The following is a 72,089-nucleotide window of genomic DNA, read 5'->3' on the forward strand; positions in this document are numbered from 1 at the left end:
ACTTGCAGTGTAAATGCAGCCTTGAAGACCCTCTGAAATCAGTATGTCTGGCCCCAACTTCCTGTTTTAACAGGAAATACATCAGCACAGGAAAGAGTATTGAACTTGTCAGTCAATTTTTATGTGGTCTTTAAGAACAAAGAAATTGCATCAGGTACATAGACCACAATAAAATGATATCACAGCGCAGAGGTTAAAATCTATCTCCAACTGTAGATAATATTATTGTAGTTGTTTGTGCATGATGTACCAGTAGGAGGAGTCAGGGCTTTCATAAAAGTCTGTGTTTTTATAATTGTTCAGTATTTATTTCTGAAAATGGTAATGAGGTGGTAAGCAGCCAATGAAAAATGCACACTCTTGGCAGTAATTTTGCACATTATGTGGAACGATGTTAAAATGCATTTGTATATGTTTTTAAATATTTGTAAACAATTTTTTTTCTCCTTTTTTTTCTTTCTTTTGTGTCTGGTTATACTGTTGTATTTTGTTAATTTAATCAAGCTTAGGCTTAAAGTATTTCTCTACTCTGATGTAAGATATTGTATTTAATATTTAAGATGACAAAGGACATTGGCTCTGATTTTGTATCTATGAAAAATATTGTGTCATTTAAAACCTGATGTTTACTTTAATACCATTAAACTTTTCATTAATTTATAACTTCTTATCCCTTTATTGTTTTATTGTGAGTCAAAGATGCTCCAATGTCTATTGGTTTTGTTTTAATTCTTATTGCATCTTCTTATCAGCTTGTGTGGGTGACTTCTGAAAATGTTATCATGAGCATAGGGTAAGTAATGAGATACAACCCAGAAACTCTGTGCACTATACAGTAGAGAAACTAAGTCCACGTCACAGCTGAAACTATGAAAATACAGATGAAGGTATAATTTGTTCATGAATATCTTGTGTATTTACCACTCAGTGCCTCAAAGCAAAACTCTGTATAATCATATATTTTATGCTATTTGTGACAAACTTAGACAAATTCAGTTATTAATTCATTCTCCGAATGTGTTTCTATCAACCCACACACGATAATCTAAATTAAAAAATTCAGGCTGACATCAAAGAACTAGCTGTGACAAAGGTCAACTATAGCCCTGTTTGGATGAGATTAGGACCACTTTACTGGGAATTTTATTACAGGATGTCTGTAATATTAATGGCCAATTTGCAAAGGAAAATAAATCTAAACAAAGCACACACCAAAAAAAAAAAAATTGGGGAAAGTGTTTGGTTAAAGAACTTTATACTCATTTAAAACAACTTGTGCATGAGTAAATTGCAGAATTTTCATTTTTAGGTGAACTATTGTAATACAAGCGTATCTCAAATTAGAATGTCATGGAAAAGTTCATTTATTTCAGTAATTCAACTCAAATTGTGAAACTCGTGTATTAAATCAATTCAATGCACAAAGACTAAAGTAGTTGAAGTCTTTGGTTCTTTTAATTGTGATGAGTTTATCCCCACCTTTCTATGTAAAACTAATTCTGTTCGAACAGGGCTTTTGTTGTTGTCCCACATCGCCTGCATGCCAAAAAGTTGCCCAATGAACTGAAGAAAACAAGGCAAAGACCACATCCAACAGTCATCTAGCATGTATGTTCTGTAACTGAGTGAGATGAAATAACTCTCCATACCAGAAGGTGGCAGTAGTCTGTATTTATCATTCAAAAAGGGAAACCAAAACTAGAAATACGGATATACAAACCACAAACAACACTGTAAAACTAAGTGTACTTACTCCACATTCCACTCCGACTCGCAGATAGTCCATGTGACATTTTTAACATCAGCAAAGTCCACTCTGCCTGCAGCCAGAAATTTGTGGATTTCAAGGCCCATGGGGGAGCTCCAGAAGGATATAAGGAGGAGTGATGAAAGTGGAGAGAGAGAGAGAGGACCAAGACTGAGACATTTTCCCCCGGTTTCACAGACAAGGCTTAAGCCTAGTCCTAGACTAAAATGTAAATCTGAGCTGTTTTATCGAAAAGAAACTTGCACCGACTGATCTTAAAACATGTCAGTGCTTTTATTTTGTCTTAAGATGCACACCAGTAATACTTTTTTCGAAGGAATGTTTATAAAAAATACTTAAATGTCCTAATTGAACTATGGCCTAATCCTGGTTTAGGCTAAGCCCCGTCTATGAAACCGGGCCCTTATGTTTCTTGTTTTGTTTGTTTATTTTACATTTGAGCATTTGTGTTGAGAAGTCCACAGGGGAGGCGCTGAGGGCAAAAAACTGAGGGCTATCCAGTACTGTTGTGTGGCATCACGGGTGTGGGCCTCTCAGCTGGTGGAGCGAATGAAAACATCTCAGGTTACGAATGTAACCATGGTACCCTGAGTATGGAATGAGACACTGCGTCCTCTAGGGGGGGCTATGGGGAACACCTCGTTGTGACCTGTGTCTCAAGCATACATTGAAAAAACACCAACTTATTCGTCTGAAGCTTGTGTCTGAAGTATGGCTGAGAGCTAGAGGACACAGATTCTCATTCCTTACTCAGGGAACCATGGTTACATTTGCAACCTGAGACATTCAAGGGAACTTCGAACTGCATCCTCTAGGGGGCGCTATGGGGAACAGTATACCCACGCCGACATGCTGAGGGGAGTGCAGGCCAGAATCATGGCGAACACTAAGTGCCAACTCTACCATTTCCATGGGAGTTGCCCCTGGGACGTTTAGACTGCTGTCTGTGACAGTACCCCTTTTAGCCAAAGGTCTAAGCTACATACCCAACTTAATTGTTAGGGCCTCGGCCCGGGGTAGACCTGAAGGTTTGGAATCAGGAAAGATTCATTTAAAGGGATACGGCTAAGAAGGAGCTGTCTCAAACAAGACTTCACGTGCACACTTACCATAGCATGGATTTTCAAATACTGTTCTGAGGTGCTCTTGTGGCACTCTGATAGAGCAGCTCATAGATGGAATGGTGCATCTCAAAACAGTATGTTTGAGAGTCATCAATTCGATCTGTGGAAATAATGCTGGAGCACTCTGGGGAAATAACAGAGAACTCAGTCTCAATAAGAGAACTCTGAATTCAGAGTAGTGTGCTCATAGACGACCCTTCTTGGAAAAGGGGAGCGCTGCTAAACTACCATGAGAATCGCCCAAATAGCCCCTCATGTTGAGGGAAGCGATGCTTGAAGTGTATAAACAAATACACACTGGCTGAATGGAGCCCAAGGAACCAAGGTCTAATCATCTCAAGAAAGGTAACGAGGCAGAGCGCGTAACCCTTACCAAACAGGATTTCAGAATATGTGCAGAGTCTTGCCATTTATATGGATTTTAGAAAGTGCGCAAAGTGTTCACATGCACAATAACCACCATGTGGTTTTCAGAAAGTAAACAAAGCTTAAGGTGTGTACCTAAAGGTTCCTAAGCATCGCAGAGGCGCTGAACTGCACGGGAGAGGCAAGCTCAAATTTTACAAACCTCTGGCAAGGGGAGCATCACCTGAGGCAGCATATACAAGAAGACTTCTGTAACTGCCACCTCCACTTACCGCTGGATGTGACAGCACAACTAAGTAGCCAGAAGACCCCTCAGGGTGACCTGGCTGGACATCCATGAAATTCCCTGCAGTGCTGTGCCAGGCCTGATGATCAAGGAGGCTCCCGCAGAAACCTGTGGTCTCAGCCACCAAATACCGGAACCAAAGCCGGATGGCTGGCGCTGACAAGTTTTTAGTAAACACTGTAACTGAGCACTGCAAAGGAAACTCACAGAGTTCATTAGTAGACACATAACCACCAGCAATTTAATACACATAAGTATATAAAGAAAGGGTTACATACTCACCCACCCTCCTGCGCCTCATTTTAGTCCGGACCATCAGTAGGGCGGTTGCTATGAACATAGAACCAGCCAAAAACATTATAGGTACAGCATAGAAGACTTATGCGAAAGGTTTCCAACTAACCTCGATCAGGTGGAGAGCTGGTGGTTACAGGGGAATTAGGAAGGGGAGGATAAAAGCAGAAGTCAAAAATCCCTAAAGTGAATTTTTTTAGTGTCACCTTGTTAGCACACTTTCATGGCAAGTCCAACTTTGCCGTAGCGCGATCCATAACCTCCAACAGCTCTACATACGCAGGGCAGGAGAATTGAGAAGGCTCAGCCTCAGCTTCTTCACCATCCTCAAATATCTCCTGCTTTTCCTGGGTAAAAACCCAGCAAAACACTAACCTCAGTATCAGAAAGTGTTAAAGATATAACATCATTCCCCCGAGGCTCTCTCTCATCCGCCCCCATTACGAGCGTGAAAGGGAAAGTCCCTCTCTAAACCATTCAGACAGATCCACCTGAAATTCTCACAAGCTCATTCTCCACCGTGCCTCAGCAGCGGCGGGTCCTGAACTGCGGGAAGCAGATGGCTGCCTTTTTTTTTCTCTGAAAAAGTGACGAACAAGAGCAGAGCTTTTTCATTGAAAAAAAAACACTCACAATGCACGCAGATTGCCTCCTCAAAGACATCGCATGCATGCTCTTCACCCAAACAAATGACGCAAATACCGTGTGTCATCGGGTGTTAAATAATGCCGACACGGATGCACACATTGTCTAAATGCTTACTAGTAGTCGCCATGATAGACAGAGAAAGATCGCTCTTACCAGTTCTTTCAGATGCACGCTTCAAACAGAACAGTCAGTGAAGACGAAGAAGAGAATGACATGTTCTCCCGGTGCCTGTTTATAGTCGCACTGGAAGTGACGTCAGAGGCTGTCGCTGGCCAACTCGTTGGTGTTTTTTCAATGTATGCTTCAGATACGGGTCACGACGAGGTGTTCCCCATAGCACCCCCCTAGAGGACGCAGTTCGAAGTTCCCTCGAAAGGTTGTGTGGCATCATGGCTCTCAGCTGGTGGAGCAAAAACATTTGAGACACCTGCATGAGTCCTACAGATGAGGACTGGAAGGATATAAGGAGGGCCAAAGACAGTGGAGGGATAAAGAAGACTAGGCCTAGGATTTTTGGAGCTTTGTGTCATCGTATACTTTAAGGAAGTGGTTCCCAATCCTGGTCTTGGAGAATCTCCAACCAGAGTTTGTGAGGGGTGTGGAGCGGCAACTATTTTCCCTCTGCACTCAGAGCATTTAATATTCACTCTGCTCCAAGTTCACAATTTCCCGCTCCATTCCGCACTCACTGAAAACACCACTCCACCTTCCCTCCTTGGCTAAAGTATTTCAGTATGTTTGAAATGTTATTTTCATAAAGTAGCCTATATTTAAATTAAATTAAATAACAGGAGAGTTTCAAAGTGACTTAGTGACTTATTTTCCTACCACATGCCAAATTAATAACATGGTTGTCAGCATTAACATGTGAATTCTTGCTAAATATTCAGTTAAATTTCAGGCCAATGGCATGAATTGTACTGGTGGAGGAGCGCTTTTGGATTGAGTGAAAACCACAATACTCCGACTTTTAAAAAAAATCCACTCCTCACTCCAGTCAAAATCTTACTTTCTCCAATCACATACTCTGCCCCCAACACTGCATATTTTAGATGTCTCCCTATTCAAACACACCTGATTCAACTCATCAGCTCATTAGTGAAGACTTCAAAACAGGGATCCTCAAATCTGGCCCATGAGATCTACTTTCCTGCAGCGTTTAGCTCTAATCTTAATTAAACACACCTAAGCATGCTAATCAGTGTCTTCAGGATCATAAGAAAAATCACAGGTAGGTGAGTTTGATCAGGGTTGGAGCTAAACTCTGCAGCACATTGGCTCTCCAGGGCAAGATTTGAGGAACCCTGCTCCAAGACTTCAAATGTGTGTGTCAGCTAAAAGAAACACCAAAAACGGTGCAGTGTTTTTTTGTCCTAGATGGAGTGGACCATGGAAAATGAAGCACGCCTGGGCCTTCAGCCAAAGAAAAAATACTTTGTCCATTTTCTGCTCATGTCCATGCAGAACGTCTGTGTGCAGCCCAATTTTTGTTTCCACACAGATTTGTCCAGCTACAACGTGTGTGTGTATGTGTGTGTGTGTGTGTGTGTGTGTGTGTGTGTGTGTGTTTGATTTGAGAGCTTGAAAAGAACAGTTCACTAGCCGAGTGCATCTGTCCACACTCTTAGTCAATGGAGCATACTTTGACTGCAAGGCGCAGCTGTGTGCAAGAAGAAGCTGAACCCAAAAAAGGAGTCTACCTAAGCCTATATGACCTTTTGAAGAGAGGCTAAAGCAGGGGTAGGCAACGTCATTCCTTGAGTGCAAATGTCCTGCAGAGTTTAGCTCCAACCCTGAAAAAAAACTCACTTTTCTGTAGCCTGGGAAATCCTGAAGACCTTAATTAACTTGTTCAGGTGTGTTTGATTAGGGTTAGAGCTAAACTCTGCAGGACAGCGGCACTCCATGATGGACATTGGCTATCACTGGGCTAAAGGCTCAGATAAAGTTCTGGCAATGTGGTAAATTTTGTGTTACACTCCTCTTATGGCGCGTTTCCACCGAGTGGTACGGTACGGTACGGGTCGGGTCTGTTAACCATGATTTGGCTAGCGTTTCCACCGCCAACAGTACCCTTACTTGATAGGCGTGGTGTATTCCAGAAAGTAGTGATAACGTCACTTGATAGGCGTGGTGTATGACGGAAAGTAGCTTGACGTCATTCGATCGCGCGGGAAAGTTCACCGCAAACAACAATGGAGGACATACAGCAGATCCTATTCTTGCTTCTCGGTGTGTGGCTGTTTATCTCAAGGAAGAGACAATATTTGTTTGAGCAAAGGCTACATGCTGCAAGGAAAAACACAGCGGAAAAATACAGGGGAATTTGGGAAATTTTAAGGAGCTGGGACGAGACAGACAACCGCGCGAGTAAAGACAAGGCAAGACAAACACGACGGCGCAGGCGGGTAAGCTTGAGCTAAGCTAACTTTTTTATGTCATGTATTAATGTATTTCGTCTTATGTGCTAACTAAGCAATATTGTTATAGATTAAATAACCCTACACTGAATAAATAAGTACAATAAGCCCTGCCTGTGAAACCAGATTTTAACTGTGCCAACTGTAAACTACAGTCTATTCATTAAGCACTATGAAGGTTACTTTTTAAGATCATTAAACTTTTACATGAATCTGTTGATGCCTATATTATTACAAGTGCAATACTAGTTGTGGTTAATGATAGATTAGAAGTATAATTTTGAGAAAATAGTTATATCTGTAAGCTATTTTTTCTTTGTGCTTTAATGACACCAAAGTTCCCTCTCTGGTGCAGTATATTAGATATTTTAACAAATGTATATATTCTATCGTGTCCAAGGGTAACTCTTACAATGTTTATAATACTTTATATAATACTTTATGTATTTTTTCATCCGGCGTATGATAGTTGCACTTTTAATTAAATGACCCACCATCACTGCGACATTGTATTAATCTTAACTTTTTTGTTTGTTTGTTTTCTAGATACTCAATCTGGTGCAAAATCAGCGCCGCAGACCAACCGTTTGGACTTTCAGCCAGTCAAATGACTGGTGGGATGTGATTGTTCCAGGATTCACACACACACAGTGGTTGAACAACTTCAGGATGTCTGAAGAAACATTTATATTCATTTGTGCCATGGTGCATCCAGCAATGGAAAAGCAGGACACAAACTACAGAGAGTGTGTTCCCCTTAAGAAAAGAGTTGCCATTGCACTATGGAAGCTTGCAACCAACAGCGACTACAGAAGTATTGGCCATCTTTTTGGTGTCAGCAGAACAACAGTGTGTCGGTGCATCCAGGAATTCTGCAAGGCCGCTAGCATGTTGTTAGTTCCAGAACAGATATGTTTCCCTGACCAGCAGAAGTTCAAAGAGATGGCAGCCTACTTTGAGAACCGGTGGGGGCTTCCACAGTGTGTTGGTGCCATTGATGGGTCACACATACCCATAATAGCCCCAAAGGAGTACCACTGCGATTACTTTAATAGAAAAGGCTGGCATTCCATCATCCTGCAAGGAGTAGTTGACGGAAAAGGACTATTTTGGAGTGCATATGCAGGAATGGCTGGAAGTTTGCATGATGCTCGGGTTCTGAGACTATCTACATTGTGGGAGTTGGTCGAGCGTGGAAGCCTCTACCCAGCTTGCACCAGGAACATCAGTGGGGTGAATGCTGGCTTTTATGTGCTAGGAGACTCTGCCTACCCTTTGCAGAATTGGCTCCTAAAACCATTCCCTGACAATGGCCGGCTGACAGCAGAACAACTGACCTACAACAAAAAAGTGTGCAGGGCTCGGGTGGTGGTAGAAAATGCTTTTGGGAGACTCAAAGGAAGGTGGCGGTGCCTTATGAAGAGGAATGACAGCGACATCGAACTGGTGAAGTCCATGGTGTTGACTTGTTGTGCTCTGCACAATCTTTGTGAAAGGCATGGAGAGGATTACCAGCACAAATGGGATACACCTGTTGCTGCAGAGCCTGTGGTACCACTGGCACAGGGTGCAGAGGAGGAGGGCAGGGATGTACGCGAGGGTCTGATGTGTTATTTGAACAGTTAAATCTGTTGTACAGATAGCAAAGGCACACCTGTGTAAACGCTAAGTTTTGATTTTATGGACATGAATAAATCCTTTTTACTTTTACCCTGCCTCTTCATATTTTGTGAAATATTTTTGCCGCTGCCTCTTATGTAGATGGTGTTTAAACATGAGGTATAATTCATTTTGGGTAACTATATCAAATGGCCAATCTGGTAACGCTTAAGATAATACTGCGCAAGTACACATAATTTACAGCATACCTTTTGGTAATTATAGAGTGTGTACATGTAATTATAGGGGAACAATTTATAATATTTGGTGAATAAAGGAGTAACAACCATGAAAAATACAAATAAAATGCAGTATTTCATAACTAAGCTACCCAACTAAGGGCTAATTATTTTAATATTACATGGTATGTAGCTTATGACCTATTATGCTAAAAAACATGGAAAATTACAAATAATTTATGCAGTAATTCATGATTACAGCCCGGAAAGTACTGCGTAAGTACACCGAATTTACAGCGTACCTTTCTGTAATTATTGTACATACTTTATAAGTACACGTGTAATTATAAGGGAACAATTTATAATATTTATAATATTAATTTATAATATTTGGGGTAAAGGACTTATTACTCTGCAATACCTATGACTGTAAAAATAAATAAATTCAGATTTTGTTTGCAATAAATGTAAAGTAACACATTGCTAACTAATTTGTATTTAAGGCAAGCATAATCTCCCAAATGGCCATTATGGCCAAGATAGCAAACAATAGATGTCATTGACACCAGGGGTGCTTCTCAATATCCCTACTCATCTCCTCGCTCCTCCGTCCTCCATCCTATGACCCGGAAACCGATCGAACACAGCCATCTTGAAGGACATCTCAATTCTCTAATTGCACCACGAGGAGACGAGGATCGAGGAGGGAGGAGGCTTCGTGAGGAGAGATGAGCGAGGATACACAGGTGTATCCTATGCGGAAGTATTTTATCGACTTAACGTGACGCACGTATAAATTCTCCTCCCCCTTCACATCTGTTGTAACAATTTTTATTTATATTTTACCTTTTCACTTCAAATAAACCATGCATGTCATATATTTCAAACAGGGCATCTTGCTTTATTAATATTTATTATGAATGTCTTTAACAAACTTTAACAACATAAGGGCAGATCCCTTTAATTACAGCTGATGACACTTTGAAGTAACGCTGAAGGGAGCGAGGATAAATCATTTCACTTGATTCAAGTCCTCCATCCTCACGTCTTTTCCTTGCGTCCTTCCCTCGCATCCTGAAAGGGTGGAGCTAAGACACGAGGAAAGGAAGCGAGGAAAGGAAACGAGGATGCACAAATATGAATTGAGAAGCACCCCAGATGACAGGAACATTAATAAAACGACCTCAATTTATAGAATGGGTAAGGGAGGAATTGTGTGAGATGGCCATTGAACACAGGACACATGAGGTAATGAAAAAGTACTTTAATTTAAAAAGTCAAACAAATGCTATTGACAAAAAAATGAGCTGTGCGACAGAAAAAAGGTTTTGTAAACAAGTGCAAACAAAAATTAAAAGTGCAAACAAAGTAAACGAGTGCAAACAAAAAACTAAATAAGTCCAAAAAAATTAATCAAGTCCAAAAAAGTAAACAAGTCTAAAGTGCTGTGTGCAAAAGAGCACAAGTGGCTGGATCATGGCACAGGGTTGGGGCGACTACTCAACGCCTGCACCAGCTGACTGAGCGTGCCAAGGAAGGCCTGATTGAAGCTTGCAGACTGCTCCATGTGTTGGCGAGTTAGTTCAGCCTCATGCCGCCTTGCCTCACGTGCATCCTCCAGCATAAGTTTCGAAGCGCCGGTCACGGCGTTCCTCCATCCTCTCCAACCACTCCTGCTGCTTCTCATCAGCTGCCTGCATCTCAACCAGGGCCGCATGAACATCCTGTTGCCCCCTTTTCCTCTTGCCTGGAATGCAAAAGAGACAGGAATGTTGGTTTGTTTAGCGAAGCATTTTGATCCTTGTGATTTGAGCCAACCAATATTATGGGGAGATATGTACAGTACTACAATACAATGTCTAAATTGGACATGTATATATTAACATATGACGATAATGAACTCATGATACAATATTGCGATACTCCACGACATATGATAAAAGGTAAAAAAAAAAAAAATATTGTCGATTAAAATGAAAACTTGGATATTACATTGTGGGTTTAAATGGATAGGCTTGGACTTGGTGCTTGTAACCCAAGGACAATGGTGACACCAGAATAAAAATATTCATGATTCTGAAGCTGAAAATACTGAATTATTTTAGACGAATATTCTTAACGTTCTGGTAATAAGACATTTGCCATTATGAGGACCCACAAATATTCCCCCATTGCATTAGTATACATCATAAGCAACATTATATAGTAATTTAATGTAGTACTGACACTCTGAAAACATGAATTTTTTCTCACACAGTAATTTTTATTTTGGGAGAACTATCCATGATACATATTGTCAACATCCACAATACGTATTGTTGCGCTTTTGTATTGCGAAATATATTATGGCACGATATATTGTTACACCTCTAGTATATATTATTACAGTATTATACATTTCTTTTCACTCTGGTGTTCATGTCTTACCGATTGTAATACGCCGAGGTTCACTCGAAGTTGATGGAGCAGATTCTGGTGGTGGTGTCGGGGTTGATGTCCTGGCAGGCGAACTTGAGCTTTCAAGGGTGGAAATCTCATCAAGTGCCTCCATTTCCTCCTGACAGCTAGGATGCTCAACTGAAAATTTACAAAAGTCACGTTAATAACACAAACGGCAACAATGCGGTTGAGATAAATACAGAACATACAACGTAGTAGGACTGAGTGGGTAGCCAAACAAAGCATTTTTACTTTGTATAATGTACATAAGTATTTTTTTTTTCAAGTATCTATCATTTTATAAGAGTAACTTTTATTGCACTACATTCCAAAGCATAATATTGTACTTTTTACCCCACAACATTACTGTACTGTTTAAGCCTATTGAATGTGGACATTTTCACCTTGCTCTGATATTTCATAATAATTTTCAGACGGAGTTCTTACTCTTTCCTTAAGCTATATCATTGGACCCATCTCTCTTTAATATATATTTAGTAGAATATGTTTAGTAATAAAACAGTTGTATTTTATTAGGGTATCTGTAGGCTACAAGTAACGTTACTGGACATGTACTCCGTCCACCACAGGCTAATAAACTAACGTTAGCGTTTTGCTAGCTTGCAAATGATCGGTTGATACCACACTGGCTGGCTGACAGACAAACAACAGACTTGCACAAAAGTTGTGCATTGAACGGAAGCTTTCCCGTGATCGATGTATACTAACGTTATATTTCACAATTACAAACTTACCGGGAGGCTCCATCATCGACTCCAGCAACGAGGTAGCCGTATCGATGCCTCCTTCTCGTCCCAAACTCGCCGGTCTGTGCCCGTAGATGGCGTCCATCATTTCTAGCCACTTCCAATTTTTTCTGTGAACACCACTCCGGCTGTTGTGGTCTTTCACCTTACGATAGTCACTCCGCAGTTTCTTGCATTTAATGCGGCACTGCTCGGACGTCCGCTGGTAACCCTCGACAGCCATCCTCTCAGAAACATGCTGAAAAACCTTTTCGTTTCTCACCATGCCATCGAGTTCCCTTTGCACCCTTTCTTCACCGATGATACCCAAGAAGGTCTGCACCTCCTGGGTCGACCACGGTAAAGTTATGCTGCGCGGCGACATTGTTGCGACGTTGTTGTAATTTAAAAATGGCGCCTCGTGTGTTGTGTCTTTCCCCTTGCGGCACGCGCAAATGACGATTCTCTGTCAACCAATCAACGTTCTGCAGTGAGTCTAGCTCCACCCTTTAGTACCGTTCCACTGTGCTAGGTACCCCAACGGAAGGGTACCCAAAAAGTGGTACGGTACGGTACGGTTCGGCTTTTTGGTACCATTCTCAACTTTTGGCAGTGGAAACGCAAATAAAAGGGTACCGACCCGACCCGTACCGTACCGTACCACTCGGTGGAAACGCGCTATTACAGTGTGTGTAATGTAGGGCAGGAGTTTGCAACTCTGGCCCTTGAGGTCCACTTTCCTGCAGAGTTTATGTTCAACCTTAATCAAACTCACCTGCCTGTAGCTTTCTAGAAATCCTAAAGACCTTGATTAGCTTGTAAATGTGCATTCAATTATCATTAGAGCTAATCTCCTCAGGAAAGTGGGCCTCGAGGGCCAGGGTTGAGAACCCCTTCTGCAGGGAGTACCATTCGCCTTTAAGGTTTCAGAAACAAAGCTCACAAGTGCCACTTTTGTGGCCACTATGCACTCTTCTTTCAAACCCGCATTGAGGTAAGCGCCACAAGTACCCAACCATCAAAGCAGCATTATGTGATACAAGTATGGACATGAAGGAAAGACCACACAGGTTAAGGCCGTAAAACACCAAACCAACATGAATGTACTTTGATTAGTCTGGTGCTGTGGGTTACAGCTAAAACTGAGATGACAGACACTCAGTGACGACCCAACATTGGCTGATGGCTGACCATCGGGATGGTGTGTCATAGCCTTTAGAATGCCAGATAATATGGGACAGGGCCAGTATTCTTCCCTTTGTTAGTCCATAGCCCCCTTCACACAGAACTGGCATAAAATTGTTAAAAGTGCCTTCTGTGTGAATGCAAACACATCCCAGGATTGAACCTGGAATAGGGACCTATAGTAACATTGCTCTACAAACACCCTGTGCAAACAAAAGGCAGGACCAATGCCATAAGAAGTGTGTCATCACAATGGGGCACTTATTGTGTGACTCTTTGGCTGGGTGTTTGAAATGTGGATCAATGTTCACTATGAAAAAAAGTGTCTGCCAACTGGAATAAAGCAGAGACCAGGTAGCTACTCACTATCCACACTTAAGCTGAGATCGCGCACCCAGCAGCTTAGTGGAGCCTTCAAAGGTTGAGTGTGATTTAAAGAGAAATTCATTTTAATAGGCCCCTGCACCGGTGGATGAGCCCCATTTGTTGGGTTAGTGATGAAAAGATAGAGTCCCATAGTTTTGTATTATTTTCTGAAGGGGGTACCTCATTTGATTCACCCATGATTGTGCATCAACAATGGAAATTCAGTGACCCCTGTCCTCTTCCAGAGCTGTGGTTGGGACTCCAAGACAGGGCCCTGCATATTATATGGCAGAGCCAATTTTAAAGTGAGCATATGACAGTAATGGGTCCAACCTAAATATGTAAATCATTTTCAGGATGTTAGGTGCATCCTTGGGATGAATCCCTTTTGATCATACCCTGTGAAAACCTTTTTACCTCTTGTCACAGTACACCATAAAAAAAAAATTAAGTCTAACTTTTTTGAGCTGCATGTACACATTATAACCCTCATCATTAAAGTAAAAATTATCATAAAATTCTAGAGGATTATAAAAAAAAAAATCAGTGTAATGCCTGGTTTGTTAAAGTGATCAGCCCCTTAGAGCAGGGTTTCCTTAAACCTGATTAGCATCCTTAGGTGTGGTTGATTAGGGTAAGAGCTAAACTCTGCAGGAAAGTGGATCTCTTGGGCCAGATTTGAGGATTCCTTGTGCTGCGTTTACACTTGACATTAACATGCGATCACCGTGATCTGATCAAGGAGATCGGATCATAAGTCAATCAGAACATGATGCATTTATACTTGGCAACATCTAAAACCTAACCCTACCCATAATTTATTCATAAAATCAGAGGGAAATGATGGCTGATTAACAAGAACCAAACCCTGAATTTAAGCCTAAAACAGATATTTCCTGAAAAGTTATATCTCAATTCTGATTGGTTGATTGGAATGTTGATCCAGGATCAAAAGGATGTTGATCCAGGAACATGTTTTACTTGGCAAAATCACGGCGACCATGGTGGGAGAGGTCTGGGACATGTCGTCACTTGGGCCAGTAAACCTTCCTGGATGGACATTTTAAATCATCCATCGTCATTTTTTAAATTTGTTAAATGAACTGACCAGTTGAGAAATCAATTCAGTTTGTCATCACAATGCTGTGCCAGTACAAAAACCTTTCCTAGATGTTTTATTTTTTTTTTTTTATGTCAGACAAAACGTATGTTCAGAACTTTATGTTCAGGATGGTATGATCAGATAATTACACTATCAGCTACAGGGAACATGATAGGGAGCATTATAAAGCAGGTAATATATTACATATTAAAACACTGGAATCCAAACAATTACTCACAGTGCCTCCTGTTGTGAGATGTGCGCATGGAAAAGGGAATCAAACATGGGTGTAAAGATGATTTAAAAAAATAAACTATCACCCTAAAAGTGAGGGAAAAACAGAGTATCAAGTAAATAAAATATATAATTCTTGAGTTATATATCAGTTATACATGTTTTGACATGTCCCCCAAGTAAAGAAAAAAAAAAACACAAATAACGTCATTTGACATGTCCAATACAACCATACGGTATTAGAACAATAAAACAAGCATGATAAATTCTCTTAAAAGTAGGATGTGTTTTTTAATGTTTTGGTTTTGATCATTCTACCCACACAAGTTGCAAACACTGGCAGTAAACACTGCAATATGCTGTTAATTAATTAAGATATAGAACTTAGCACTATATTTCATTTTTGACAAGAATAACAACGAGGCTGTGTTCTAGAGTGGTAGGCTAAGTGTTGATGATACCATACCATTCACCATACAGACTTTATCAAAGAATGTGCTCATTTTCTATCTGAGTGAATGCTGGCTGCAGATAAAGTTGATAGTGATTTAATATCCATGTTGATAATGAAAAAGATGCACTGGGATTAGCATTCATAGACATTGTGAACTCTATTGGGGTTAGATAACACATGTCAGATCCTATTTATTGTTATACTTTAGATTTAATACCATCACATGGAAGGTTAATGGCATTGAAATTCAGCTCTTTGTCACAAATATGGTAGAACCATCACTTCTACCACAAGAGACTGCTTTGTAAATAATCTTCCTGACTTTTCTCAATCTCTCAGCATGTCCTATAGCTCAGAACAACTTGTGGTGTAAACTATGGCCTCTCTCTTTTCTAGCACTTTAGATATGGTTGCTCCTTTACGCTTAAGGAAGGAAAACTTGCCTTTTTTTGTCACGTTTCCTTGTGGTTTCATCAGGTCAGAGGAAAATGATGAAGTTTTGTTTCCTTCAACACACTATTTTTGTGTTTAATACAGTAAAGATTGTTTTGACACAATCTATATGGTAAAAAAGCGCCATATAAATAACCGTGACTTGACTTTGAGGGACTGAAGCATGCATTCAGTGGGTTGTACTGTTGTTTAACAGCATATGCCAACTGTTCAGCTGACAACACATCTTTTTTTTTAGATGTGTTGTAAAATGTGTTATAAAAAATAAATAAATACCATAACTCAAGGTCAGATATGAAATTCCTGATCTGTGGCGCCCTCTCGAGATTTATAACAAACAACAGCTCTACTTTCACACATAAAGATCCAGGTCACAGAAGCCCTTGAATCAATGTTAAAAACCTAGGTGTGAAAACTTATAAGAGGAGGACATACACATTTATTATCAAATACTACTTCAACTTAGTTAATAAAAACAGGCAGAGGTGGGTAAAGTACCCAAAAACAATACTCAAGTAAAAGTAAAAGTACTTCTAGAAATATTTACTCAAGTAAAAGTAAAAGTACTAGTCTTGAATAGTTACTTGAGTAAGAGTAAAAGAGTATCAGATAAAAAATCTACTCAAGTAGTTAGTTACTAGTTACTTTGGGTCATATATACTGAGCCTATTTTTATTTAGATATATAGATAAAATGTATGTAATATATGTGTGTGTGTATAAATGTATATATTTCATCAGCCTTTACTCCAATTTATGTAATTTATTATAAAACCCTGTCTGTTTACTTAAGTAACAGATATAGGTGTCATACCATAACATATTTTTAATATGACTGACTTTATATTAAATGTGAATTTAACATTGAAAGTTAATGTGATATAAATATTGCTACTAATCTTTCATTGTTCAGAAAGAGAGCAAATAACATTTACATTATTAAAGATCATGTTCACTGACGGTCTAGATTTCAATCACTCTCAGAAACTCCCATTAAAATCACTGAAACTGTTAACACTGTGAAATCAATATCTTAATTAAAGATTCGTACACACACATCTACACTTTGTTGTTTCTGACGAGAGAATTCGCCAGAAAGAGGTATTCAGTCAGTGAGCGAGTGAAGGAAGCACCGGCATTTCAGCGATGACTCATCTGAACGCCTCTGATTGGCCAATGCTTTAATAAGCTCAAAAGAATCATGTGTGATTGGTTATAATGCGCAGTGCTGTAAAAACGCATCTATCTCTGGCTCAGCGCCAGCCAGCGATCACAGATCTGAATTTAGCAACTGATGACATGACTTGCTGAACGTACTCGCACCGGTGTGATTGTATTAAAATTAATAAAATCTTAATCGGCTATGTTTTGTCTTTTGGAAGCTGCATTCAACTTGACTCCCCTCTGTTATAAGCCACACACGTACAACAAACTAATGTCACAGTGGTATCGTGTACTGTAATCGAATGTAGCCCAAGTTATTACCTGTTAAACAGTAGACAGCACACGCGGTGTTCATCTAATAAGGATCTCCATCGCAAGCAAATAATAGCCTTTGGAGATTTGCTTTCAATTCAGTGCAGTTCCATAGCCACGTTTTCAACGCTGCTGATGTTAAACGTTACAACTCTGAGTGAACCACTTCAGAAGCTCAGCGCGTGCGGCAGGGAACTGAACGACTCATTCAAACTGATTCATGAACCAATTCACTCGTTAGCCAATTGGTTTGATCAAGCGTTTGAACAGAATTGACTCAAAAGAATGAATCATTCGCGAATGTGCATCGCTCATTACCCAGAGAAAAGTAGACAGCACGTTTGGAATAAACTGAAGCATTTATAACATTTATTGCATTAAGATAAAGTAACGAGAGGAGCGTCGCCCACAGTAACGAAGTAAAAGTACAGATTTCTCCCCAAAAATTTACTCAAGTAAGAGTATAAAGTACCCATCTTTAAATATACTCCGAAAAGTATTAGTTACCCCCAAAAATTACTCAAGTAAATGTAACGAAGTAAATGTAACTCGTTACTACCCACCTCTGAAAACAGGAGTTAGTTATTTGTTGCATCTTAAAAACCTATACCAGGGATCCTCAAATCTGGACCTCGAGATCCACTTTCCTGCAGAGTTTAGCTCTAACCCTAATCAAACACACTTGAGCATGCTAATCAATGCCAATCAATGACTTTGGGATCATTAGAAAATCACAGGCAGGTGAGTTTGATCAGGGTTGGAGCTAAATTCTGCAGTGCATTGGACCTCCAGGGCAAGATTTGAGGAGCCCTGCCCTACTGTAAAAGATTATGCTAGTAAATATGTATATCACATAATTTCAATATGTTTCCTGCTGTACAGCTCTGCTGTCACATTCAGTATGAAACAGACTGTATCTATTCAGATGAAAGAAAAAGAGAGAACTGTCACATATCATGTGACATTTATTTGCACTACAAACGCTCTAGTATTCAAACTTTATTTCACCTAAAGGAAGTGCAAACAACACAGTTTACTGGGAAACTGACTGGCCATTTTGTTCATGCTTTTATCCAAAGCAACTTAAAGGAGCATTGCGTACGTTCTGAAATTTCTAACCGTTACTGACACCAGTGGCCGTTAGAGGAACTGCAGCCAGTCTCATGCTCGTTCTCAGTGCGCACGCTCTTTTTTTATTTTTAACTTACGAGGAGTGTCCGTGGGTGTCTGAATTGTGCTGGAGTCTGGTCGCTTCTTTCCATCCGCAGAGTCCATTTGAAAATACTATTGCCGCTGCTTACTATAATGGCTGGCGTGCAGTATGGTTGTAATCCCAAGTAGACGAGAACGCGCATGACGTCACATTTTGTGAATTTTTGCGCCAATTCGGGCCCGACTCCTCCACACACAATTGAGCCTACAGGCTGATAGAGGCAACCGTGGTGGACACTCGAGGTGTCATTCTTTTTTTACATCATGATTGGCTCATACATGTACAAATTAAAACTCTATCTTAAAGATTTTTTTAAGTAAAAACCTCCACATAGCTCCTTTAAGGTGCATATAAACTGGTTCAGTTCTCCTGCAGTGACCTGAGTTGAAGAGTGTTGATCGATAGCGATTGGTTGATGTATAACCTATTGAAGGATAGTCTTAAGTTCTTTTCAAAGCAGATGGGAAATGAACATGATAAAGATGACACATGCACACACTCCAGTCACTGTCACGATTAAATCGGACGTTTCCTGCACTGAAAGGTGATTGTGTGCAACAGTAGGCTGGTAACTCTGCCGTTGATTTTCTGTTCTGGTCCCCAGTGGACTGTCGCTGATGTCCTGCCCGGCATGTTCAGGTTCATTATGTCTCTCTGATGATTGGCTGGTTGACAGGTATAGCGCGTGGTAGCATGCTGATGGTAAAACAAGAAAAAGTTTAAGAAAATAAAATTATGGGTTTCAATATTTTCCTAAATGTTTTCATTGTATAACAAGGTAATAGTATATAATACATGTACATCATTTTTGGTGAGAGAGGGTGGAAATGGTCAGGAAAAAAGTTTAGTGATTGATTTTTTTTTACCCAGAAGAGTTCGTAACAGCACAGCTAACACAAAAACTGTGAGTGTGGCGAAGATCCCGCAGGCCAGCGTCAGCTGAACAGAGCTGTGTGTGAAGTCTCTCCATGCTCGCAGCACCTCCATCCTCCACAGGACTACTGAACATGGAGTCACGTCCCTCTCCTCAAACGCGGTGCACCTACAGGAGGAAGAGGATCATGAGGACAGAGCAGGTTCATGCAGGTGTGTTCACCTCTACTTGATTTCCATTGACTTGCATTGTTCTTAAAATCAACATGAATTCGCAATGGACCCCGTTTACTTTTTAGTGCACATCGCTGGCCTTTGTGAATGATTTATTGGTGCATGTTATTCCAAGAAAAAAATATTTTTTACATTAAATCATGCAACTTTCTGTGCCACTGAAACAACTTTTCTTTGCAGCAGTAAAAATGGGAAAGAAATTATCAAAATGAATACTTTTATTTAGCAAGGATGCTTTAAATTGATCAAAAGACATTATCTGAAACATTTCTGTTTCAGATAAATGTTGTTCTTCTGAACTTTCTATTCATCAAAGAAACTTGAAAAATTCTACTCAGCTGTTTTTTTAACAATAATAATAACAAATGTTTTTTGAGCAGCAAATCAGCTTGATAAGAATGATTTTTGAAGGATTGTGTGACGCTGAAGAATGGAGTAATGATGCTGAAAATACAGCTTTGCATCAAAGGAATACATTATATTTTTAAATCAAATCAAATAGAAAACAGTTATTCTAATAATAAATATATTTCAGAATTTGACTGTATTTTGGATAAAATAAATGCAGGCTTGGTGAGCAGAAGAGACTTCTTTAAAAAAACGTAAAAATAAAAAAAAATCTTACTGTTAAAAACATTAAACATTTTAATTAATCAGAAATTTGGTAGCCTAACATCCACATCATAACCAAAACTATACTAAATCTACTCAAGTTCTAAAATAAAATAAACAGTCAAAATATTATGATTTTAAAAGATTTATATATATATATATATATATATATATATATATATATATATATATATATATATATATATATATATATATATATATATATATATATATATTCTGTATAAAATGCCGTATACTCACCATGACTGCAATTATTTAATAAAATACAATAAAAATACAGTAATATTGTGAAATGTTATTTATTTAAAATAACTCTTTGTTTTTAGAATATGTTAAAATATAATTTATTCCTGTGATGTGCAGCTGTATTTTCAGCATCATTCCTCCAGTCTTCAGTGTCACATGATCTTTAGAAATCATTCTGATATGCTGATTTGCTGCTCAAGAAACAAACATTGTTGAAAACAGTTGTGCTGCTTCATATTTTATTGGAAACCCGACATATTTTTTATTTGATTTTCTTTCAGAATTCTTTGAGTAGAGAGTTAAAAGAAACAGCATCACAAAGGTCATGCACTTGTTTTGCACCATGTTTTGCATAATTCAAAGCAGTCACAGAACTGAAGGGTTTTCTTCCAAGAAACACATGAGAAACTAACAAGCAAATGCCAGACAGCATAGAGCACACAAACCTGGATAATAGCTTTGCCACCACAGTGCTCCGGCTCACCGTGTGTGCATCTGAGAGTCCCATCTGATCCAGAATGATGTCAGGAACTTCATAACCCTCTTCAATTAACATGGCCAGATTAAAGAGGCCCTGACGATCACACAAACAATCATTAGCACGTTATTTAATATAAAAATATATATTCTAAAGAAGACATTTGATTTGATGTTTGATGCATTTAGATTTCTTTGTAAGGTTCCAAAATATACAAGCTACTTTGGACAGACTGTGTAAGTCTGTGTGTGTGTGTGTGTGTGTGTGTGTGTGTGTGTGTGTGTGTACCTGAGCACTGCCATGCACTGCTGCTGTACTGTACATGTCTATGGCCTTCACCATATCAGCTAGTTCACTGTAATAATCTCCCATCCACAACAAACCTGCAGAACGCAGAGAAACAGAAGCAGATAAAAGCAGAACGAGAGAGAGGAAGGTGGACCATAAAACTTATTATGAGAAAGAGAAGTAGTAGTATGTCATAGTGTCATTTCTGCTGGTCTGCAGCGCTCACCAGCTTCCTCAGGGATGTGGTTGTAGGTGGAGTAGTTGTGGTACCTCCACTGACAGGCAGAACTGTGATCTAACAGCTGGAAATACACATGAAATAATAGGATCAGAAAAAAAACAACAGAAAGGAAATGAAAGGCTTGAGATGGTTGGACTGGCAGATTTTGAGACTGTTCACCTCACACAGATGGGCGGCGTTGTGCTGTGCCACACCGAGACCAGTTTCTGCCAGCATGGCATATTTCACCAATGCTTCATCCCTTGAATAGACAGTCACACAAACATTCAGAAAAATATGTCATTTCAAAACAGTAGGATTTGTTTTTCCTTCTGTGTAACACATAATGTGCTGGTCACTGTTTTCCATTAAAATATTTATAGACAAAAAAAAACAAAAAGTGCCCATTTGACTTTATTCAGATGTTTACTGAAATCACATGACCCCTAGAAAACAAGACAGTATAACTCGAGGGTTTTACCCTACGAGATGGATGGATGAAAATTGTAAGGATAGGTGGATAGAAGGATGTTAGATGGATAGATTAATAATTTATGAAAGGATGGGTGGATGGAGAATCAATTTATGAAGGGATGCGTGGATGGATGGATGGATGGGTGTTGGATAGATGGATGTACTGTATGCAGGGATGGATGGATGGATGGATAGGTGAATAATGTTCTGTATGCAGGGATGAATGGATGGATAGGTGAATAATGTACTGTATGCAGGGATTGATGGATGGATAGGTGAATAATGTACTGTATGCAGGGATGAATGGATGGATAGGTGAATAATGTACTGTATGCAGGGATGGATGGATGGATGGATAGATAGGTGAATAATGTACTGTATGCAGGGATGGATGGATGGATAGATAGGTGAATAATGTACTGTATGCAGGGATGGATGGATAGGTGAATAATGTTCTGTATGCAGGGATGGATGGATAGATAGGTGAATAATGTACTGTATGCAGGGATGGATGGATGGATCGGTGAATAAGGTTCTGTATGCAGGGATAGATGGATGGATAGATGAATAATGTTCTGTATGCAGGGATGGATGGATGGATCGCTGAATAATGTTCTGTATGCAGGGATAGATGGATGGATAGATGAATAATGTTCTGTATGCAGGGATGGATGGATGGATCGCTGAATAATGTTCTGTATGCAGGGATGGATGGATGGATAGGTGAATAATGTACTGTATGCAGGGATGGATGGATGGATGGATAGATAGGTGAATAATGTACTGTATTCAGGGATGGATGGATGGATGGATAGGTGAATAATGTTCTGTATGCAGGGATGGATGGATGGATAGATAGGTGAATAATGTACTGTATGCAGGGATGGATGGATGGATGGATCGGTGAATAATGTTCTGTATGCAGGGATGGATGGATGGATAGGTGAATAATGTTCTGTATGCAGGGATGGATGGATAGGTGAATAATGTTCTGTATGCAGGGATGGATGGATGGATGGATGGATCGGTGAATAATGTTCTGTATGCAGGGATGGATGGATGGATGGATAGATAGGTGAATAATGTACTGTATGCAGGGATGGATGGATGGATCGGTGAATAATGTTCTGTATGCAGGGATGGATGGATGGATAGGTGAATAATGTACTGTATGCAGGGATGGATGGATGGATGGATAGGTGAATAATGTACTGTATGCAGGGATGGATGGATGGATAGATAGGTGAATAATGTTCTGTATGCAGGGATGGATGGATAGATAGGTGAATAATGTACTGTATGCAGGGATGGATGGATGGATAGATAGGTGAATAATGTACTGTATGCAGGGATGGATGGATGGATAGATAGGTGAATAATGTACTGTATGCAGGGATGGATGGATAGGTGAATAATGTTCTGTATGCAGGGATGGATGGATAGATAGGTGAATAATGTACTGTATGCAGGGATGGATGGATAGATAGGTGAATAATGTACTGTATGCAGGGATGGATGGATGGATCGGTGAATAAGGTTCTGTATGCAGGGATAGATGGATGGATAGATGAATAATGTTCTGTATGCAGGGATGGATGGATGGATCGCTGAATAATGTTCTGTATGCAGGGATAGATGGATGGATAGATGAATAATGTTCTGTATGCAGGGATGGATGGATGGATCGCTGAATAATGTTCTGTATGCAGGGATGGATGGATGGATAGGTGAATAATGTACTGTATGCAGGGATGGATGGATGGATGGATAGATAGGTGAATAATGTACTGTATTCAGGGATGGATGGATGGATGGATAGGTGAATAATGTTCTGTATGCAGGGATGGATGGATGGATAGATAGGTGAATAATGTACTGTATTCAGGGATGGATGGATGGATGGATAAATAGGTGAATAATGTACTGTATGCAGGGATGGATGGATGGATGGATCGGTGAATAATGTTCTGTATGCAGGGATGGATGGATGGATAGGTGAATAATGTTCTGTATGCAGGGATGGATGGATAGGTGAATAATGTTCTGTATGCAGGGATGGATGGATGGATGGATGGATCGGTGAATAATGTTCTGTATGCAGGGATGGATGGATGGATGGATAGATAGGTGAATAATGTACTGTATGCAGGGATGGATGGATGGATCGGTGAATAATGTTCTGTATGCAGGGATGGATGGATGGATAGGTGAATAATGTACTGTATGCAGGGATGGATGGATGGATGGATAGGTGAATAATGTACTGTATGCAGGGATGGATGGATGGATAGATAGGTGAATAATGTTCTGTATGCAGGGATGGATGGATAGATAGGTGAATAATGTACTGTATGCAGGGATGGATGGATGGATCGGTGAATAATGTACTGTATGCAGGGATGGATGGATGGATAGGTGAATAATGTACTGTATGCAGGGATGGATGGATGGATGGATAGGTGAATAATGTACTGTATGCAGGGATGGATGGATGGATAGATAGGTGAATAATGTTCTGTATGCAGGGATGGATGGATGGATGGATCAGTGAATAATGTTCTGTATGCAGGGATGGATGGATAGATAGGTGAAAAATGTACTGTATGCAGGGATGGATGGATGGATGGATGGATGGATAGGTGAATAATGTTCTGTATGCAGGGATGGATGGATGGATGGATAGGTGAATAATGTACTGTATGCAGGGATGGATGGATGGATAGATAGGTGAATAATGTACTGTATGCAGGGATGGATGGATGGATGGATAGGTGAATAATGTACTGTATGCAGGGATGGATGGATGGATGGATGGATAGGTGAATAATGTTCTGTATGCAGGGATGGATGGATGGATAGATAGGTGAATAATGTTCTGTATGCAGGGATGGATGGATGGATGGATAGATGGGTGAATAATGTTCTGTATGCAGGGATGGATGGATGGATAGGTGAATAATGTTCTGTATGCAGGGATGGATGGATGGATGGATGGATAGGTGAATAATGTTCTGTATGCAGGGATGGATGGATAGATGGATAGGTGAATAATGTTCTGTATGCAGGGATGGATGGATGGATAGATAGGTGAATAATGTTCTGTATGCAGGGATGGATGGATGGATAGATAGGTGAATAATGTACTGTATGCAGGGATGGATGGATGGATGGATAGGTGAATAATGTACTGTATGCAGGGATGGATGGATGATAGATAGGTGAATAATGTTCTGTATGCAGGGATGGATGGATGGATCAGTGAATAATGTTCTGTATGCAGGGATGGATGGATAGATAGGTGAATAATGTACTGTATGCAGGGATGGATGGATAGGTGAATAATGTTCTGTATGCAGGGATGGATGGATGGATGGATAGGTGAATAATGTACTGTATGCAGGGACGGATGGATGGATAGATAGGTGAATAATGTACTGTATGCAGGGATGGATGGATGGATGGATAGGTGAATAATGTACTGTATGCAGGGATGGATGGATGGATGGATAGGTGAATAATGTACTGTATGCAGGGATGGATGGATGGATAGATAGGTGAATAATGTACTGTATGCAGGGATGGATGGATGGATGGATGGATAGGTGAATAATGTTCTGTATACAGGGATGGATGGATGGATCGGTGAATAATGTTCTGTATGCAGGGATGGATGGATGGATGGATAGATGGGTGAATAATGTTCTGTATGCAGGGATGAATGGATGGATAGGTGAATAATGTTCTGTATGCAGGGATGGATGGATGGATAGATAGGTGAATAATGTTCTGTATGCAGGGATGGATGGATGGATAGATAGGTGAATAATGTTCTGTATGCAGGGATGGATGGATGGATAGATAGGTGAATAATGTACTGTATGCAGGGATGGATGGATGGATGGATAGGTGAATAATGTTCTGTATGCAGGGATGGATGAATGGATAGATAGGTGAATAATGTACTGTATGCAGGGATGGATGATAGGTGAATAATGTACTGTATGCAGGGATGGATGGATGGATCGGTGAATAATGTTCTGTATGCAGGGATGGATGGATGGATAGGTGAATAATGTACTGTATGCAGGGATGGATGGATCGGTGAATAATGTACTGTATGCAGGGATGGATGGATCGTTGAATAATGTTCTGTATGCAGGGATGGATGGATAGATAGGTGAATAATGTACTGTATGCAGGGATGGATGGATAGGTGAATAATGTACTGTATGCAGGGATGGATGGATGGATAGGTGAATAATGTTCTGTATGCAGGGATGGATGGATCAGTGAATAATGTTCTGTATGCAGGGATGGATGGATAGATAGGTGAATAATGTACTGTATGCAGGGATGGATGGATGGATGGATAGGTGAATAATGTTCTGTATGCAGGGATGGATGGATGGATAGATAGGTGAATAATGTACTGTATGCAGGGATGGATGAATGGATTGGTGAATAATGTTCTGTATGCAGGGATGGATGGATGGATCAGTGAATAATGTTCTGTATGCAGGGATGGATGGATAGATAGGTGAATAATGTACTGTATGCAGGGATGGATGGATGGATGGATAGGTGAATAATGTTCTGTATGCAGGGATGGATGGATGGATGGATGGATAGGTGAATAATGTACTGTATGCAGGGATGGATGGAGGGATGGATAGGTGAATAATGTACTGTATGCAGGGATGGATGGATGGATAGATAGGTGAATAATGTACTGTATGCAGGGATGGATGGATGGATGGATGGATGGATGGATAGGTGAATAATGTTCTGTATGCAGGGATGGATGGATCGGTGAATAATGTTCTGTATGCAGGGATGGATGGATGGATGGATAGATGGGTGAATAATGTTCTGTATGCAGGGATGGATGGATGGATAGGTGAATAATGTTCTGTATGCAGGGATGGATGGATAGATGGATAGATAGGTGAATAATGTTCTGTATGCAGGGATGGATGAATGGATAGATAGGTGAATAATGTTCTGTATGCAGGGATGGATGGATGGATAGATAGGTGAATAATGTACTGTATGCAGGGATGGATGGATGGATGGATAGGTGAATAATGTTCTGTATGCAGGGATGGATGAATGGATAGATAGGTGAATAATGTACTGTATGCAGGGATGGATGGATAGGTGAATAATGTACTGTATGCAGGGATGGATGAATGGATAGGTGAATAATGTACTGTATGCAGGGATGGATGGATGGATAGGTGAATAATGTACTGTATGCAGGGATGGATGGATCGGTGAATAATGTTCTGTATGCAGGGATGGATGGATGGATCGGTGAATAATGTTCTGTATGCAGGGATGGATGGATGGATCGGTGAATAATGTTCTGTATGCAGGGATGGATGGATGGATCGGTGAATAATGTTCTGTATGCAGGGATGGATGGATGGATCGGTGAATAATGTTCTGTATGCAGGGATGGATGGATGGATCGGTGAATAATGTTCTGTATGCAGGGATGGATGGATGGATCGGTGAATAATGTTCTGTATGCAGGGATGGATGGATGGATCGGTGAATAATGTTCTGTATGCAGGGATGGATGGATGGATCGGTGAATAATGTTCTGTATGCAGGGATGGATGGATGGATAGGTGAATAATGTTCTGTATGCAGGGATGGATGGATGGATGGATAGGTGAATAATGTTCTGTATGCAGGGATGGATGGATAGATGGATAGGTGAATAATGTTCTGTATGCAGGGATGGATGGATGGATAGATAGGTGAATAATGTTCTGTATGCAGGGATGGATGGATGGATAGATAGGTGAATAATGTACTGTATGCAGGGATGGATGGATGGATGGATAGGTGAATAATGTACTGTATGCAGGGATGGATGGATGATAGATAGGTGAATAATGTTCTGTATGCAGGGATGGATGGATGGATCAGTGAATAATGTTCTGTATGCAGGGATGGATGGATAGATAGGTGAATAATGTACTGTATGCAGGGATGGATGGATAGGTGAATAATGTTCTGTATGCAGGGATGGATGGATGGATGGATAGGTGAATAATGTACTGTATGCAGGGACGGATGGATGGATAGATAGGTGAATAATGTACTGTATGCAGGGATGGATGGATGGATGGATAGGTGAATAATGTACTATATGCAGGGATGGATGGATGGATGGATGGATAGGTGAATAATGTACTGTATGCAGGGATGGATGGATGGATAGATAGGTGAATAATGTACTGTATGCAGGGATGGATGGATGGATGGATGGATAGGTGAATAATGTTCTGTATACAGGGATGGATGGATGGATCGGTGAATAATGTTCTGTATGCAGGGATGGATGGATGGATGGATAGATGGGTGAATAATGTTCTGTATGCAGGGATGAATGGATGGATAGGTGAATAATGTTCTGTATGCAGGGATGGATGGATGGATAGATAGGTGAATAATGTTCTGTATGCAGGGATGGATGGATGGATAGATAGGTGAATAATGTTCTGTATGCAGGGATGGATGGATGGATAGATAGGTGAATAATGTACTGTATGCAGGGATGGATGGATGGATGGATAGGTGAATAATGTTCTGTATGCAGGGATGGATGAATGGATAGATAGGTGAATAATGTACTGTATGCAGGGATGGATGATAGGTGAATAATGTACTGTATGCAGGGATGGATGGATGGATCGGTGAATAATGTTCTGTATGCAGGGATGGATGGATGGATAGGTGAATAATGTACTGTATGCAGGGATGGATGGATCGGTGAATAATGTTCTGTATGCAGGGATGGATGGATAGATAGGTGAATAATGTACTGTATGCAGGGATGGATGGATAGGTGAATAATGTACTGTATGCAGGGATGGATGGATGGATAGGTGAATAATGTTCTGTATGCAGGGATGGATGGATGGATCAGTGAATAATGTTCTGTATGCAGGGATGGATGGATAGATAGGTGAATAATGTACTGTATGCAGGGATGGATGGATGGATGGATAGGTGAATAATGTTCTGTATGCAGGGATGGATGGATGGATAGATAGGTGAATAATGTACTGTATGCAGGGATGGATGAATGGATTGGTGAATAATGTTCTGTATGCAGGGATGGATGGATGGATCAGTGAATAATGTTCTGTATGCAGGGATGGATGGATAGATAGGTGAATAATGTACTGTATGCAGGGATGGATGGATGGATGGATAGGTGAATAATGTTCTGTATGCAGGGATGGATGGATGGATGGATGGATAGGTGAATAATGTACTGTATGCAGGGATGGATGGAGGGATGGATAGGTGAATAATGTACTGTATGCAGGGATGGATGGATGGATAGATAGGTGAATAATGTACTGTATGCAGGGATGGATGGATGGATGGATGGATGGATAGGTGAATAATGTTCTGTATGCAGGGATGGATGGATGGATCGGTGAATAATGTTCTGTATGCAGGGATGGATGGATGGATGGATAGATGGGTGAATAATGTTCTGTATGCAGGGATGGATGGATGGATAGGTGAATAATGTTCTGTATGCAGGGATGGATGGATAGATGGATAGATAGGTGAATAATGTTCTGTATGCAGGGATGGATGAATGGATAGATAGGTGAATAATGTTCTGTATGCAGGGATGGATGGATGGATAGATAGGTGAATAATGTACTGTATGCAGGGATGGATGGATGGATGGATAGGTGAATAATGTTCTGTATGCAGGGATGGATGAATGGATAGATAGGTGAATAATGTACTGTATGCAGGGATGGATGAATGGATAGGTGAATAATGTACTGTATGCAGGGATGGATGAATGGATAGGTGAATAATGTACTGTATGCAGGGATGGATGGATGGATAGGTGAATAATGTACTGTATGCAGGGATGGATGGATCGGTGAATAATGTTCTGTATGCAGGGATGGATGGATGGATCGGTGAATAATGTTCTGTATGCAGGGATGGATGGATGGATCGGTGAATAATGTTCTGTATGCAGGGATGGATGGATGGATCGGTGAATAATGTTCTGTATGCAGGGATGGATGGATGGATCGGTGAATAATGTTCTGTATGCAGGGATGGATGGATGGATCGGTGAATAATGTTCTGTATGCAGGGATGGATGGATGGATCGGTGAATAATGTTCTGTATGCAGGGATGGATGGATGGATGGATAGATGGGTGAATAATGTTCTGTATGCAGGGATGGATGGATGGATCGGTGAATAATGTTCTGTATGCAGGGATGGATGGATGGATAGATAGGTGAATAATGTTCTGTATGCAGGGATGGATGGATGGATAGATAGGTGAATAATGTACTGTATGCAGGGATGGATGGATGGATGGATAGGTGAATAATGTTCTGTATGCAGGGATGGATGAATGGATAGATAGGTGAATAATGTACTGTATGCAGGGATGGATGGATAGGTGAATAATGTACTGTATGCAGGGATGGATGAATGGATAGGTGAATAATGTACTGTATGCAGGGATGGATGGATGGATAGGTGAATAATGTACTGTATGCAGGGATGGATGGATCGGTGAATAATGTTCTGTATGCAGGGATGGATGGATGGATCGGTGAATAATGTTCTGTATGCAGGGATGGATGGATGGATAGGTGAATAATGTACTGTATGCAGGGATGGATGGATCGGTGAATAATGTACTGTATGCAGGGATGGATGGATAGATAGGTGAATAATGTACTGTATGCAGGGATGGATGGATGGATAGGTGAATAATGTACTGTATGCAGGGATGGATGAATGGATCGGTGAATAATGTACTGTATGCAGGGATGGATGGATGGATAGGTGAATAATGTACTGTATGCAGGGATGGATGGATCGGTGAATAATGTACTGTATGCAGGGATGGATGGATAGATAGGTGAATAATGTACTGTATGCAGGGATGGATGGATGGATAGGTGAATAATGTACTGTATGCAGGGATGGATGGATAGATAGGTGAATAATGTACTGTATGCAGGGATGGATGGATAGGTGAATAATGTACTGTATGCAGGGATGGATGGATGGATCGGTGAATAATGTACTGTATGCAGGGATGGATGGATAGGTGAATAATGTACTGTATGCAGGGATGGATGGATGGATCGGTGAATAATGTACTGTATGCAGGGATGGATGGATAGATAGGTGAATAATGTACTGTATGCAGGGATGGATGGATAGGTGAATAATGTACTGTATGCAGGGATGGATGGATAGATAGGTGAATAATGTACTGTATGCAGGGATGGATGGATAGGTGAATAATGTACTGTATGCAGGGATGGATGGATGGATCGGTGAATAATGTTCTGTATGCAGGGATGGATGGATGGATAGGTGAATAATGTACTGTATGCAGGGATGGATGGATCGGTGAATAATGTACTGTATGCAGGGATGGATGGATGGATAGGTGAATAATGTACTGTATGCAGGGATGGATGGATGGATAGATAGGTGAATAATGTACTGTATTCAGGGATGGATGGATGAATGGATAGGTGAATAATGTACTGTATGCAGGGATGGATGGATGGATGGATAGATAGGTGAATAATGTACTGTATGCAGGGATGGATGGATGGATAGATAGGTGAATAATGTACTGTATTCAGGGATGGATGGATGGATGGATAGGTGAATAATGTACTGTATGCAGGGATGGATGGATGGATGGATAGATAGGTGAATAATGTACTGTATGCAGGGATGGATGGATAGATAGGTGAATAATGTTCTGTATGCAGGGATGGATGGATGGATAGGTGAATAATGTACTGTATGCAGGGATGGATGGATAGATAGGTGAATAATGTACTGTATGCAGGGATGGATGGATGGATAGGTGAATAATGTACTGTATGCAGGGATGGATGGATAGGTGAATAATGTTCTGTATGCAGGGATGGATGGATGGATGGATAGGTGAATAATGTACTGTATGCAGGGATGGATGGATCGGTGAATAATGTTCTGTATGCAGGGATGGATGGATGGATGGATAGGTGAATAATGTTCTGTATGCAGGGATGGATGGATGGATAGGTGAATAATGTTCTGTATGCAGGGATGGATGGATGGATGGATAGGTGAATAATGTTCTGTATGCAGGGATGGATGGATGGATAGATAGGTGAATAATGTACTGTATGCAGGGATGGATGGATGGATAGGTGAATAATGTTCTGTATGCAGGGATGGATGGATGGATGGATAGATAGGTGAATAATGTACTGTATACAGGGATGGATGAATGGATAGATGGATGGATGGATGGATGGATGGAACGATGGATGCAGAATAGGTGATGGATGCTGGATGGATGGGTGATGTACAGTATGAAAGGATGAATGGATGGATGTACAGTATGGAAGGATGGATGAATAGATGAAGAGATGTATGGATGGATGGAAAGATGGATATCTCACCATGATCCTCTTTGATAAGTCTGAAGAGCATCTTTAACCATGAAACCCAGATGTCCATTCATCTCAATGACTTGCTTTAACAGCCTGAAGAAACGGAGAAACCCAAGAAAAAAGAGAAACATATTAAAAAACACAACATATTGAATACTGATCAGATGACCCTGACATTTGCATTTAGACATTTTGTCAAATCTGTCAAACTTGTCAATGTTTTTCAGTTTGTGTGTGGTGGCAGCTGTGCTAACTGAAGTCATTGAAGGATTGTTGAGTGTTGTGCTCAGGTGAGCAGGATATATGAGACTGACATACAGCACAGCTTTGTCTGGATCTCTCGACACTCCTTGTACAGATCCAGTGGAGAGAAACAATGCCGACTGCAAAGCGCCCTCCACGTGACCCAACCGAGCTGCATCCAAGAAGTACTGGAACGCAGCAGTCTGAAAAAAATCATTGAGATCAACACAATATAAACTCATAAAATATAAAACTCTCCATTTTTAACGGTCCATTGAAGTTTAAAGGGAAAGTTAGAAGAACTTTTCTAAAAGATTTTTTAGCTGAGACCGTGGTCCTTGGTGTTTCAGACAATACAAGTCAGTGGCTGCCCATATTTGATCATTTAAAAAGCACAAAATATATGATATATTAAGGTCTTATGAAGCCTCAGACAAATGGTCCAGAGTGATGTCCAGCTGGACTGAAGTATCTGAAATAGTTTGCGGCTCGAGCAGCACAGATCAAAACTCAAACAATCATTCAATCAAACTTACTGATCAGTTGCTCAATCAAAACTTCCTTTTAGGTGCCTGACAGTCACTCAGACTCGAAATGAGCCAAGAAAATAGTGGAGTATCTGATCCTATGATGAATGAATCATTCAGTGCTCCATTTCCTCCAACAGTCACTGAACTGAGGAAACAGTTCAACTCGGATCAAAGAATCAGTTTGCTGCAAACAATCGTATTTCCTCTGGATTACAGGAAATAATGTTGAAAATGATGTTCAATTTCTTGCACAGACAAATCATTTTGGCTTCATAAGACCTCAATATATCATCAGGAGCCATTGGTATTACTTTTGTGCTCCTTGATATGATTGTTTTAATTATCCATGATGGGCAGCCACTGTCTTGCTTTACATGAATCACCAAGTACCATAGTTTCAGCTAAAAATCTTCTTTTATGGTCACCTACATCTTAGATGGCATAAAGGTGATTGAATTAACAGCAAATGTTATATTTTTTTGGGTGAACTATTCCTTTAAGTGTGCAACCTCTGACCTCATTCCTGCCTGGTTCGTCAGGATTGTCACCATTTAAATGGTAGATGCCCACATTAAAGAGCCCATCACGACTGCCATTCTGAGCCGCCAACTCAAAGTATCGAAAGGCCTTTGTTTTGTCCTTCACGATGGTACTGTAATACCATCCGATGCCATTCAGAGCTTCTACAGAACCCTGAGAAAAACACACATGGCCCATTATAGAGATCACAACACTTTTACACACCACCACAAACATGCTCAGACTTGTACTCACCATGTCGGCAGCTTTCTCCAGAAGCTCAAGGCCAAGCGTTCGGTTCTTCTTCACTCCTGTGCCCTGTTCAAGCACAAAGCAAGCAGTTGTTTTTATCAGGTCTACGTGACAGGTAGTCTTGAAAGTATCTACAGATACAACATTTTACATTTATTTTCCTAATCTTGTGTCTGGAGTTTCTACTTCTACAAAACCAAAGTGTGTGTGCTTTTTACAATGCAAATGCTGAATAAGATATGGCTCAAGAGATTTCCATGTAACCCGTGGATCACCTTTAGGAGGAGAATGGCGTAGTCGTACATGGCAGAGGGATCGATCATCTGCAGGGCGCTTCTGGCGTACCACATGACTGCTGCTCGAATGTCTTTCTCCACCCCATTACTGCCCCATAGAAGCATCCTGGCCAGAGTTTTCTACAAGAAATACCAGCCACAACAACTTTAAAACAGCTGAGATTCACAGATGAAGTGACAAAAGTCCATCTGCTGGTTTGTCATCTGAGGTTTTGCCCATGATTTGGCTTTTAATGAGAAATTATTAGTATAAAGAGTATCTTTTCATCCTGGTTTTCCCTCATTTTCTACTTTCGTTTAGAATGATGAAACATTTTTTTTTCTGTTCATTCATTTATTTATTCAAAACTGAAAATAATAATTGAAAATAAATTTTCTAAGAAATGGAAAAAGACCCAGACCCTGAGCCCCAGCTCTGGTTTACATTCAAAAGAAAGAAAAACATGTCTATGACATGCTTAAGAATTTTCCCAAGTGCAATTCTTGAAACATTCTTAAGAAAGTCTCAAATATTTTACATACATACATAGGACCCTAGTATTTTCACCAGCTTAAAATGGTTGTAAGTCAGATATTTCTATTGTTTGCTGTAGTGTGTTCCAAACATTAATTTTGCCATTAATTGTAATAATCCAGTGATCTTTTTTGTCTTAAAGGGGCAGCAGCCTAATAATGCCTGGTGCTGTCATTATGCTCATCAAACAAAACACGTTTTAGAAAAAGTTTTTGACAAATTTTATCTTAAATTTAAGATATTTACAAATGAAGTTTAAGAACATTTCTTTTCAAGGATTTGAATTCTTCAAAATAATTAAATTATATATATATCTATTTTTTGATAAATACAGTGTATTCAATCCACTTCAACACATTCTGACTGCATGTTCTAAATCAGAGGAACTAAAGTAAAATGTTCAAGTTTAACTTGAGAGATATCACAAAGACAAAGAGAGATCACGAGAAAGGGAGGATAAAATATTGAAGACCTGAGATTCTACATCTCCTCTGTCAGCCTGGTGTTTCATATACTGCACAATGTCACCCATCTCGCCCGTTTGAGTGTGCAGCTCATCGTCATTGTTTAAATGAACGTGTTCTGTGGGAGTTTGCTGCAGAGAGGAGACACATTTACACAAGATTAATTCACATCAAAATAATGCTAATCTACATTGACGAAACACTGTACAAACCAGCGGTTAACCTGACGATCCAGGATGTTCATTTGAGTCAGCCTGAGACAGGCTGGGTGTGTCTTTGTGTTTACAAATGTTTCAGTCCAATATTTCATTAAAAACCAACCTAACGCACTCCAGCAGTGTCATTTTTCTAAATATTTGACTGTGCTCGCTGATAAACAAGAGATCCACCTGATACTAAGCCACCATTTTTAAGCAAATGAGCATTTGCAAATGTAATTCCCTTCTGTTCTGTAGTCTGTAGTGTATGCACGATTCAAATGAACTGCATTTTACTGACCGAACTCAAATTTAATTTAATGTGTTTAGACAAGCATGTTTTTCACTAAATAACATTCTAATATCCTAGTCTTTCTGGTAGAAATGTAATCTTTGTATTCATGTTTCATATATTTTTTAATATATATATATATATAATTATTTATTTTTTTAATTTAATTTCTTTGTCAAATGTTGTGACTACTATAATGTTCTTAACTACTAATCATTTTCTTGAGGTTTTACCATATGACAGCATCATCAAGATTGCCATGCAATAAAACAGTAAAAAAAAAAACCTAAACCTTATTAAAAGGTTATGTTGTTTAATGTAATTTCAGCCTTTCAGTGATAGTTTTCTTGTGACAAATTTGGTTATTAAAGGGTATTCAAGTCCTCATCTGTACAAAGGCATTTATAAAGTAATGCTTTTGGAATATATATTTTTTTCTCCTTTTTTGTAATTTATATGTCTGCCACAATAATGCAATGTCTTTGTATTATCTTCATTTGGGGCTTGTTCTTAGCAAAAAATATATGTGATTATTTGTGATTAATCTGATTAATTAATAAAGTCATTCAATTAACTGAAATGAAAGCCCTAGTTTACAGTATTTCTTCTGAAATAATTCTATAATCAAGGTAAATGCAAACATCCAGAGCTGGTTTAAATATAACTTATTTACTATACCTATAAAGTCATTTACATAGATTACTAATCTCTGTAGATAAATGTGTAACTCACCCAAGAGTCTTGTACTTTATCACGGTCGATGCTGGTCTGTTTGCCGATGTTGAAGTAGTAACCGTATGCGGTGTTCTGGTCTTTAGGGAAACCATCCAGACCCTGCATGTGCTTGTATCCCAAATGCATCAGAGCGAGACGGTCATCAGAGACACCGCCTATCAAACTATACACATGACCCTGAGAAAAAGATGTTATCGACAGCTAAAGATCAAACTTTGACCCAGTCAAACGATATGTGTATCTGGTGCTCCTGTGTCTGTGTTTCTCTTATAGCTCTTGCTCTTGCTTCTACTGCAGTGTCTCAGGTTTTGTAGCTTTTTATTAAAATAGTACTCAAGTCAACATCAAACAAAAGAGAAGGCTACAACCTAAAACAATACCTAAATAGCCATTTATCTAACGGTTGCCATTAACCTGCTGGTGACGTCATCCAAAGAGATTTTTTTTATTGTGTACTGAAGAATAAATCACAATAAGACCATGAGTGTATTAAAGAGATAGCCCTTCCAAAAATAAAAATTCTGTCATTGTTTACTCACCTTCGTGTGTTTTTAAACCCATACATCTTCAGATCACAAATGAAGACATTTTTAATGAAATCTGAGACATTTCCCTCCATTGCAAGTCTACCACTGTGACACTTCATAACGTTCATAAAGAGATTGTAAAAGAATTAAAATTACATGTATAAAAATCGATCAGCCAACAAACAGAAGCTCATCATGCTTGTGGCTCAAAAACTATGGAAGGTGGACAGGGTCAAAAGTCTTTAAATGGAACCAATGAAATTTGATGGTCAACATGCACTGTTTGTCCACATTAATGCAACAATATGCACAACAGTCAATAAAACTACTGTATTTAAGACTATATTTGCATATGCAATGTGATGGTACAAAAGTTCATTATTTTTAATGGTAAACTGGTAGGCAAGTATGAAAAAATCTGACATTATATCTGTTCAGCATTATTTCTAGGGCAGAAAAGTCTTGGTCCCACTTTATATTAATTGGCACTAACTACTATGTACTTACATTTAAATTAATCATTTGATACTCAGCACTTGTTGTGTACATAAATCTCACTTGCATTTTGAAAAAAATGCCTGCATGTAATTAATTTCTATAATTACATTTAAAGTTACACTTTTGATAATCTCTAACACCAGCGGTTCTAAAATTCCAGTCCTTGCGACCCCCTGCTCTTCTCATTTGTTATGTATCTCTTTGTTAACACACCTGATTCAAATTAGATCATTTTATTTCTTAAAAACACATTTCTTCGATCTTTATTTGACCCTCTAAATCTAGCACTCTCTATTCTAATTTTATTAAAAAAAATAAAAATAAAAATAACTAGCTTTCTAATCTTTTTGTGTTCCATTTGTTTCTTTTCATTTATTATACAATTAACAAAAGCAAAAACAGACCTCTAACACTAGATTGCTCTATTCTTTATTTATTCTGTGTTCTTTTTATCTATTATATTATTTAAAAGCCCATGCTACGTGTACTGTGTTAAGCTTACATAGACTTGTTATAGCACTTATATATCATTGCTCTTTTGTTGATTTTGATTGCTTCCATTGTCCTCATTTGTAAGTCGCTTTGGATAAAGACGTCTCCTAAATGACTAAATGTAAATGTAGTTTAGATAATCAGCTCATTAGAAGTGAGCTCCGTGCATGAACTGTGTTTCCATTGACATGCTCCCTACATGGTGTTCATTGCTCCCTACTCCCTGAGTAGGGGAAATCTGTTGAAGTTTACCTCACAAAGTGTGACATCATATACCTATGTAAATAAATACAATTTAAATTCACGTCTCGCACACTTCAATGCACTTATATGAATTCACTTTGAACTGGAACCAGGGCGAAATATCCTCTGATGTCTACTTCGCAGGGCACTTACGCTCAAATAGAACAAACATCTGAAGCGATAAAAGAAACAAAATGTGCAGAGCAGGGGTCGCGAAGACTGGAATTGAGAACCGCTGCCTAACCATACCCGTATCCCAACTCAGTTGCAGCTAAATTGTTTTGCAATACAATATGAACACAATAAATACATTGCACTCATTTTTTAAGTACATAGTAGTTAAGGCAACTTACTATAAAGTGGGACCCTAATGAAAGTATTAATATGTGGGTATATATATTATATATTATTATATAGTATTTGCTTTAACAAGTATTACATGTTTTTAAAACAGCCAGTATGTGCGCATGTTGAGAAATACGTTCAAATTCTTTGTCTTAATAGGGTAAAATTGTGTATCTTTACACATACTAAAAAAACAGAGCTAAGACTTTAACGTGGCCAAAATAAACTAAAGAAAGTGTTCCTGTATCTCAAGTGGTAGAGCATTGCGTTAGCAAGCACAAGATTGGGGGTTCAAATCCCAGGGAACACGTTAGGACAAAAATGTTAGCCTGAATGCAATGTAAGTCGCTTTGGATAAAAGCGTCTGCTAAATGCATAAATGTAAACACATTCAAAAGAAAACTGCTGCATTAACGTTGACACAGTATAATTTCACACAATCCATGTAAAGAGTTTTGGCCCAGTCTGCTTTTCATAGAAAACAAACCTCATTAGCTATGTTTCCATCCAAGGATGCTAAATGAAACTTACGCGCAAAACTGGAATATCACATAAAACATTTGAATGAAGCACCGTTTCCATCCAATGAGTCAAAGAGAACAAAATTATCACTTCCTTATAAACTGGCACTAAATATCATTAAGAAAAGTAGGAGAAGCCACTGAATATAATACTTTTCATATATAATAAATTACTTGTGCCTCAGAGCAAGCAGACCTAACACAATAAATGCGGTCATTGCTTTTTAGAGGTGGATGATGCTGTTTGGGAACGCGGTCGTGTAAGACAGTAATTATACAGAAATATTTTGATGACAGACTTTGCTCAGGCATTTCAGAATGACCAAAACAACATATAGATGCTGTGAACAAGATCGGTCTGCTGGATAGTCAACTTATCCCGTCTCATAGCGCAAAGTCACATGACTTTTTCGACGCATATGGTGGAATGTATTCGGTAAATGTGTTTCCATCGTAGTTTATGCACATTTTTTCTTATCGGATAAACAGCTTATCCTACTCAATCCTGCGCCTAAGTTTTTTATATGCATTTTCAGAATTTATAAACACCTTGGCATTTCCATCCAGCGTTTTCATGCGATAATCCAAAAAGAACATTAAAATAGGTGGATGGAAACATAGTTACTGGTTCTCATTGAAGTTCAAACGTGCTGCGTAACACAATAGTGAACCTCAATGGTTCATTAAGCAAGCATGTTTGAATGTGAATAAAAGTCTAAATTAAATCTGTTCACAATATAAGGTGAATGAGTCTCTTCAAATAATTTGGACTAAACTGCTTGATTCATAGGGATTCGTTTTATGATCTCTTTATGAATTTTTTTAAAGCATCAAAATGGTAGTTGCATAGACTGTCAATGGAGGGACATAAATCTCCCAGATTGCATTAAAAATATCTTCATTTATGTTTTGAAGATGAACAAATGTCTAATGGTAATGGAACAATATGAGGATTAGTAAATGATGACAGAATTTTCATTTTTGGTTGAACTATCCCTTTAAGAAGTTAAATAGTGTAAATTTTGATTTCATGTTGACTTGAATAGCTCTGTTGAATGCTCAGGTGTTCTGGTTCCCACCTGCTCCAGGTCCACTGGGACGCCCAGGCCGGCCAGGAACAGGGTAGCGAGCAGGAGAGAGGAGTGCTGGTGACCCCAGCAGGAGGACACCTGAAGCTGCTCAATTACACTGGACATGAGTTCTAGACCACCATCAGATTCCTCTGCTTTAGCTATTGTCTTTACAGCATCCTGGAAGATCACTCGGCCTAGACGTAGCAAATGTCGGCTGCTGTTGCCCAGACCTGAAGAACAAAGAAAGAGGAACCTGTCCATCAGGAGTCATCATATTTCACATTATAGAATCTTATTTTTAAACCACTGCTACCTTTTATGAGCTCCTGATGTTCTTCTAGAAGCCTCAAGGTGAGGTTGAATCTTCTTTGCTGGTCCCACGACCAAGTTTGAGTGCATTCCCTATGACCAAACTTCCTCTTAAGGCCTCCATAGTAAGACTCACAAACATCTGATCACCAAAAACACAAAGTCTTTAAGGAACTGTTCACCCAAAAATAATATTTTGTTTACTTGTTAAATCATTAACATTTGCTGTTCCTCTAATTTGAAGGCCCAAAACTCTAAAATATTGGTGCTTGGAACATTTTAAATGGGGTGTACCAGGTTCGTTGCAATTGAAACCAACTTCAGTATGATCACAATAAAGTTTGAAAAATATGACCCCAAATGGGATTTAAGTATGAGTAAAACTTTTCCTTTTTTGACAAAAATGTATCACACTTTTATCAACAACAGCTGTTTTCATTCAAAGTGGCAAATGTAACTAAATGAAAAATGGAAATAAGACCATTTCAAAGTTGTTGCTTTCTGGGAAACTGGTGCAAATGATCAATAATGCAAGTGGAAGTTGCTGCAGCAGGGGAAGCTCTTTTTTCTGTCATGTTTCTTGTGTTTTAACGACAAATCGTTTTGATGTCAGATTTTGGCTCAGGCATTTCAGATTGATTAAAACAACATTTGAGATGCTGTGCAATGGGATTGGTCTTCTGATTAGTCCAGTTATTCAATTACATGATCTGTTGAGAGCTTGAGGCAGCCTGAAGTTACATTGATTTTAAGTTTAGATTGTAGTCACGTTAATTGTAACTAACCTCTAGAGAGGTCTTGGTTTTGTCTCAGTGCTTGCAGATAGTATTCAGTAACATGGCTCAATTCCTCACAGTGTCTGTGGAGTCTGTCCAGCTCCTTTAGTGTCCTAACGGGGGACAGGGGGTTTGTCACCTTGAATAGAAATGATCCAAGATATTATCGCATAAGAATGTCTGAATGCATGCTGCATTGTGATGTAACCTTGGCATAATAAATTGTTTTTGTCATATGCATTTAACTATTGATAAGAGAGGACTTACGGTTTTTGTGCCTAAACGATAGTATCTGATTGGTCCAATATAGCCATGAAACCCCTGCAAGTAGCTGCATCCACCAATCACGAAATATCCTGATGTGTCATTGAATTGAACCGGCTGACGAAAACTTAAAATAAAATAAAAATAATTACAGAGTTTTACAAAACATAATCTAAACTATACAAATGGCAGTAAAAAGGATTAAAAAAAAATAATTACATTTAGTTGAATATGTTTACCTAAAACTACAGAGAAAAAAATCTGTCATTGGAACAAGACAATATTCTTAGACTACTGAAAATAAAATAAAAATTCTGAAAATAATTATATTTTATTCAATTTATTTCTTGGTTAAAATAATACTATTTTATAGATATTTATAGATAGTATTTTACTTGGAAACAAGCCAAATACATAGGAACAGTTCATTATAAAAAAATAATAAAATAATAACAACAATAATTTGCATTTATGCATTTGAAAGATGCTGTTTTCCAAAGAGACTTTTTCTTTTCTTTTTCTGTGTAGGTGTTATGACTTACTCAAAAGAATGAGTGGTCTCCAAAGTCTTTTCCCCAGGTAAGATCTTTGTAATTGTGAGTTTCGCCTGACATGAGAAAAACATCCAAGAGTTTCTAACAAATTCACACCAGAATGATGTTTCATAGGTTGTGACTACATATGAATATGAATGATGAATACCTCTGACACCTGAAAGAAAGCGTCCAGACGGATCCAGGTATGGAGGGGTAAAGCTGTGTGTGCTGTAAACGCCTTCTCCTCTCCATCCAACATTTGCACCTGCACCACAATATCACCTGAGGACCAAGATATAGTGACACGTTTTTATATTGAAATATATATTACAGTAAATAGTAACTTACATTTCAGACTGTAAATCTTGCTGGTTTTGAGCAACATGAATGATCAATTTTAGAATTTTACAGACGTGGCTGAACTATTCCTTTACACATGCAGTGATATCACAGAATGGAATGTGACCTGACTGGCTTACCTGTGTTAGACAGCATAATAAGTGGACTCCCATAGTTCCTGTATTCATTAACATGCTTGACTATACCACACAAGGACTGGCTGCACCAGCTCAACAAGTACAGCCACACTGAGAGAGTCACCCTGCAGAGAGCAGATGATGGGAACTTCACACACAAAAGGCCAACACCCTCGTCACATTCCACATCATCTCTAGTATTTCAAGATTATCATTAGTAAATCACCACATATGTAGCATTTATTTTCACTACAGTAATGCTAGTTATGTCATCTTATATTACACCTGAGAGAATACAAAATAAATGTTACATTTCCACTGTAAAACCAGAGTGTTAGAGCTCATGTAGGGGCTGGTATTTGCAAAGCCATTATTATCTTTCGTTTAAAGAAATGTTTTCCTTTAGAAGCAAGAAAGAGAATTATTCAAAGTTGTTTCCTCTCCGTATTAGATTACGGTGATGTGATTTATATGCATGCAAGTTCATCTTGCGCTTTGTGACGAGTGCCTCTTCACGCACTCATCATTGTACCTTGTACGAATTGGTGGGTTGGACTTCTTTGTTTCAAAGGAGAAACATGCTGATGTTTATTGCTAAGGCATTGTTAGGAAAACTACCAATTTATATTTGTCGTCTTTTATCGTATTACACCTGTACTTATAGCACTAGATCTAGAGTTAAATTGCTTTTATAGGTTCCTAGAGTACGTTCAGAGCTTGGTAGAACTGCCTTCTCTTCCTATGCTCCCAGGTTATGGAATGAGCTGCAGAGTATAATAATGATAGAAGCACTCCCCTCTTTAAAAGTTTTTAAAAATCTCTTATTGACCAATTTAAGGGAAACGTGTGTATGTTTGGTTCAGTTGTTTTTGTTGTTATTTTGAGTGCTGGACAAAATTTAATGAAATATTCTGAGTTTTATGTTTGTATGTTGTTTATGTGAAACTTTCTGCACTGCCATCTTGGCCAGGACTCCCTGGAAGAAGAGATTTTATATCTCAATGGGATTATCCTGGTAAAATAAAGGATAAATAAAAAAATAAAAAAATTATGGTGTTCTGAATTCAGAGTGTTGCTCTAGGCATTCAAGGTATTCTGACCAAGACTAGGATGTTGCTACGGTTTTCTGACTGAAGACTAGGGTGTTGATAAGGTTTTGTGACTGGAGACAAGGGCGTTGATAAGGTTTTGTGACTGGAGACTAGGGTGTTGATAAGGTTTTGTGACTGGAGACTAGGGTGTTGATAAGGTTTTGTGACTGGAGACTAGGGTGTTGATGAGGTTTCGTGACTGATGACTAGGGTGTTGATAAGGATTTCTGAGTGAAGACTAGGGTGTTGCTAAGGTTTTGTGACTGGATACTAGGGTGTTGCTAAGGTTTTGTGTCTGGAGACGAGGGTGTTGATAAGGTTTTCTGACTGAAGAATAGGGTGTTGATAAGGTTTTCTGACTGAAGACTAGGATGTTGAAAGGTTTTCTGACAGAAAACTAGTGTGTTGTTAAGGTTTTATGACTGGAGACTAGGGTGTTGATAAGGTATTCTGACTGAAGACTAGGGTGTTGATAAGGTTTTCTGACTGGAGACTAGGGTGTTGATAAGGTTTTCTGACTGGAGACTAGGGTGTTGATAAGGTTTTGTGACTGACGAATAGGGTGTTGATAAGGTTTTGTGACTGACGAATAGGGTGTTGATAAGGTTTTGTGATTGAAGACTAGGGTGTTGATAAGTTTTTCTGTCTGAAGACTAGGGTGTTGATAAGGATTTCTGCCTGAAGACTAGGGTGTTGATAAGGTTTTGTGACTGGAGACAAGGGCGTTGATAAGGTTTTGTGACTGAAGACTAGTGTGTTGTTAAGGTTTTATGACTGGAGACTAGGGTGTTGATAAGGTTTTGTGACTGGAGACTAGGGTGTTGATAAGGTTTTATGACTCAAGACTAGGGTGTTGATAAGGTTTTGTGACTGGAGACTAGGGTGTTGATAAGGTTTTGTGACTGGAGACAAGGGCGTTGATAAGGTTTTGTGACTGAAGACTAGTGTGTTGTTAAGGTTTTATGACTGGAGACTAGGGTGTTGATAAGGTTTTCTGACTGAAGACTAGTGTGTTGTTAAGGTTTTATGACTGGAGACTAGGGTGTTGATAAGGTTTTGTGACTGGAGACTAGGGTGTTGATAAGGTTTTGTGACTGGACACTAGGGTGTTGATAAGGTTTTGTGACTGACGACTAGGGTGTTGATAAGGTTTTCTGAGTGAAGACTAGGGTGTTGCTAAGGTTTTGTCACTGGAGACTAGGGTGTTGCTAAGGTTTTGTGACTGGAGACTAGGGTGTTGATAAGGTTTTCTGACTGAAGACTAGGGTGTTGATAAGGTTTTGTGACTGAAGACTAGTGTGTTGTTAAGGTTTTATGACTGGAGACTAGGGTGTTGTTAAGGTTTTCTGACTGAAGACTAGGGTGTTGATAAGGTTTTCTGACTGAAGACTAGGGTGTTGCTAAGGTTTTGTGACTGGAGACTACGGTGTTGCTAAGGTTTTGTGACTGGAGACTAGGGTGTTGCTAAGGTTTTGTGACTGAAGACTAGTGTGTTTTTAAGGTTTTATGACTGGAGACTAGGGTGTTGCTAAGGTTTTGTGACTGGAGACTAGGGTGTTGCTAAGGTTTTGTGACTGGAGACGAGGGTGTTGATAAGGTTTTGTGACTGACGAATAGGGTGTTGATAAGGTTTTCTGAGTGAAGACTAGGGTGTTGCTAAGGTTTTGTGACTGGAGACTAGGGTGTTGATAAGGTTTTCTGACTGAAGAATAGGGTGTTGATAAGGTTTTCTGACTGAAGACTAGGGTGTTGATAAGGTTTTCTGACAGAAGACTAGTGTGTTGTTAAGGTTTTATGACTGAAGACTAGGGTGTTGATAAGGTTTTCTGACTGAAGACTAGGGTGTTGATAAGGTTTTCTGACTGGAGACTAGGGTGTTGATAAGGTTTTCTGACTGGAGACTAGGGTGTTGATAAGGTTTTGTGACTGATGAATAGGGTGTTGATAAGGTTTTGTGATTGACGACTAGGGTGTTGATAAGGTTTTCTGACTGGAGACTAGGGTGTTGATAAGGTTTTGTGACTGACGAATAGGGTGTTAATAAGGTTTTGTGACTGACGAATAGGGTGTTGATAAGGTTTTGTGATTGACGACTAGGGTGTTGATAAGGTTTTGTGACTGGAGACTAGGGTGTTGATAAGTTTTTTTGTCTGAAGACTAGGGTGTTGATAAGGTTTTGTGACTGGAGACAAGGGTGTTGATAAGTTTTTTTTCGTCTGAAGACTAGGGTGTTGATAAGGTTTTCTGAGTGAAAACTAGGGTGTTGCTAAGGTTTTGTGACTTGAGACTAGGGCGTTGATAAGGTTTTGTGACTGGAGACTAGGGTGGTGATAAGGTTTTCTGACTTAAGACTAGTGTGTTGTTAAGGTTTTATGACTGGAGACTAGGGTGTTGATAAGGTTTTGTGACTGGAGACTAGGGTGTTGATAAGGTTTTGTGACTGGAGACTAGGGTGTTGATAAGGTTTTGTGACTGACGACTAGGGTGTTGATAAGGTTTTCTGAGTGAAGACTAGGGTGTTGCTAAGGTTTTGTGACTGGAGACTAGGGTGTTGCTAAAGTTTTGTGACTGGAGACTAGGGTGTTGATAAGGTTTTCTGACTGAAGACTAGGGTGTTGATAAGGTTTTGTGACTGAAGACTAGTGTGTTGTTAAGGTTTTATGACTGGAGACTAGGGTGTTCCTAAGGTTTTCTGACTGAAGACTAGGATGTTGCTAAGGTTTTGTGACTGGAGACTAGGGTGTTGCTAAGGTTTTGTGACTGGAGACTAGGGTGTTGATAAGGTTTTCTGACTGAAGACTAGGGTGTTGATAAGGTTTTGTGACTGAAGACTAGTGTGTTGTTAAGGTTTTATGACTGGAGACTAGGGTGTTGTTAAGGTTTTCTGACTGAAGACTAGGGTGTTGATAAGGTTTTCTGACTGAAGACTAGGGTGTTGCTAAGGTTTTGTGACTGGAGACTACGGTGTTGCTAAGGTTTTGTGACTGGAGACTAGGGTGTTGCTAAGGTTTTGTGACTGAAGACTAGTGTGTTTTTAAGGTTTTATGACTGGAGACTAGGGTGTTGCTAAGGTTTTGTGACTGGAGACTAGGGTGTTGCTAAGGTTTTGTGACTGGAGACGAGGGTGTTGATAAGGTTTTGTGACTGACGAATAGGGTGTTGATAAGGTTTTCTGAGTGAAGACTAGGGTGTTGCTAAGGTTTTGTGACTGGAGACTAGGGTGTTGATAAGGTTTTCTGACTGAAGAATAGGGTGTTGATAAGGTTTTCTGACTGAAGACTAGGGTGTTGATAAGGTTTTCTGACAGAAGACTAGTGTGTTGTTAAGGTTTTATGACTGAAGACTAGGGTGTTGATAAGGTTTTCTGACTGAAGACTAGGGTGTTGATAAGGTTTTCTGACTGGAGACTAGGGTGTTGATAAGGTTTTCTGACTGGAGACTAGGGTGTTGATAAGGTTTTGTGACTGATGAATAGGGTGTTGATAAGGTTTTGTGATTGACGACTAGGGTGTTGATAAGGTTTTCTGACTGGAGACTAGGGTGTTGATAAGGTTTTGTGACTGACGAATAGGGTGTTAATAAGGTTTTGTGACTGACGAATAGGGTGTTGATAAGGTTTTGTGATTGACGACTAGGGTGTTGATAAGGTTTTGTGACTGGAGACTAGGGTGTTGATAAGTTTTTTTGTCTGAAGACTAGGGTGTTGATAAGGTTTTGTGACTGGAGACAAGGGTGTTGATAAGTTTTTTTTCGTCTGAAGACTAGGGTGTTGATAAGGTTTTCTGAGTGAAAACTAGGGTGTTGCTAAGGTTTTGTGACTTGAGACTAGGGCGTTGATAAGGTTTTGTGACTGGAGACTAGGGTGGTGATAAGGTTTTCTGACTTAAGACTAGTGTGTTGTTAAGGTTTTATGACTGGAGACTAGGGTGTTGATAAGGTTTTGTGACTGGAGACTAGGGTGTTGATAAGGTTTTGTGACTGGAGACTAGGGTGTTGATAAGGTTTTGTGACTGACGACTAGGGTGTTGATAAGGTTTTCTGAGTGAAGACTAGGGTGTTGCTAAGGTTTTGTGACTGGAGACTAGGGTGTTGCTAAAGTTTTGTGACTGGAGACTAGGGTGTTGATAAGGTTTTCTGACTGAAGACTAGGGTGTTGATAAGGTTTTGTGACTGAAGACTAGTGTGTTGTTAAGGTTTTATGACTGGAGACTAGGGTGTTCCTAAGGTTTTCTGACTGAAGACTAGGATGTTGCTAAGGTTTTGTGACTGGAGACTAGGGTGTTGCTAAGGTTTTGTGACTGGAGACTAGGGTGTTGATAAGGTTTTCTGACTGAAGACTAGGGTGTTGATAAGGTTTTGTGACTGAAGACTAGTGTGTTGTTAAGGTTTTATGACTGAAGACTAGGGTGTTGATAAGGTTTTCTGACTGAAGACTAGGGTGTTGCTAAGGTTTTGTGACTGGAGACTAGGGTGTTGCTAAGGTTCTGTGACTGGAGACTAGGGTGTTGCTAAGGTTTTCTGACTGAAGACTAGGGTGTTGCTAAGGTTTTTTGACTGAAGACTAGTGTGTTTTTAAGGTTTTATGACTGGAGACTAGAGTGTTGATAAGGTTTTGTGACTGGAGACTAGGGTGTTGATAAGGTTTTGTGACTGACGACTAGGGTGTTGATAAGGTTTTCTGAGTGAAGACTAGGGTGTTGCTAAGGTTTTGTGACTGGAGACTAGGGTGTTGCTAAGGTTTTGTTACTGGAGACTAGGGTGTTGATAAGGTTTTCTGACTGAAGACTAGGGTGTTGATAAGGTTTTCTGACTGAAGACTAGTGTTTTGTTAAGGTTTTCTGACTGAAGACTAGGATGTTGATAAGGTTTTCTGACTGGAGACTAGGGTGTTGATAAGGTTTTCTGACTGAAAACTAGGGTGTTGATAAGGTTTTCTGACTGGAGACTAGAGTGTTGATAAGGTTTTGTGATTGACGACTAGGGTGTTGATAAGGTTTTCTGAGTGAAGACTAGGGTGTTGCTAAGGTTTTGTGACTGGAGACTAGGGTGTTGCTAAGGTTTTGTGACTGGAGACTAGGGTGTTGATAAGGTTTTCTGACTGAAGACTAGGGTGTTGATAAGGTTTTCTGACTGAAGACTAGTGTTTTGTTAAGGTTTTCTGACTGAAGACTAGGGTGTTGATAAGGTTTTCTGACTGGAGACTAGGGTGTTGATAAGGTTTTCTGACTGAAAACTAGGGTGTTGATAAGGTTTTCTGACTGGAGACTAGAGTGTTGATAAGGTTTTGTGATTGACGACTAGGGTGTTGATAAGGTTTTATGACTGAAGACTAGTGTGTTGTTAAGGTTTTATGACTAAAGACTAGTGTGTTGATAAGGTTTTCTGACTGAAAACTAGGGTGTTGATAAGGTTTTGTGACTGACGACTAGGCTGTTCATAAGGTTTTCTGACTGGAGACTAGGGTGTTGATAAGGTTTTCTGACTGAAGACTAGTGTGTTGTTAAGGTTTTGTGACTGAAGACTAGGGTGTTGATAAGGTTTTGTGACTGGAGACTAGGGTGTTGATAAAGTTTTCTGACTGAAGACTAGGGTGTTAATAAGGTTTTCTGACTGAAGACTAGTGTGTTGTTGAGGTTTTATGACTGAAGACTAGGGTGTTGATAAGGTTTTCTGACTGAAGAATAGTGTGTTGTTAAAGTTTTATGACTGAAGACTAGGGTGTTGATAAGGTTTTCTGACTGAAGACTAGGGTGTTGATAAGGTTTTGTGACTGATGACTAGGGTGTTGTTAAGGTTTTGTGACTGAAGACTAGGGTGTTGATAAGGTTTTGTGACTGACGACTAGGGTGTTGATAAGGTTTTGTGACTGACGACTAGGGTGTTGATAAGGTTTTGTGACTGAAGACTAGGGTGTTGATAAGGTTTTCTGACTGAAGACTAGTGTGTTGGTAAAGTTTTATGACTGAAGACTAGGGTGTTGATTAGGTTTTGTGACTGAAGACTAGGGTGTTGATAAGGTTTTGTGACTGATGACTAGGGTGTTGATAAGGTTTTGTGACTGAAGACTAGGGTGTTGATAAGGTTTTGTGACTGAAGACTAGGGTGTTGATAAGGTTTTTTGACTGATGACTAGGGTGTTGATAAGGTTTTGTGACTGAAGACTAGGGTGTTGATAAGGTTTTGTGACTGATGACTAGGGTGTTGATAAGGTTTTGTGACTGACGACTAGGGTGTTGATAAGGTTTTCTGACTGAAGACAAGGGCGTTAGATAAGGTTTTGTGACTGATGACTAGGGTGTTGATAAGGTTTTGTTACTGACGACTAGTGTGTTTTTAAGGTTTTATGACTGGAGACTAGTGTTGATAAGGTTTTGTGACTGGAGACTAGGGTGTTGATAAGGTTTTGTGACTGAAGACTAGGGTGTTGCTAAGGTTTTTTGACTGAAGACTAGTGTGTTTTTAAGGTTTTATGACTGGAGACTAGAGTGTTGATAAGGTTTTGTGACTGGAGACTAGGGTGTTGATAAGGTTTTGTGACTGACGACTAGGGTGTTGATAAGGTTTTCTGAGTGAAGACTAGGGTGTTGCTAAGGTTTTGTGACTGGAGACTAGGGTGTTGCTAAGGTTTTGTGCCTGGAGACTAGGGTGTTGATAAGGTTTTCTGACTGAAGACTAGGGTGTTGATAAGGTTTTCTGACTGAAGACTAGTGTTTTGTTAAGGTTTTCTGACTGAAGACTAGGATGTTGATAAGGTTTTCTGACTGGAGACTAGGGTGTTGATAAGGTTTTCTGACTGGAGACTAGGGTGTTGATAAGGTTTTCTGACTGAAAACTAGGGTGTTGATAAGGTTTTCTGACTGGAGACTAGAGTGTTGATAAGGTTTTGTGATTGACGACTAGGGTGTTGATAAGGTTTTATGACTGAAGACTAGTGTGTTGTTAAGGTTTTATGACTAAAGACTAGTGTGTTGATAAGGTTTTCTGACTGAAAACTAGGGTGTTGATAAGGTTTTGTGACTGACGACTAGGGTGTTCATAAGGTTTTCTGACTGGAGACTAGGGTGTTGATAAGGTTTTCTGACTGAAGACTAGTGTGTTGTTAAGGTTTTGTGACTGAAGACTAGGGTGTTGATAAGGTTTTGTGACTGGAGACTAGGGTGTTGATAAAGTTTTCTGACTGAAGACTAGGGTGTTAATAAGGTTTTCTGACTGAAGACTAGTGTGTTGTTGAGGTTTTATGACTGAAGACTAGGGTGTTGATAAGGTTTTCTGACTGAAGAATAGTGTGTTGTTAAAGTTTTATGACTGAAGACTAGGGTGTTGATAAGGTTTTCTGACTGAAGACTAGGGTGTTGATAAGGTTTTGTGACTGATGACTAGGGTGTTGTTAAGGTTTTGTGACTGAAGACTAGGGTGTTGATAAGGTTTTGTGACTGACGACTAGGGTGTTGATAAGGTTTTGTGACTGACGACTAGGGTGTTGATAAGGTTTTGTGACTGACGACTAGGGTGTTGATAAGGTTTTGTGACTGAAGACTAGGGTGTTGATAAGGTTTTCTGACTGAAGACTAGTGTGTTGGTAAAGTTTTATGACTGAAGACTAGGGTGTTGATTAGGTTTTGTGACTGAAGACTAGGGTGTTGATAAGGTTTTGTGACTGATGACTAGGGTGTTGATAAGGTTTTGTGACTGAAGACTAGGGTGTTGATAAGGTTTTGTGACTGAAGACTAGGGTGTTGATAAGGTTTTTTGACTGATGACTAGGGTGTTGATAAGGTTTTGTGACTGAAGACTAGGGTGTTGATAAGGTTTTGTGACTGATGACTAGGGTGTTGATAAGGTTTTGTGACTGACGACTAGGGTGTTGATAAGGTTTTCTGACTGAAGACAAGGGCGTTAGATAAGGTTTTGTGACTGATGCCTAGGGTGTTGATAAGGTTTTGTTACTGACGACTAGGGTGTTGATAAGGTTTTCTGACTGAAGACTAGGGTGTTGATAAGGTTTTGTGACTGAAGACTAGGGTGTTGATAAGGTTTTGTGACTGATGACTAGGGTGTTGATAAAGTTTTGTGACTGACGACTAGGGTGTTGATAAGGTTTTCTGACTGAAGACAAGGGCGTTAGATAAGGTTTTGTGACTGATGACTAGGGTTTTGATAAGGTTTTGTGACTGACGACTAGGGTGTTGATAAGGTTTTCTGACTGAAGACTAGGGTGTTGATAAGGTTTTGTGACTGACGACTAGGGTGTTGATAAGGTTTTGTGACTGGAGACTAAGGGTGTTGCTAAGGTGCTCTGTGGGGGTCCCGGGATTGATTCCGGCATTGAACCCGGGTTGGAGACCTAGTAACATTGCCGGGTTCAATCCGGGACGAGCGCTGTGTGAACAAAAGCCAGATCTAATGCCGTGTCGAAGTGATGACGCGCGTTATCCCGTGACTCTTTTACTGGCTGTTTTGAAGGAAGATCAACGTTCGCGACAAAAAAATATGTGCAAACTGTAATGAAGAAGAGATCAGTTCATTACACTCATACATTACACGTCACGCCCTGATGTCACGTGTCGTTATGGGACCTTTACAGGTTGTGTGTGAAAGCACGCACATATTCCGGGTAATCACTGGCAGTGTGAAAGTGCAAAATCTAGCGACCCGGGAACAATTGCCGGAACACTTTACCCGTGTATTTGCCGGAATTGCAGTGTGAAAGGGGCTTAAGATGTTCTGAGTGGTGGCTATATGGTGTATTCTGGGTGGTTGTATGGGTGTTGCCAGGTTGTTGCTAAGGTGTTCAGTGTCATTTCTATGACATTGCTGAATGTTGTTAAGATATTTTATTACAAAGGTGTTGCATTTAGGATAGTTTCTTGGACATGTCTTGAGGAGTAGCTATTGTGTTGCTATGTGGTTTGGTGGCTGCTTAAGTGTTGCTAAGCAGTTGCTAAGGTGTTGTTAATACTTTCTAGGGAGTTGCTAGGCTCTTTTTTGGATATTTATTATAGGCGTGTTGTAACAGTGAGAATTTGAATGAAGCCTCTTGACAGCAAGTCTGACCTTGGCTCTTTGAAAGCAAGGATACGTCTCCATTCTAGATCTCTGTTTCTAAAGGAGGAGAATTTGTGTATGACACCAAACCTCTCACCGGTGCTCGCAAATGGAAAGGTCAGGATATCCACAATGTCTGGAAAGACACAAATGAACAAATAAATGAGTGTAGAAGTATAATTGACCATTGATGCACCTGGTAAATCAAGACAGTATCTTCAAACAACCTAAACTAGTTTTCTCATTTTTGCTGGACACCATGTCATGTAAAATCTTGTTATCAGTCTTATTTATTTGAACTGATATATCATATTTGGAAACAGCATACATGAGAATCAATGGTGATTTCGGCATCATTGATGATAAACCTAGTGTGAGGAGGCATGTAGAATTCGGAACATGATTGTGAATAAGATTTTCAGAAAGTGAATGACTTTTTGTGTTCCATATGTGGGAAGAATCTAGAGCATTATGTTCCCACCTGACTCATGTGGACATTTCCTCACAGTATCTTTGGTCAGCTGCCACATCAGCCATGCGCCCCATGAGACCGAACTTGTCTGTGGATATGCTGGACGCTCAGGGAGTGGAAGAGTCCTCAAAGATGTAGAAGTTCTCACAAGAGATTGGTCATATCCTTTATCATGGCTGCCACCAATTTCATTTTCAAAAAGATGAACCATCCAGGCCCTCAGCACCACATCACATGTCTCCAGTGGTCGCCTGACAAAAAAGTCTCTCCGGTACACCACAGCGGGAGGAAACGCAAGATGAACCGTTCTGGATCTGGGTTTTCCCAATCTCTTATGGTTAGTCCAGGTCCTTCTGTAGACTATCACTCCTGTCCTTCTTGGGGTAGAAATGACAATTTCGACCCCTAATCGACAGGCAGCAGAGCAGTTATACTGCACCTGTACATTACATTTTTCCATCACGCTGTCAAGAACATTTCCAAACCGCACAAAGTCTTCATGATGAGTCCCATCAGCATCAGGAGACTCACACAAAACCTTTAGAGAGACAGACACACATTTCAGTCTCCAGTATGAAAGATTAGAAAATATGTTATGGCTGTATTCTGAGTATTTTACATTTAGACAGCAAATATGACTCAATGAAATAGTCCAGATCACGCTTTGGCTTGACGCTGGACCAAAAAGCTAGGATCATATTTCACTTACAAATTAATTAATAAAAAAAAAAAACAATAAAGAAAATTATTATTTTCTGTTTGCAATTGTGATATGTGATCCAGGAGCACAAAACCAGTCATAAGTAGCACTAGTATATTTGTAGCAATAGCCAACAATACATTGTATGGATCAAACTTATTGATTTTTCTTTTATGCCAAAAATCGTTATGATATTAAGAAAAGACCATGTTCCATGAAGATATTTTATAGATTTCACTACAAAAGGCACTAATCCAAACCTCTGAAAGAATATCACAGCCCTTAGAAGTTGATGGCGAATACATGGAGTGTCTTGGTTACAATCTTCCCCACTGCTGGGGTTGTAACAGTCAGACAAAAGAAGCAAAAACAGCAGCCACCTCATAAAGGTTGCTTCAAAAACAGGTTTATTGAAACAATCTAAAAGAACAATACAAAACAATGACGCATTTTCTAGGAATCACCACATCTATAATCCACTTTCTCTTTGATGCAGGAGTGTGTGTGCATGTGTGTGTAAATTGGACTACTAGAACAAACCTCCTTAACAGTATTTTATGCTTACTGAACTCTCAACTCCAGTGTACCGAGGTAAAGAATATGTAGATTTAACAACAACAAATAATTTGTGTAAATTTGTGTGTGCGATAGAGTATAAATTCACAATGGTGTCAAACCGATGTTTTTAACCCTATAGAGTGCAGGTTTGGTGGATCCAGAAACTGCATAGGGCACATTTTACCCACATTTCCTTTGAAATGAAAATACATGAAAGTACTCATTCTATGTAAGGGAATGCTAAATTGTGTTACAACTTACCCCAACCCTGTCATCCAATGTTTAGTTAGATGTAATAGCATTTTGGTTTGAAATTAACAGTTTAAAATGCATCACATTTAGCATGAGAATCAAACATTTATTATAATGTAAGTTATATGATTTAATCTGCAATGGTTTAAGTAATAAGCAAAATATAGTTTTGGTTAAAAAAATCGGACACCAAAATCACTTTTTTTTCTTTATAAAATCTACATATATATATATATATATATATATATATATATATATATATATATACAGCCTTGACAACCAGTCAAGAATGGGAGGAAGTGGGTAAAATAATGAAATTATCTTTAAAGGAAAATTTCTCTATATTGTTTTTTGTTTGTTTGTTTGTTTGTTTTTATACACAGATTCCAGATTTTCTAATAGTTTTATCTGAGCCAAATATTGTCTTATCCTAACAAACCATACAATGGAAAGCTTATTTATTCAGTATCAGTCTCTTTTTTAAGAAATGACCCTTTAATTACTGGCTTTGTGGTCCAGTGTCATGTAGCCTATTATTTTGTCTATAGATTTTTAATATAGCAGGATTTCACACAGTAATGATCATTTGAAAGATGAGGTTAATGTCAAAATCCAATAATAAAAAAAAATAATAATAAAAAAGACATGTAGGCTAGTTACTTAGTAGTTGTAATACAGGCGTTATTATCTTTAAACAAAACATTTTTCTTTTCTTTCTTTTTCTTTTTTTTTGTCTTAATACTACAAGTTATGTACATCAATCGTATACAAAATGTACACTCCAAAGTACTTCACAGAATACCCTAGTACCATGGTACGTCCATTGTACCATTTTTTTTTATGGTAGTCGCGTAAAAAATATGGTAAGATCGTGGTAGCCTACTTTCTGTTAGTGTAACATACAAATAAGGCTAATAAATCACTCCTTTCTTTAAATAAAAATAATACAAGTAAAAAAGATGGACACGATTCATGATATTAAATTGAAATAGGGTTCAAAGCTGAAACTCGAGCAATTATGAAAGCTGCACAGACGTGAAAATAAAGTTGAGAGTGTCTTACCGGAGAGAGAATAAGAGCTGTGGAGATGAGACGCAACACAGCTCTCATCTTCGCTGTCTAATGAACGCGACGCGAGGTCATGAAGCGATCAAACGCAACATTCGCAGATCTGTGTGACCATTATGAAGCTCGAGTGTTTACTGTCCCGACATGTTTCACTGCGTGTGGCGCTCTTCCGTGTGTGAGAATGACAGGTGTGTTTGCGTCTCACTCTGGCATTGTGAGTGGATCAGCTCATCTGCTCTGCAGCGACGCGACGCGACTCAACAGAACGCCGAGCGTCATGGGTTTCCCTTTTCCAAGAAATGTTGAGTGACAGAAGGTTAACCTCCAGCAAGTGCTGTTCTTTTATTACAGGAGGAGGTCAAACTTAATGTCATCTACTATATTTTTTCGTTCATTTTCCTGTCTCAAGTCCAAAGAACCATTGTGAAACAACAAAACATTCAATAAAATAAATAAATGTATTTTCCGTTTACATACTTATATATTTATATATAGTATGCTATTAATAATTTATTATTATAATAGGCTATTTTCTTTTTATTGCTGAAAATTACAGGCAAGCTTTGACAATAGGATTATTTAAATTCAATTAAATCCTAGTATGTGTAATCTTGCAATTTTCTCGCAATAATATTAAAAATCAAAATTAAATAAGCAACATTTATAATACAAAATGTCCCGCTGCCAGAGTTAAAATGCAAATGAGAGTTAAAATGGTTAAAATGCATACTACAGAGTTTGGGATCATTTCAATTTTAAAATGTCTCTTATCAAAGCTTTTATTTGGTGAAATAATATAGTAAAAAAGTTAAATTGTTTGATTTATTTGACATATTTTTTGTAACTTTGTAAAAAAAATTTATTTTTTATGTTTGCATAACATGTTTGAAAATTATTTTAGCCCTGTTTGTTGTATATCATTATGTCTGCTGCATGCTGTAAGGCCTACTGTATCTTTTGTATGAGTGATTGAGTGTTAGTGTAACAAACAGCACAACGGCACAAAACATGCTATGCTTTGAAAATGAAAATGAAAATTCATGACATATATTGTCAAGCTTGAAAGGCTTTGGCATTTTTATGCGTTTCTGGTTAAGTCAATCAGGGAATGGTGCTTATATAAACAGCCCTTGATCCCTTTACAGCTTATTGAGTTTATGATACTAGTGGGTTAAGACTGGACTTTGAATACAGACGTCAAGTGGATTGAGAACTGGATAATCTTTCTGGGTCTATTGCTTTCGCTTTTCCACAATAATAATGTGTGGATCAAGAACAGTGGTGGTCTAAGAGGCTCTGCATGTTTGATTTTTCTTTCAACAGCCAATCACCACCACAAGAAGATAAAAACACCAGGAAGGCAGAGGGGAATCGAATTCTGATATAATCCAGGTCTTATTTACCAACAAACTGACCCATAGGCCTATAAGGAGACAAGACTGAATAAAGAGCATCTCATATATGACATGTTTTTGCAGTTCATGTCATACAGTGTAATAATTGACAGAGTTACAATTTATTGTATATCTGAACAATAGTTTATGGCTTTGCAGGATGTATGCGGCTTGCACAACACCCCTCTGTTTCCTCAATGGACTGCTCCACTCTCACGGTCCTTTATGCCGGAAGATTCCACTCATCTGTCCGGAGGGGGGATTCACGGAGAAGCTTTTTCTACAAGGCTGCCTGGGAGGGGCGGCTTGAGTCCTCTGGAGTTTTACATGCCGATAGCTGAATACCTCACAGAGAGCCCAATAAACTTTGGTCAAACTAGCCTCAGTTCAGCGCCAACGAAGTTACTGGAAATAGACCATCTTCACCCCTCACTCTCACTGCCGTCCATCTCTCTTCCTCCACCCACACCTTGCCCCATCTCTCCCTCCGTTCCGTTACCGTTCACTCTCTCTCACGGCACCACAACTCTCGGCTTCGCGTTCCAGGGAGGAGTGATCGCCGCAGCCGACACGCGCTCCAGCTGCTCGGGGCTGGTGGCCTGTCCCGCGGCCCCGAAGGTCTTACCCATCCACTCCCACCTGGTGGGCACCACCTCGGGGACATCGGCTGACTGCGCGCTCTGGAAGCGCATCCTGGCTCGGGAGCTCAGGCTGTACCAGCTTCGACACCACCGCAGGCTGTCAACAGGGGGCGCCGCCAAACTGCTGTCCCACATGCTGCATCCATTCAAAGGCACGGAGCTGTGCGTCGCAGCCACACTGTGTGGATGGGATGGGGACGACGAAAAACGCGAGCACCTGTTTACTGAGAAACATGCAAATACTCCAACCAATCAAATGACAGCCAGCGATTCAAGCAGCCAATCAGAAACAAGTGTTCCCTCAGCGCCTCAATGTGGAAATACTCCAACCAATCAAATGACAGCCAGCGTTTCAAGCAGCCAATCAGCTGCAAGTGTTGCCTCAGCGCCTCAACCATTGATAGCTGCTAATGCTCAACAAGTCGTCAGAAGTCGTTCGAGAATATGCGGCCCGCGGGTTATTTATGTGTGCAGTGATGGGCTGCGCCTGCAGGGGGAGCTGTTCTCTGTGGGCTCGGGGTCCCCCTATGCGTACTCAATCCTGGACAGCAGTGTTTACTGGGGAATGAGCGTCCAGGAGGCCACTGCCGTCGCCAGGGAGGCCGTGTTCCGCGCCACCTACAGAGACGCGTACTCCGGCAATAATGTGGATCTCTACCACGTGACCGCCAAAGGGTGGAGGCGCAGAGAGAGGGAAAACCTGAAAGAGGAGTATTACAGGGAGAGAGAGAGGGAGAGAGAGAGGGAGAGAGAGAGGCTGGCGGAGAGGAATGCTGAAAAGAAAGCAATTTTGAGGTCAGATGACGGAGAAATAGTTTGAGGAGGAACACAGGAGGCGGACTTTGGAAATATATTGATTTTAAAAGGATGGTATTATTTATGGTAAAGAAAAAATACAAAGACAGGCATGTACTGATTATCTATAGCTTGTACACCGTGAATGATACTGTGAAAGAGTATCAGTGGATTCAAGAAATGAATACCATCATGTTATAAAACTGTTTCTGGAAGAAAGATGGAGATGTTTAGCATGAATTTATACTTTTATAAACACATAGTACCTTTTCACACTGCTGACATTCTAAAGCCACAGTTCCCTTTTATCATGATTATAACTGGCATTCAAAATGTCTGTTTGTGTAGGCTATTACAAAATAATAAAAAATGAAACATTTTTTGAAATATGTGATTAATGGTTGCAGATTTTTCTTTTTTTTTTAGTAAACAATACTTTTTCATGAGCCCAACTTCTGACCACTTCAATTTAATTACTAATGAAGAATAAGCATATAAAGTCAGTTTAGAAACTATAATTAAGTAGAAATGATCAGTTATTATAATGAAAGGAGAGTTATTGCATACTGATAAAACATTTCACATAAAGGCTCTCTTTCTCTCTATTTGTATTAATACAGTTACAGTAATTCAGATATAGGCTTATCTAGTCTCTCTCAAATGTCAGAAAATAACAAATAAAAACATTGTAATGAAATATTATGATATTGATATGACACTTAATAAGTCACACTCTTTACTGTACTGTAATGTATGTTATTCTCCACATCTGTTCATATAAATGCATGCTGTAATAAACGAAGTGTGTATTTGATCTCCGCTGGGTTTAAAAGGTTTTCCAATACCTGATGTCACATTTTTCAGCAGGAGGCTGCCAGCAGTCGAAGGCTCTGGAGGTTGGAGCAGTGTAATGACCTCTACAGGAAATAAAAAGGATTTTTGTTTTTAATATCTGCAGAAAATCTCAGTGCCAGACTGATCTCTACATTATTTGAAATATTCTTTTAAATATATATCTTTAAATCCCAAATGATCTTGCATGCAATTGTTTCAACTCTCTCTGCCTTGTAACAACTCCCGATTAATATCATCAACACATAAAAGATAACCAGTCATTGTCCAAATCCTTTCATTTAGAACAGTGAGCTGCAAGAACAGCTTTCAAAGCCCTGCAGTACTCCGACAACAAAAAGTGCAGTTAGTAAATTAGTTATCACAAGTCTAGTTTGTGAATAATAACACTAGCCTTTATTAGCTGCTCTGACAGACTGTTCAGTGAAGGCATGTTCAGCATGTGTTTCTAGGCGTGGTATCTCACCAGAGATCGGCATAATATCAGCGTAGAAGGGCATACACGACTTACATGAGACCAGTGTTGGCACTGCACGCTACAGTCAACAACTCGAGAAGAAACACATAGAAAACATCAGTGGATAGGAGAAATTCAAACAAACAGAAGATCAGGTCAGTACATGTTTGCTTCTCAAAATAATTCCCAAAATTAATGCAACACTGTATTTCCATGCTTTGTGCAGCTCATAATAAATAAAACAATCAAGAGTGAGAATAATATGCCATACTTGAAGGAAAAGCTACCTGGGTTGACACAGAGTATTAATAAAGATGCCAATCAGCATCATCTGGTGTGAAATGGAGTTTACTGAAGAGTTCTAGAATCATTGACACCTGGAAGCTTCTAGAACCATGCTGAAGACGAATGCACCTGCTCAGGTAACTGGGCGAATGTTATTAGAGTGGGTGAGTAAACCAGTCTATTTAATATCTAGTGGGATGAAATAATTTAAAAGTGTTCAAATGTAATGTATGTCAGAACAATGTAACAAACCATGAGAGAAAAACTACGCCAAACTGATTTCATGAAAAAACATAACTGTATTACCAGGTGTCGATTCATATGATGTGATTTTTTATGTATGTGTCAAAAAATAAACATGAAGGTCCACAGCACACAATGTATGAATGAGATTGTACAAATTCATAAGATTGAGCTGAGTTTGCTCTTATTTTCTGTTGATTTTCACTTTAATATGCAAAGATCATATTAATATGCAAAGAAATGCTGTTCTAAAATGCTTTTTAATGCTTGAAGGTTTCGAACTGAACCATCAAAGTTCATCTGGAAACAGTATGGAGGATATAGGAGAAAGTTAGATTTTGATGTATAAGGTCTGATATGTTTGTTTTGTTTTAGTTTTGTTTTCAGGTTATTGTATGGAGGGATTTTCCTGCTGAACGAAGCCTAGACCAGCCAATCTGGTTGAGCTGGCGACCTTGAATGACCTTATAAGAATGAGCTTGTATTATGTTCTGAGCATATGAAAATGCTCAAAACATAATGTATATGTATACCCCTGCTGAAAAGAATAGCTAAAATCAACATAATGTGGTTGGCTGATCTTAGCTGGTTTTAACCATGGTTACTACAAATAAAACCAAAAACCATGGTTACTATAGTTAAACCATCATAACCACAAATTAGCCATGCTACACTAACAATATCTTAACCATGGTATTTGTAGTAAAACTGTGGCTATACAAATGGTGGACAATCAAATCAAGGGCAGCTTAGGTAGGGTTGAGCTGTCATTTATTTACCAACAACAACCAAACTATTCAAGTGACAGGCAAATACTGCCTAGATTCGGACAACCAAGTAAACAAGGTGATATTGATGTTAGCAAAGTATTAATATAGTTAATTATAATAGAAAGTGTTCATTTAAATATGTTCTCTTTTTAAAACACCCTAAACGCAAACTGAGTGAAACTGTTTTGATGAGGCGCGTCAGGAGCTTGAGTCTTACATAGCAGGTTCAGCTTGCTAACTGTTAATCAAACGGCTAACAATACTACTATAATCACGATAATGCAACAAAATATAAATTTTATAAAACTGCAAGCATTAATTCAAGCATTGAAATTCATATAATCAATCTTCATCTTTAAAGCTAGTTATCAACCAAATCATGAGTTTTGGTTCTCGGAAGTGAATCAGCTAGCATGCTAACACTCAGTCTTTGCAGCTGCACCAAATGCTAAGCAGCTCTGAATATTAAATTAAACTACAGAAGGCGGCGCAAACGACCACAAACAGATTTAGAAAGATGAAATGTATCAATTTAATTGTTTTGTCCAATGTAACACGTCGCAGGTATATATTGTTTTCAGGCATTAAAGGGCTGTGCATTCACCAGGATGGCCGAGTGGTTAAGGCGTTGGACTTAAGATCCAATGGACATATGTCCGCGTGGGTTCGAACCCCACTCCTGGTAATGTCTTTTCACTTTTATATCCTCTATATTAGGATCGACGATAGACGTGCACCACTGCAGTAATCACGTCCAATGCTAATATCAAACGATGCTCGGAGAAGAAAAAACATTTGCTCGTTGAATTCAATACTTTCAGTATGTTAAAGTGCTGAGCTCTGGATAGATGAAGGAAGATGAAGCGCATGCTGCTCCACAGCACGAATGGAGTCCTTAGAACAGGACACACACACACACACACACACACACACACACACACACACACACACACACACACACACACACACACACACACACCTGCTAGATGACAAAACAAATAAGAAAAACTTAAAAATGACTCGATATGGTGTTAAATAGGTGGTCTTATACTGCCCCCTATAGGTAGGCCTAAATGAAAGCTAACTTCTGTTAAAACTGTCACCCGTCCCCTCTGTGGGACGCCTACCTTTACTTCACTATATTACAATTAAATCTAATCTAATCTTGACAAACTATATATCGTTGGAAATGTCTAAGACTCCCAAATATATATTTTATACCAATGTTGCTTGCTAAAAATTATGTAGGAAAAGTAATCGATTAATTTATGACAAGAATGCACCCTCAAAAATCAACATTATAATTGAAGTTTATAACAAAGACTTCTTTGTTGCTTTTGTCTCTATCACATTTTAGAAATCATCAGAAGTTATATATCGACTGAAAACTTAAAATCTCAAAATCCATCCTTTAAAACCCATTTTTAAATCAGACATTGCATTACCATGTAAATGGTACATCAATATCATGTTACAAAATATTTTCATTCATGAATTATAAAAATGTAAGTTTGGATCGTGCACTAGAAAGTCAATGTTCAAAAATGTGAGTGACAGTTAAGGGGTTAAATAATTCAAGATGTTAAATAAAACAATATGTTTGACCTTCTTTGGTCTGTAATAGTTAATATATTGCTTCTGAAATATAGCCTATGCTATTATATATATATATATATATGCAACATTTAGAACGGCTCAGATCCTTCAGGTCCTGTAGCTTGTGAGGCAGTGGCGCCCCCAGAAAATTTTAATAGGGGTGGCCAGATGAGGCCACAGTAAATCTTGGGGTGGCACATAAAAAAAAAAAAAAAAAGATTAATAATAAGGGTTTTGTAATATTGAAATAAAACAATATCTGTGATTTCTGGTATTTTTTTTTAACCTTTTTTTAACCTTTTTTTTTAAGCCATTTTTTTTTTCTAAAAGTGTGCACCATCTTTTAGGTCAAATACTTGCATTTGGGCTGTTACCAATCAAATGCAATCAGTATCAACAAAATTTATATTTGCAATACAGAGAAAACAGAAGCTGCATCTGAGGTGCCATTTAGATGTTTTTACACACTGTTTAATACAGCTCTGTGGGACATGGAATACTTTAACCTGCAGTTACAGATGAATAAATCGTGTTTTGATATTTTAAATGTAAAACATTGAAAACTGATGTTTGAATTATTTAAAAAATGATTAAGTGAAAGTGAAGTGACATTCAGCCAAGTATGGTGACCCATACTCAGAATTTGTGCTCTGCATTTAACCCATCCGAAAAATGCACACACACAGAGCAGTGAACACACACACACACACACACACACACACACACACACTGTGAGCACACACCCGGAGCAGTGGGCAGCCATTTATGCTGCGGCGCCCGGGGAGCAGTAGGGGGTTCGATGCCTTGCTCAAGGGCACCTAAGTCGTGGTATTGAAGGTGGAGAGAGAACTGTACATGCACTCCCCCCACCCACAATTCCTGCCGGCCCGGGACTCGAACTCACAACCTTTCGATTGGGAGTCCGACTCTCTAACCATTAGGCCACGACTTCCCCTTAAGGTACCTTAAATGTGAAATTAAAACCGCCAGTAGGTGGCAGCGAGTCACTGTGACAATAGATTGCAGTAGAACCGAATCATTTAAACGGTTGATACATTCAGGAACGAAACAACTATCATGTTGCTCAAAACAGTGGCTGTGTTTGGAATGATTTTTGAGTGAGGGAATATGTTGTCTAAAAGGTAAGTCTCTTGATATTAACTTCTTGTTTTTATTGAACTGTTGTATAAAATCAATATCACATTTGTAATTATGCTAACTTTTGGAGAAAACGTCACTCTTTGTGTGATAGTAACTATATGAAATTATATAGATCTATAAATGTTCTGTCCCATATATTGACAAATTTGATAATTCTAAATTTCCAGTGAAAGAACGCACTATAAATGATTATGAGCACTAGTCTAGAACATCACATGTACATGCACACTCTGTGTTTTGATTGGAAGGGGGAGGGGGAGGGTTGAAGGGCAGCTACTCTGGTGGAACCAATCTGCAATCTTTTTCATACCTTGCAAACCTTTTTTCACTTCTTAAACTATTGTGAATTTACATTCTGCATTTAAATTAATAGTACCCACTGCAAATCATCCTAGGGGTGGCCACAGGGGTGGCCAGAGTTTATAGAATGGTGGCCGTGGCCACCCCTGGCCACCCCTTGGAGGCGCCCCTGTTGTGAGGTGGAGCCTGCTCACTCAAAATAAGATCTGGAGAATTTGAAGACCAGTGCAACATCCCAAATTAAACAAGTTTTGAACCAGTTTTGCCGTGTGACAGTGTGCATTATCCAGGGAACACCATTACTGTGAAGGGGAGGATGAGGTCTGTGGTCAACACAGTAACATCCACATGATTGCAGGACCCAAGGTTTGACACTGCCTCCACCGGCCTGCCTTCTTCCCATAGTGCATCTTTATCCCATCTCTCGTACACAGTGGTTATTCACCTGGCCATCCACCTGATGTTAAAGAGAATGTGATTCACCAGACCAGGCCAAATCTCCAGCTCCATGCAATGTCCAGTTCTGATGCTCACTTTGGCCACTGTAGATGCTTTTGGTGATGGACAATCTGATGGTCTGTTAGTGAAAACTGCAATGCATCTATCATGGCCAGCATTATGTTTTTCAGCAATTTGAGCAACAGTAGCTTTTTTTTTTTTGTGATCGGACCAGACGGAATAACATATGCTTTTCACGAAGTGCATCAATAACGAGGGCTGGGGGCTCCTGAACTTGTCACCGGTTCAATGGTTCTCCTTCCTTGCATCATTATTGGTGGATCCTAACCAGTACATACCCGAAACACCCTGCAAGACCTGTCAGTTTGGAGATGCTCTGACCCAGCCATCTAACCATCTCTGTCTGCCCCTTGTCAAAGCAACTCAGAACTTTTCACCCATTTTCCCTTTCAGTTGAAGAACTAACTGTTCACGTGCTGCCTAATGAAGCCGCCGCTTGACAGGTGCATATAACGATATAACCACTAAACTAAAACCAGCCTAGCTGGTCTCCCTGAAGAGAGTCCTGACCAGATAAAGTGGTCAAAACCCCTCTGAAAACATCCTGCAAACCAGTTACCACTAGCTTTGCCTTTATATTAGCTGGTTAATCACTGAATATACTGTTTAGATATATAAAACACCCTGAACCATTATTTTATATGTTAAACTTTCTTAAAACATAGAGGTGGACAGTATGATATGTAGCAGCCTAATGTAAAAATGAGTCAACAGAATCAAACTTTGGAGTGATGTGAAGTGAAGGTTTAGTCTGATAAAGTACAAACACTTGTAAATCAGGCTACTTTTAAAGCAGAGTAAAAAATACTCCAGTACTGTCCGCCTCTGCATACTCAATCCCCCCAAGCCTACAAAACAGTAAGTTTAGTAAAGTAAATTCCAGAAGGGGACGCGCTCGTCTTTCAAACCAACGCCGTGGCGTCACGCGTCCATCATTCCCGCGGCGAGTGTGGGCGGAGCTGGGAAGCGCTGTAACTCTTCTTTTGTTATTCATGAGCAAAGGAAACTTTGCGGCAGAGCTGAAACACTCCAGGAGCGCCGAAACAATCGAGTTGGATAACTTCGATGTTTCCTGAATGGAGCTGTGAATCTCCCGTGAAATCATTGAGCAGAGATCTGGGATATTAGACGTGTTGTGAAGTGTGGAGAGTGAACAACATGCCCTAAGAAGAGTCAATCAGTCAGCATTTCGTCTCTGTACTGCACCGAGAGACTCCTCACACAGAGGTGAGTGAGAGCTGTGCTTAAGAACCACACTTGCACGAATGTTTACAAAACTCTGCTAGGTTTGTTGAATTACGAGCGCCTGAACCAACTAAACAAGTTCAACAAACAAACAGATGAATGAAGGCTATGCATCTGTGAAACGTTGAGTGTTATTTGGTTTCTCCGATGGTCTGTCTTACTTATAATAGGCTACTAGAAGTTAGTTAGAAGTTTGATGCATGTTTTATAAGAAACTCAAACAAACTGATCTTGAATTGCAATAGCTAGTTAAAGCTGTGGTTGAAGTTAGTAAAAGGTAGGTAGGGTGGTTGTGTTTAGTAAGGGTCACATCTAGAGCTGGTTAGGTTAGTTAAAGTCAGGTTTAGTTAAGAGTTTGGCTTGGCTAGGTTGAGTTAGGGTTTGGGCCATTATTAAGGTTTTTTTGGGATTCGAGTCATTTATCCGAAATTAATGACTATTAGGGTCAGTGTTATGTTTTTTGAGGTTAGTTTGAGTTGTTGTTAGGGTCTACAGAAACTTTCACGAATTCTGCAGATTAGATGGCCATGTGTTTCAACTCACGATTCGCCTATAAAAATTCTTTTTTTTTAATTTTCACCCAGAACAGACACGCAATTCTTTCTATTGACTGTTTAATCTAGTTTTTATAAGCATGCACGAACAGAAAACTGAATGCAAGAATGCATGCACAAGCCTATTATTGCAAGATGGAAGCTGAGAAAATGGAAGCACAAAGTTTTCTATGCAGGACTCTAAAATTAGACATTTACGTCATTCACTCTTGCTGCATGCCAACACATTTGCTTATAAAGCTGATGCCTTTAATGGACAAGACATGCTGTAAATCATGATCAGAGGGGACTGTTTCTATTCTCTCCAGCGACTCTCAACATTCCTGCTCATTTCTAATCGATGACCTCATCATCACCCAGCCGTCGTGTCCATCAGCTGCTGGAGTGCTGCTTTGAGAGCTCTGGTGTTGGTGGACCTTAGTTATCAGTCAGTGTGTTTGAGGGCAGGAATGTGGGGGGAGCTACAGAATGAATGCATGGTCACCTGTTTTGCTGGGTGACAGCTCCTGTTACAACTTGTCCTCCACACACACACACACACACACACACACACAACGGACCTGGTTTTTCTCATGCAGTAATTGGTCACACCCATGTTCTGATGGTGTTCTTTAGTATGGCTGCTAAATGTGGTGATAATATCTTATACTCCCTGATCCAGGTCAATCTTGACATCACAAACTCTTTGCAGCTTTTCAGCACCCATACTCTATCTCTAAAAGGGGCTGAGCCATCTGATGCACTAGAGCATGTTTGAATGATCATTTAATACTGTAATTTGTAAAATAGTGATGAATTACGAAATGTACTTCGATTAATTTGGTCCATGGGAAGCACCCTATGCAAGGGAACCTCTGTTATTTGCAGCATCACAAATAGGTTTGAATTGCATTGTTAATCTGAAAAGTTTTGGAGTTAAAACCAAAATTAAAAATGAATAGATTTATGTTGTGTTCCCATCTTGTTGGAAGTACACAAGTTAGATTTCACCTGCTTGACTGTTGTGGTGTCATGTTAAAACAGAATCAAATCAAAATTTAGAATTAGAATAAAATTATAATCTGAATTAGTAATGAAATTAGTAAGAACTAGAAATGATGAGATTAGGATATTGATCAATAAAAGAGTTGTGCTTCAAATCAGAATCAATGTTAGAATGAGAAATAGAATCGATCGGTGGGAATCATAATCACCATCGGAGTTCTAATCCTAGTCTGATTCTAATAATGATGTCATTTAGAATCTGAATTAGAATGATAATAAGAATTGGTGAGAATCAGAATTTGAATCAGTATAAAAATGACAATTCAAATTAAAAATGTAATTTATAATGGCGAGAATGAGAAACTATAATCTGAATTTAAATGGTCAGAATTAGAATCAGAATGATAATAAGAAATAGAATTGTGAGGATCAGAATTTGAATCAATATAAAAATTACATTCGAAATCAGGAAGAATGAGAATTAAAGTTGAACTTATAATCAGAATTTAAGTTGGCATCAGTTAGAATCAAAATTAGTGGCAGAAAGCAATACATTAAAGTACATCAGAAATGTAGAGCCCGACCGATATGGATTTTTGGGGGCCGATGCCGATATTAACTCGAAAAGAGCCTATTTATAAGCCGATATTTTGATTTTAAAAATAATCTGGATATTAGACCCATTTCCTATAAACTGCACTTACAAAACATTCAATAGCAAAATATCTGCCTGTTCTATGTATGTGGGCTGTATAAACCATTTTCCAGAATGGACTATGTTAAAAAAAGCCTTAGATTACAGTCTCAATGACTAAACAATTGCATATCAAAAGTATATATTTTTTAATGATCAAAAAACAGTCTGGTTTTAAACATTTAACACTTTTACTTTCTTCCAGTTGAAGCTGGTTTTAACAGTCTGTGTGTGTACTGTAAATAAATTATAATACTAAAGTTAAAGTATTTGCAGAAGTAGTCCCACACTTTGCTGCTACAGCATTCACCTTTTTCAGCCATCTGTAGGCAGAAAGAGAGACGGAGAAAGAATAAGCATGTGTATTAATAATATCACCATGTATCATTACTCATGTCATCATTAGAATTATAATAATAATAAACTGGGATCTCCTACATAGGCAAAAATGAGAAATATATATATTTTTTTTTATTTGTCAAGCAATAGGTATTACCTACTTATATTTAACAATCTTATTTCAACATTTTCCTGTTATGTCTGTAAAGCTGCTTTGAAACAATATGTAAAAAAAAAAGCGCTTGTTCAGCTCACATTTATTTACATGTCCCCTCTGGTTTAATCATTTCTGACGCACCTACTGTAGTTACTGTAACTACACTATATTTGCTCTCACAGACACATTCACAACAGACCTGTATATCTTCTCCTCTTCTCTTTGTGCAGTCTGAATCAAAACATCGTCTTGCCTACTATTACCGGAAGATTACGGAATCAATTTGAAGTTGAATGGTTAACGTTAGTGTCATGAACACACCGCTGTCAATTTTGAGAAGAACCACCTTCAAACAAGTTAATAGCAAGCATTTAAGGGGCCTGCTAAAAAGGAAGCTATTAGCGTTAGAGTAACGTAACCAGTCTGAATTCACCAAATTGTTCTCTGGACCTGACGGTAGCCTCTTCTTCCTTGCTTCTCTCTTAATTCTCATCAGCAGGACTAGCGCTATCGCTCGCTTCTTACAACGGGACAGATACATGTTTGCTGCTGACCGAAAGGAGGAACAGACTATGAAAGAGCTCCCGCTAAACGTTTTTAAAACTCCGCCTTTTGCCATAGCGCAGCGTAAATCGTGTTGTATCTGAAGAGCAACGCTGAACCCAGCGGCAAGCGCCGTGCATACCGCGTACTGTGTGAAAGGCCCAATTACGCGGTCATTATGTGGGAAACACACCGCAATAGAATAAGAATAAGTTAAACGCTAACGTTATAGTTTGACCTCCTATTAACGTTCGCGCTCTTCCACTGATAAACATGGTATTAGCTTTGTGGCTAATCTAATATAGCAATGCATTAGCGGCTGTAAGTGATGTTACAGAATATTTAGAAGTGATAATGATAGGACCGTTAGCTAGAACTACCACACAGTTTTTATATACAGGGTATGAACTAAATCTACAATCATTTCACATGACGAACGACAGACTCACCGTGAAAACAGTAAGTGGCTTGGCTGATCGCTTTCTTCTGTAGTGGACTTCTGGCGCTGTTGTTAACTCTGGAGCTGCAGAGCTCCCTCTGGTGGGCACACTATGCAACACTCATAACATGAGTGAAGCATGAGACTCTGTTTCTCATGTTTCATCGGCCGTTATAAATGCCGATGCCGATTTAAATGCAATTAGCTTATATCGGCCGATAATATCAGCCGGCCGATATATCGGCCGGGCTCTACAGAAATGGAATTAGAATTGGTGAGAATCAGAATTTGAATCAGTTTAATAATAACAATTCAAATTAGAATTTATGTTGGCTTCAGAATTAGAGTCAGAATGTTTTAATCAGAATTGTAATGATATCAGAAACGGAATCAGAAGTAGATTCTGAATTTAAGTCGGTCTTAGTATTGCACTTCAATCCAGAATGGAATGTTTTTGAATTAAAGAATGAAACTGAGAACTCAGAGTAGTTTATATTTAAAGAAGAACACTGTTTTTCAGTGACAACATCTTGCCATTGCTTGTTTTATTTATCTTGGGACTGGATTTGTAATGCAGAAGAATTCAACAGCAGCCCCCTCCAGCCACACAGCTCCGGCTCACTCCACATCAGTCCACATTCACTCAGAGCCGTAACATCCCTGCAGTCACCCTGTGAGCAGCCTGCGGGTGGATTGCGCCACAGATTCTCCCATTATCTTCACACCTCTTCTAATGTTCTAATGTTGAAACCGTTTCATTTAAGTCGAGCATGGCCTCTCCCTGCACTGCACTTTCCAGCTCTCCCACCATGCTTTGCAGTTGTTCAAAAAGTAAGGTCACATGGTTGCCCCCTCTCTTGTCTGTGGTCTGTGTAAATGTTTCAGAAAGCAACATGCACCGTGTAAGACAGTAAGTGGACATTCATGGGATGGCTTACTACATTTCCTGAAATTAAAGGGATTATTATTTTAATTTATATATATATATATACATATATATATATATATATATATATATATATTAAAAAAAAATTTGGCTTTTCGGAGTTGATGACTGAATGCTGAATTAAATGTAACATAATGAGGCCATGTGAAAGCAATATATAAGTATGGTATTTCAGAGAGCTCAGGCTGATGAGATAATGTGCTCAATTGCAGGGATTTGCAGTGGACTGTATATGTAAAAGAAAGCCGGATTTCTGCTTCAGCGTGTCAGACGTACCCGTGACTCCAGGGAAGGAAGATGGCTACCGTGGGCACAGTGTCAGAGGCCTCTGAGGCCGGAGACAACAGCGAGTTCACAGACATCATCAAATGGAGATCAGGTAAGCTTGAGATGACACGCGTTGCAGTTTTGAGCTGCTTTCTTGATGTTTCAAGGTTTGTTGGAAGTAGTGTGTCATTTTAGATTCTGACATTTAACTTTTAAGAAGTTTTTGACACTTTAATATGGATTGACGAGAGAGGACAGAGGGTCACTAGGTCAGGGATCAGGGAGTGTTGCATGCTGGATTTGAACACGTGTCACATGCATGAGTATCTTGGTGTGTTGAGCAATACTACTCCCTGAGTCCGGCCTCTTATTTCAGTATGATTCTGACAGAACTGAACTATCTTTGGCTAAAATCAGCTGCTTCCGATAATGTGTGTTTTACAGCAGTAAGGAAAGATAGGGCCTTTACCATTAGGCCGAATGGCTGTTTTCACTAAAATGTGGGACTTCCACATACTGCCAGAACTGCAAGATATAAACTCTCAATTGAGAAAATTGAGTCAATATTGCGAGAGATAAATTCTAAAGTCCAAATTGTGCCATATAAACCTTCAGTTGAGAGGAAAAAGTCAAAAATGTGCGATAAAATCAAGTTAGAGTTGTGCAATAAACTCTTGAGAAGAAAAAATCAAAATTGCGCAAAATATAAACTTGAGGAAAAAGTCAAAATTGTGTAATGTAAACTTTTGAGAGGAAAAAGTCACTGACTTCTGACTTTATATCCTGTAATTCTGATTCTAAAACTAGCTATTTGTGAGAAAAGTCAGAAATGCTATAAATAAACTCTCAACTGAGAAGAAAAAGTCAGAATTGCGAGATGTAAATTTCAGTTGAGGAAAAAGTCAAAATTGGGCGATTAAAAACTCAACTGAGAGGAAAAAGTCACTGACCACTGACTGTATCCTGCTATTCTGATTCTACAACTAGTAATTGTGAAGAAAAAGTCAGAATTGTGTGGTATAAGGTCGCAGTTACTTTTCAAATTTTGTATTTTATTAAGTTTTATAAAGTTAAACACCGGAATGAAGGGAAGAGCGCAGGACGTCTGTGAGGTGCTCTGTAGGTGTTAGTGATTTGGCTTAGCTCTCTCTCTCTCTCTGTGTCTCTCTCTCTCCCTCTCTCTCCCTCTCTCTCTCTCTCTCTCTCTCTCTCTCTCTCTCTCTCTCTCTCCCTCTCTCTCTCTCTCTCCCTCTCTCTCTCTCTCTCCCTCTCTCTCTCTCTC

General features: G+C 39.3%; 2 protein-coding genes and 1 non-coding gene across 3 annotated transcripts; 2 read left to right on the top strand and 1 right to left on the bottom strand.

Moving 5' to 3' along the window:
• Positions 1–18,756: 18,756 nt before the first annotated feature.
• On the bottom strand, positions 18,757–55,896 carry LOC132117883 (protein sel-1 homolog 3). Its single transcript, XM_059527221.1, has 23 exons — positions 55,621–55,896; positions 53,058–53,586; positions 52,586–52,712; positions 42,444–42,565; positions 42,131–42,246; positions 41,971–42,035; positions 41,432–41,555; positions 41,174–41,303; positions 40,393–40,530; positions 40,086–40,309; positions 36,378–36,557; positions 35,165–35,287; positions 34,158–34,298; positions 33,886–33,948; positions 33,628–33,804; positions 32,657–32,784; positions 32,348–32,431; positions 21,564–21,645; positions 21,390–21,465; positions 21,164–21,258; positions 20,844–20,971; positions 19,278–19,453; positions 18,757–19,107 (listed from the first exon to the last, which is right to left on the bottom strand). The coding sequence occupies exons 1-23, from the start codon at positions 55,666–55,668 to the stop codon at positions 18,863–18,865; spliced, it is 3,321 nt and encodes a 1,106-aa protein (XP_059383204.1). The 5' UTR covers positions 55,669–55,896; the 3' UTR covers positions 18,757–18,862.
• Positions 55,897–56,991: 1,095 nt separating this feature from the next.
• psmb11b (proteasome 20S subunit beta 11b) lies at positions 56,992–58,519 on the top strand. Its single transcript, XM_059526980.1, has one exon. The coding sequence runs from the start codon at positions 57,168–57,170 to the stop codon at positions 58,479–58,481; it is 1,314 nt and encodes a 437-aa protein (XP_059382963.1). The 5' UTR covers positions 56,992–57,167; the 3' UTR covers positions 58,482–58,519.
• Positions 58,520–61,665: 3,146 nt separating this feature from the next.
• Positions 61,666–61,748, top strand: trnal-uaa (transfer RNA leucine (anticodon UAA)). Its single transcript has one exon. It is a non-coding gene; the product is annotated as a tRNA-Leu (tRNA).
• Positions 61,749–72,089: the final 10,341 nt, after the last annotated feature.

This window comes from Carassius carassius, chromosome 37, assembly GCF_963082965.1.
Source record: "Carassius carassius chromosome 37, fCarCar2.1, whole genome shotgun sequence".
Classification (NCBI taxonomy): Eukaryota; Metazoa; Chordata; class Actinopteri; order Cypriniformes; family Cyprinidae; genus Carassius; species Carassius carassius.

Excerpts from the sequence above, each read along its gene's own strand:
- LOC132117883 (XM_059527221.1), bottom strand. The coding sequence starts at position 55,668 with ATGAGAGCTGTGTTGCGTCTCATCTCCACAGCTCTTATTCTCTCTCCG. Across the intron at positions 42,247-42,443 it reads TATTATGCTGTCTAACACAG|GTGATATTGTGGTGCAGGTG; the intron begins GTAAGCCAGTCA and ends CTTGGTCCTCAG. Across the intron at positions 35,288-36,377 it reads ATAAAGTACAAGACTCTTGG|CAAACTCCCACAGAACACGT; the intron begins GTGAGTTACACA and ends TCCTCTCTGCAG.
- psmb11b (XM_059526980.1), top strand. The coding sequence starts at position 57,168 with ATGGCTTTGCAGGATGTATGCGGCTTGCACAACACCCCTCTGTTTCCT.